A 72089-nucleotide genomic window follows, 5' to 3' on the forward strand; every position below is an offset into this window, starting at 1 on the left:
CAAAGTGGGACACCAAATGTGAGCCACACATTAGTGGCCCTCGACAGAAAAGAAACATGCAGGTTGGAAAGGAGTTAACGCTAAAATGCCGGATAGTTCATTTCGCTGTGTTGGTTGTGGCAGCAGATGCCTGCATCACCTGATTGCTTCGCAATGGAAGTTGCTCATCTTCAACGGCAACTGTCGGTTCAAACAGGTGCGACACTCTGTCCAATCTGTTTGTACTGCTGTTTGTCGCTCGTTACCAGACCACCACATGCGACGAAAGCAAATATTATGCCTGTAAGTAGGCGTCTGAATGTATCCTAAGAGACCCGTGTATGTGAATGCTCACTGTTGCCATATGGTTTGTAGCCAATGTATAATGTATTCTCTGAACACTATGTGGTGAATGATTGCCGTTTATTTTTGCTGTTATCTCACTTGGTTACGGTCGCCATATTATGCTTATTGGATGTGGGGCCTGGTCAGTTGCATTGGAAAACAGTCTCTCGAGGTAAGCATTTGCTCCTGCAGTCCGCACAGCGACATAGACTCCCAATTTACACACCGTGATTCGTGCTCCCCGTTCACGTTCAGCCTTTCCTGCTGCAGCCATGGGCAAATTGTGCCTGTTGCCTTTCTCGGCCGCGATTAAGCACGAACGGAGACCGGCATACATGCTTACATGGTCCGACGTGTGTGAAGTTGGGTGCAAAGGCCCGCAAAAGTGGCTGATGAAGGTGATGCCCACGAAAGCGACTTGTCCATATTGAGACAATGTGGGACACCAAGTGCGAGCCACACATTAGCGGCCCCCGAAAGAAAAGTAACGTGCAGGTTGGAAAGGAGTTAAGGCTAAAATGCCGGGTAGTCCATGTCGCTGTGTTGGCTGCGGCAGCAGATGCCTGGTTCACCCGATTGTTTCGCAGTGCAAGTTGCTCATCTTTAACGGCGACTGCCGCTGCAAACAGGCGGGACACTGACCAATCTGCATGAGCCGCTGGTTGTCGCTCGTTACTAGACCGCCATGTGTGACGACGACGGTGAGCCGTTTACGAGCTGGCGTCAAAGATTCCGGTGTATCTCGACATACAAATTTTATTTCTGCTATTGCACGAGAATGTACATACACTGCTTGTCTTCTGCCAATAAAGTCGCACGTTCTGTTCACTCACTTGTGGCTTGTTTGTATGGGCGTCAGTAGAGGCTCTTTGGTCTCCTGGCAATTAGAACGCACCGGCTACGCGGCAGCCGAGACTAGTACGGCGCGTACGAGCGGATACAAGCGTACACGAGCGGCAAAAAGCGGCCATATTGAATAATGCTCTAAAAAAAATGCGCATTTCCGCTTCCTGTTTTAGCAGCGTCATCTGGCGTCCACCTAGGTAAGTTCCATGCGCTGCCGCTGCTTATTTTCGAACCACTGCGGAAGGTACAGTTTCCCTTCTCTAAAGTTGTTCTTTATTCTATGGCTGAGTTAGAGCGCAGGCAGCGCAGCTTCCCAACGTATATTGTGTGTGTGTGTGTGTGTGTGTGTGTTGTGTGTGTTCCGATTGTCGCGCTCGCTTTTGACTGCAAGGAAATCATGCCTGGCTGCTGCGCCTTCGGATGCAGTAACCGAACTGAGTCTGGAAAGACTTTTTTCTCGATTCCGACCGGGAAAAATGACCGAGAGCGTCATTCTGCGTGGTTATACTGAATCGGCCGGGAGAACTTCAAGCCTACAGAAAACACCCGCGTGTGTGAGATATAAGTACACCTTGCTTGTGCTTTTCGACACTGTTTAGAAGATATTTAGGCGAAGTGCACGCGGTGTTAGCGATGCTACGAAAATAGGAGTTGATTGCAGGGATCGTTCGCGTCTTGCACGCTTGACGCGGGTACAAGTGTACGCGTTTGTTGCTCAACACACGTGGTTATTCCGTGCTCGTGGCACGCGAAGGCACACTGGTCGCGCGAGAATTCCGCGTCCTCACGTGCACCAGGTACTCGCATGGTTTCTCCGCGCACGTGAGCGCGCTCTCGCCTCGTGTCACTCGACCCATATGGTACTTGTTTTTCGCAGATCGTGACGATCCCAGTCAATAAAAACATGGTCAATACGAGGCCCATGATAGTTCCTTTTTTCCACATATCCTTTGCTCATTTATACATACGCATTTAGAGCTTGAAACCAATGGCCAGGTGATATTCACAACGCATGCTTCAAATTTTGAGCTTGTAAGCCGAGCACATGCAATGAACTGAAGTCAGCATACATATTATGTTTTATGTTGAAATGCTACGGTGCATACCCAAATAATGTTGTGCTTGATGCATAACAAGAAATACAACAGAACACCCAGTAGCTTTAGTTTCACTCTGTCACTATGCATGTTACATAAGCCGCTCTAAAAGCACAAGAATTTCGTACATCGCCTATATGTAACTTAGAAAAAAAAAGTGCTGCGTCACCAGCGGGCGTTCCTGCTTTTTTTTTTTTTTTTTACACAGGCAGCAAATCTTGGCATTCTAAGAAAACAGTCATAAATAAATTGAGAAGAGTAGCCGCTCATGAACGCACTAGACAGCCGCCTTCATAAATCGCAATGTAGCAAACTCTCGCTCATTATCAGTTTACAGAAGTACATATACGTTGCTGTAATCACGCAAATGGCTCATATTGGCCTTCCACAGGATTTAGTGCGCAAAATGGTCATCGAAGTTAGTTTTTACGCCTGCTGTGCACAGATCGTCTTACGATCACGGCCAAACTCCGGTGCGCACGCGGCAGTCGCAGTGTGTCGTTCGTATACGGCGGACAAAGTCGCCCTGCAGAATCGAGGACGCACGGTATCCGTTTACAAACTAAATTAGATGCATCCGATTTAGCTTGTGAAATTATACAATGAACGTACGTGCCTGTGACACTGTCAGGTGTTAGTTTCGTGCTGCTTGGTAACATTCAATAGAAGCCGATGGCGGTCCACGATGTTCATGCCCAAAAGCACAAGCTTCCCTCATTCCGGCTCGAAGTGACGAAATGATTCCTTCGTAGCTCGCTCCGCGGAAGGAAAAAAAAAAAACGCGTGCATAAGCGCCTGATAGCGGCGGTAAGCTGCTGCCCACAATCGTAGCACAGTTCCAACAGTAAACACGATCGGCGTGCAAAACAACCACCAGCTGCATTACTTCGCACAACATAGCATTTTATTTTCGTTCTTAGCAACCATTATCTCCGGGCACAAAGTATTTGTACTTCAGTAAACACTCAACCCGATGTGTCACCGAATATCAAGCTCTTCCAACACGGCGGCCTTCCCGCGACGCAGTCGACTTGGAAGGTATATGGCGGTGGCCGCTCAGTGTTGCCAGTCAAATCCCGACCTTTGCGGTACTCTGAAATTTTTTCCAGTGACTCTAGCTCCGCGTAGCTCCGCGCGCTGACGGCGACAGTGCCACCGGTGACGCCAGACTTCGCCCTCACTCTCGCGCGGTGCCTTGTCACGCTTGATAAATTTCTAGTGCTCCGTTCGGTTGCTCTACTGCTGGCAGTCGCGACGAAGGAAACCGTGCATCGTCGGTAGTCCAGCACATGGCGCTGTCGCACAGGGGCGGACGGCAGCCGGACAACAAACCGCGGCACTGAGACCCGTTCCGATGGTTGTTTTGTTTATATTCACCGTATCTTTTATATTAGTGCATGCCGCCGGCGTTCACCGCTACTCGATTTTAGGCAACGTCGCACAAGTAGCCGCAACGGCGGCTACCGTGACGCGCGCTCTTCACGTCATCGCGATAACTTAGATAGTTGGAAGCGCTGCGTGGACGTCCGAAGCTATAGCGGCGGCGCTCTCGATGCCAAGGCGAGTAAGCCAAGTCCACGCGGTCGACGGCAACTTTTCATAGCACTGAGGACCCCTTCAAGCCACGGAATGTTTCCATCAATAAACTTTCATGACTGACCATAGTTATTCCTATTCGTCTCCCCAATTATCTCTTCCTGGCCGTGCTTTGGTAAAGTTTCATTACTGCCTACGCATTGCAGTATCTAATTAAAGCAGTTTTCAGAGGTGTCGCTGATGTTAATATTAAACGTACTATATTACCTTTAATATTAACTCATTCTCTCCAGTATACTAGACACAATGACGGAAAAGTGATCTCGACATATAAGCCGTGCCCGCAGTAAACCTTGCCGCCTGCGACTATCGCGCCGGCGTGAAAGAGCGCGCGTCATCATAGCCGCCGTTGCGGCTACTTGTGCGACGTTGCCTAAAATCGAGTAGCGGTGAACGCCGGCGGCATGCACTAATATAAAAGATACGGTGAATATAAACAAAACAACAATCAGAACGGGTCTCCGTTCCTTCTCAGTGCCACGGTTTGTTGTCCGGCTGCCGTCCGCCCCTGTGCGACAGCGCCATGTGCTGGACTACCGGCGATGCACGGTTTCCTTCGTCGCGACTTCCACCAGTAGAGCAACCGAACGGCGCACTAGAAATTTATCAAGCGTCACAAGGCACCGCGCGAGAGTGAGGGCGAAGTCTGGCGTCACCGGGGGCACTCTCGCCGTCAGCGCGCGGAGCGAGATAGCAGCGTCCCGGTGTGGCCCCACAGCCCCTCCGGCCACCTAAGCCGTGGCCCGTTTACTTTTTTGGCCGATAGTACGTACGGTTGCCTGCATATCGCGGGTATCCAGTTTTTCCGCAGTTCAATCTGGTGAGGCGGCGATGAAAAACGATTGAAGGGAATGGCCTAAGCACCTACAGTCAGGTTTTTGTAACTTTTCGTGCACCCAGAAACGCACCATGCGAGATAAGGTTTGGTTTCACGTGGTGTTTTATTTCAGCAACTCAAAACGGAAGAACAACGAACTTATTTAGAGGAAGCTTTAGCTGTGGTGCTCCGATCTAAATACATGTAAAAGAAGAATTCGTTTTTCTCGGCAACAACTCGGTAACACAGGGCAAGGTTTGTTGCAGTTAAGAAGAACTTTAAATCTAGTGACTGTAGGTTCCGAATTTTTTATTTGTGTCGTCAATTTTTTAATAAAAAGTGGCAGAAACCAGAAAATTTCAGAAAACTAAACTATCATGCTTACAACTCTGTAACTCGGCAATGAAAAATGATATAACGATGCTGTGAATTGCAATAATATTATATCTAAAGCGAACAAAATTGCTATCTTACTCATGAATCTAAAAAAAATTAGTAATTTTGAAATACAGCTTTTGCACAACCCTTATACAAAACGTACCGAATTCACGTAAAATATATGGCATACAGAATTTGTCCGCTTTTCGGATGATCTAATGGATGCCGTTTACAGAACCGCGATATCTGCTCTTGATACAGCGTTATTAATTTGTAAACTCGATGTTCACTTTTTTTTAACTTCAGTATTTTTGAAAGTCCTTGTTGTGACGTCAGCCTGCAGATAAAACACGAGCACACTTCTTTGGCTGTCATCCCGCACTTATCACAAAAGTCATGTGACTAGTGCTTCTGTATATATTGCACATCATCGGAATAAACGGGGTATTCCCTTTATCACCGCCCTACGATGCGTGTCTGACATGGTGTCAGAAGTGGGGTCGGCCGCTCCCGAAATAGACCGTCAGGGGCGTATGCAGTCCGACTGAGCGGAGCAGTAGCTTGCAAGTGGTGCAAGTCTTCACGGAAGGCACGGCAGCAACGAGCGTCCAGCAACGAGCAACAATGGCTGGGATAAAGCCTCCGCAGCCATTTGATTTCCACAACGCAGCAGACTGGCCCTCTTGGATTGAGGAATTCGAAGACTACAGCTTCGCATCCGGTCTCAGCGAGAAAACGGAAGAAATTCAAGTAAGAACCCTTCTTTACACAATGGGCCGGAAGGCAAGAGAGATTCTTCGCTCGTTAGCGGTGAAAGACGAAGACCTGAAGACTTTCAAGGTCGTAAAGGCAAAGTTTGAAGCCTATTTCGTTCACACGAAGAACACAGTGTATGAGAGCGCCCGTTTTAACAGACGTCGTCAACAGCCAGGGGAAACTGTAGACGAATTTGCAACCGACCTCCACAAGTTAGCAGAGCGATGCGACTTCGATAACATGAAGGACCGTTTAATAAGGGATCGCTTTGTAGTTGGCCTTCTAGACGAAGCGCTGTCGGAAGAGCTTCAAATGGACCCTAAGCTAACATTGGCCACCGCACTAGCAAGGGCCCGAACAAGCGAAACGATAAAGCAGCAGCAAGCAGACTTGAAACAGCGGGAAGGTACGAGCGCCGAAACATATGTTGCAGCGGTAAAGAACAAGAGAACAGAAGAGAGAATGGAATGCTACACTTGCGCGTCGCCAGAAGACCGCTTCTGTAAAAAGCTGCACTTATTGCGCAGGTTCGATGCACCCGCGAACTAGTTGCCCAGCGAAGCAGCAAAAATGCTTTTACTGCCAGAAGCTAGGGCATTTCGAAAAGGCTTGTCGAATTAAAAACGGAGAAAGAAAACTTGACGGGGTAACGGCACCGGGCTGCCCAGATAACGGCTGCCCAGATAACGAGCGCCAATTCCTCGGCACAGTTACACCGCGACAAAGCAAGTTGTCTGCGCACTTCGTGACGGTACAGATAAACGGCCATGAAGTAAAAATGAAAGCCGATACTGGAGCAGAAGTCACGGTCGTGGGGGAAAATTTCCCAGGAATGCCAAGCTATCTTGAGAAAGCAGGAAATCTAAGGGGACCAAGTGACGCAAGCATTGACACGTGCGGAAAGTTTCAAGCCGAAATCACATGGAAGGACAATCGCTGCGAGCAGACAGTGTATGTCGTAAAAAACTTGCACATGCCTTTACTAGGGCTGCCTGCAATAAATGCCCTTGGGGTAGTTCGATTTTTAGACGAACTAGAAATGTCCGACGAGGTCGCGAGACAGTACCCAGGGCTATTTCAAGGAATCGGATCTATAGCAGGAGCGCACACGATACGGCTGACAGAAAATGCAATCCCCTACGCAGTGTCAACCCCGCGCAGGATTCCTATCCCGATAAAGCAAGCGGTTAAGGAGGAACTTGACAGGCTTGAGCGGGAAGGCATGATTAGGAAGGTCGAGGATCCGACGGAATGGTGTGCGCCAATTGTGCCGGTTTTGAAGCCATCCGGCTCAGTCAGGATTTGCGTCGACCTCACTCAACTAAATAACTTCGTAAGAAGAGAGCGCCTCCAATTGCCAACCGTAGAGCAGATCATGGGAAGCTTTCAGGAAGCCTCTGTGTTCTCGAAACTAGACGCAAGCTCAGGATTTTACCAAATCCAACTTGCGGAGTCGTGCCAAACACTCACCACTTTCATAACACCATACGGCAGGTACTGCTATCGCAGACTACCGTTTGGTATAACCTCGGCACCAGAAGTTTTTCAGAGGAAGTTCACGCAAGTCTTGGAAGGATTAGACGGTGTTTTGAACTACATGGACGATATTCTTGTGTTCGGCGCAAATAAGTCAGAGCACGACTCTGGCTTACGCAAGGTGCTCGGAAGACTACAGCGGGAAGGAGTGACGCTGAACAAAGAAAAATGCTGTTTTTCAGTGCAAGAAGTATCCTTCCTTGGCATGATCTTTGGCGCTGGTGGCGTGCGGCCACATCCTGAAAAAGTGCGGGCCATCACAGAATTTCCGAGGCCGCAGAACGTAACGGAAGTTCGCTCTCTTCTGGGAATGATGAACCATCTTGCTAGGTTTCTTCCAGATGCAGCGTCTATGAGCGCGCCTCTACGCAGCCTTCTGTGCAAGGACAATGAGTGGTCGTGGGGACCGCTACAGGAACAAGCGTTTTGCAAAATCAAGGAAACCATCAGCTCGGACAGGTGCCTCGCCATGTACCACCCTCTCTACGAGACAATAGTCTCGGCTGATGCTTCATCGTATGGTCTTGGTGCTGTATTGTTTCAGATCCAACCATCCGGGGAACGACGACCGGTTGCTTATGCCTCGAGATCGCTGACAAAGACGGAACAAAAATATTTTCAAATAGAGAAGGAGGCGTTAGCTCTTACGTGGGCAGCTGAACGTTTCGACGAATTTTTAAGAGGTATGAAATTTTTGTTCGAAACAGATCACAAGCCTCTACTTCCGTTGCTCGGTCGTGATCTTCTGGACGCTATGCCGCCTCGCATCCAAAGATTCAGAATGCGTTTGATGAGGTACTGCTTCACACTAACGCACGTTCCCGGCAAAAGCATTGCGACAGCCGACACCTTATCAAGAGTACGAGCGAACGCTACTAACCCAACTCTAGGCGCCTTGACAGACTCAGACGTATCTGCTTTCGTCGATGGAATCGTTCAGGGCCTACCGGCTACAGAAAGCATGCTTAATCTCATACGAGCTGAGCAACGAAAAGACCAGGAATGCTTGTCATTGATGAAAGCCTGCCACCACGGGTGGCCAAGAAAAGAAAGGCTCCCAGACGTTTTGAGGCAATTTTGGCCCGTCCGTGCTAACATTTCAGTTTGCAAGAACCTGTTGCTGAAAGATGCTCGCATTATTGTTCCGCGAAGTCTGCGGAAGGAAATGATCGAACGACTACACGAAGGGCACCAAGGTATCGTTCGCTGCAGAGCAAAAGCAATCTGTTTGGTGGCCGGGGCTCAGCAGAGATAGCAAAAGCTGTAGCTGATTGCCATGTGTGTGCGAGTGAACGTGTTCAGTTCGCGGAACCAATGATTCCCTCGGAAACGACAGAGCTACCATGGCAAAAAGTCGGCGTGGACTTATTTGAAATAAAACGCGCCGTGTATCTTGTCGTTGTGGATTATCATTCCAGATATCCAGAGCTGGCCTTGCTGAAAGGCGATACGTCATCAGAAGCGGTTATCAACCATCTGAAGAGCATCTTCGCCAGGCACTGCATCCCAAACACCGTGGTATCCGATAACGGACCACAATTTGTCTCGTTTGCTTTCAAGCATTTTTCAAGCGTGTACGGGTTCAAGCACGTCACAACTAGCCCGCTCTTCCCGCAAGCCAACGGCGAAGCTGAGCGCATGGTAAGAACGATAAAGCTACTTTTGAAGAAAGCAGAGCACCCCTACATTTCTTTGCTGAACTACCGGAACTCGCCGGGTCCCACAGGTTACAGTCCAGCACAACTTTTGATGAGCCGTCGATTGCGCTCAAGAATACCTTGCGTTCAATCTCTGCTAAAACCCTGTGTCGTTAGCTCTTCATGGCAGAAAATGGATGAGGAATACAGAAACAGGCAGAAAAGATACTTTGACAAGCGTCATGCTGCCAGGTCTTTGCCCAGACTTTCTGCAGGAAATCGAGTGTGGCTGAAAGACAAGGGTGCTCCCGGAACTATCCTGCGGCCGTCCCAAACGCCACGGTCCTACTGGGTGGGGACCGACAAAGGCGCCGTTCGCCGGAACAGACGCCATCTCCTCCTACTGCCAGAGACGGGAGACGATGACAGTGTTCCATCGGCGGTTCAACGGGATCACCATCAAGAAGAGATCGACGTAACACCGAAGCCACAAGTTCCCGAACTGCCCGCCAAATCGCCGGCTACAACGCCAGTGAAGTATGCCAGTGTGCAGCAGCCGTCGGATGGTCACGCCAGCGAAACCACCGGACATCGTAGAACCACCCGCTGCGGTCGCATAATCAAGACGCCGAAACGACTTGGAGTTCATGATTAACTATGAACTGTGTTGTTGAGTTATTATGAATGTACTTAGCTTGCAAAAAGGGAAAGATGTGACGTCAGCCTGCAGATAAAACACGAGCATATTTCTTTGGCTGTCATCCCGCACTTATCACAAAAGTCATGTGACTAGTGCTTCTGTATATATTGCACATCATCGGAATAAACGGGGTATTCCCTTTATCACCGCCCTACGATGCGTGCCTGACACTTGTAACAAATTGAAATCTCTAAATTGAAATTCCGCTACCAACAGAAACCAGAATTTAACTTTCTTTCTCAGATACAAGAAATTTCAATAATACCGCTCCAGTAGTTACCTCAGAAGAGCGTTTCTGCATTTTACATGTATTCTTATAGGCCGCATCGGAGTTCGGCGCGAGCTAATCCTTCCTCTTGAATCAACGTAGATGGCGGCTGCGCCTCCTGAGCCCAATCCAACCATCACGTGCCGTGACATTCGTGGCGCCACCGCATGAAGGAGCCACCGGTCCAAACTCATCCCGTCCCCGGTGGCGTATTTGGAACATCCAGAAGGGACAACGCATGGCAACCGCAGCGCCACGCTATTGGCTGCCGCCTGCGGGGACGCGCCGTGGCGTCATGCCTAACAACGTACTCTCATCACCAGCGGTTTCGCGTAGCTTGTTGTGGGTCGTGGCCAAACGCCGCGCGGTCAACGTTTTGTCGTGGCTGGCACGCAGGGACGCGGCTATGCGAAACTGGCGTAGCTACGCGCTGGCGCGGTCGCGAGCCGAGGAGTTGACGCCGAGGGGTTGACGCGACTTTCCGTCCCATCCATCGAAGCGCCTTGTCCGCCCTGCCGATTGATCGGAATCGAGACCTACGCCGGTGCGACAGTTTACGCTGCGAGGATCGCTGGGCGAAACCCCATGCCGACAAGATCGGAACCTGTGAGATGCAGTCGTATCCCACCACTACTACTAATGATATGCGGCGCGATGCCCTCAAGAGGAAACAAGACGCCCTTGCGATTACTGTGCTGCTCACGTCCTGTTATTGCAATTCGGCATTCATCGACACGGCGTGAAAGCACTGAATAGTGTTTTAACGTATGTGCGCTGCCACAAAACGTTATAAACAGTCCCGAAAGAGCCTATATTGTGTTGGATGCTAAAAGTTCGCTCTAGATATCAATAGATGTTGCAGGTATGTGCCAATTTCTCCACCTATTTGCAGGAAACTCTCTCGGGCCGTGTTGCAGATGCGAAATGCCACTTTTATGATGTATTTGGTTCGCCTGTTAAATATAGCTTAAAAAGTTCTGTTCAAAAAGAAATTCCCATCTTTCTACAACTGGGATAAAAAATGTTAGAGGTGGAAAGCTGTTATAATGGCATTGTGCAAGCTAAAACTGTAATTTAAGAGCACTGCCTTTAAGTGAATTTCTAAAGCACAGCAATTTTGCTTGCTTTTTTCTGTTTTATAAACTAATATGTACATCTTTGAAAGGCAGCCTGACCCTCTTTAAAATGGAAATATTGTACACAGACTGGGAACACTGCTTTCCAATACACTTGCTGAAACTGCCTTATCAGAACACCCTAGTACACAATAAGTGTCATTGCCAATAAAACAGCCCTTTCTAAAGCGTTTGGTCTCCATCTACATGACGTCACGCCAACATCAAACAGGAGAGGGGAACATTTTAGTTCGTTGGACTGCGTACTACACTCACATTACCACATCTGAAAAGCTGGATGGAAGTCACACCACAGTAGGGACACAACCATGGTATATATATTTTGAAATTTATAAAGCTTTTTGCTTTGAACAACATATTCACAAGGAGTTAGAAGTACATAATTCTCGGGACATGAATTAGAGATCAATCTTGGAAAATAATATCTTCATAGGGTGAGTGTGCTTGTGACGCTCTTGTAGTACTATCTCAAGGTGCTGTTCAGCTGGAATTCCCAGTTAACTGGAATCATGGAGACTGTAGGTACAGTTTTTAATGTTGTTAGTTACACACAAGTAGACCGTCTTATCAATGTTTACAACCATAGACCATTCCCTTTAAAAAATTTCTGGCATTCTTATATTTCCATTCAGAAGAATCTGATCACCGACACAATTTAAAATTAAAAGATAACGCTGCCATCGCCAAAATGTTTAACTGACATGAAAGGTTCTACCCTTCTACAAGGTCATTAAAATAATACTGAATTATGTGGGCCCTAACATTGATAATATGCAAACATTTGGATACATGTCTTGGGAAATAGAAAGACGACCGCCAAACCTAACAAATTGTTTTTTTTAGGTAGAATATTTCCTTGTTGAATATTTAGAGGAATTTTTATTACTATCGTCTTAGGTATTACCTTATCGTGAGGCCATCAACAGTTACTAATAGCTGAGTTGTAATAGCAAACACTTCCTGAGATCAATGTTGAGCATTAAAAGGTGTATATATTTTACTGAGAACAACATTGAGGTATTTGGCTACTGCTATTAATAACCTACAGGAAATGCAAGTTACGGATATGCAATGGCAAATAGTGACTTTCTACATACGGCCTAACTTATGTACCAGGATTACGGGCATCGTATGGCAGTCTTCAGGCATGCTGGCGAGTAAACTTGTGCATCTTCAGATAAATGTTGCCCAATTGTTGTCTGCGCTGCAAGATTTTTGGAGTCTAGTGCAAACAGCAGCTACCACGTGTAAGAATGTATGCAGTGTTCGTTCTGTTACCGCTGCCTGCTCTGCTTTAAACTTCTGGGCTCCCAGTCAACTTTGAGAATAACTATAAAATTACATGTTGAATACTGTTGGCTGTTCTATTATCACTGCCACTACCACTACTTGATCAACCATACGGGTTTCTCAGTTTGACAAGTGGAAAACTTGTTCTTATTTTTTCCAAAGTAAAGCGACCCAGTGCTACTGTAAAGTAGTCTTTCCCACATTCTTTTATCTTACAACATAGCACTTTACTAGGTTTGTGAATAACTATGATATGTCGGAGCTACCAAGTTTCAGTATCGCCCTATCTTATGTTTATCGTTTAGCTAAATTCTCGCAGATTAACTCCAGGTGGGCCCCTATCACTTACCCTCTGAGGCTTACGTACAAGCGCTCAAATCCGCTAAGGCTATCTTCATGTCAACAACTCTTCCATTTCTGCTGAAGGGCAGTGTAAAGAAATTTTGGCATCTCATAAACCCAGCATGTGAGTCATTCATTTCACTTGAAAGCCATAATGGTGATAGCATTTTTTACTACTTATGTGCTGCAACATTAACCGACCTGTTTGTTAAAAACTTTTGCCCTGTTTCAAATGTACAGCTACCATATCTGTACCACATTGATTTTTCCTTTATGTATACTGTCTTTGTTGATGTACCAGGTGTTCCTAAATAAACTAACTGATTCATTATGTAACAGTGCATCTCCTGGTTACGATTCTATATGCGCTAAATTTTTAAATAATATGTCAGTCTATAGTTACATTATATTAACAAAATTTTTCCAGCTATCTCTTGACACATCTAGTCTTCCTACAGACTGGAAAATTTTGAAGGTGGTTCTGCTCCATAAGTCCGGCAATAAAACTTCACCCTTTCATTATCGCCCTATTGCGCTCACTAGCACATGCTGCAAACTACTTGAACATGTCATATTTAAATCATTAGTTAGTTTTCTTGAAGATAATGCTTTTTGCACATCTGCACAACATGGCTTTTGTAAAACATACTCGTGTGAAACTCAGCTCTTGTCATTTACTCATAAATTACACCATATTCTTGACGAATCACCCAGTGCGTACTGCCTATTCCTGGACTTCCCTAAGGCATTCGACAAAGTTTGTCATCAGCTGCTACTCCCCAAACTAAGTTTTCTCAACCTTGACTCTAACCTTTTTAAGTGAATTGAATCCTTCCTTCTTAACCGACTACAATTTGTTAGTGCTAATGGCCATAACTCATCCTTCACTAGCATTCATTCTGGCGTTCCCCAAGGGTCCATCCTTGGACCCCTTCTATTCTTAATTTACATTAATGATCTGGCTTCCATTGTTTCCTCTGACATCCTTCTCTTCGCCGGCGACTGTCTAATTTTCCGTGAAATGAATACCGATAGGGATACTAACACTCTCCAATCTGACATAGTTGCTGCACTTAAATGGCGTAAAACATGGCAAGTGGAACGTACAAAAATGTAAGATTATGTGTGTCGCTCGAAACACTAGCAGTCCTCCTACTTATCTTTTGAACAATGTTCCACTAGAATCTGTCACATCTTATAAATACTTAGGTGTTCATATATCATGTAATTTAAATTGGTCAGTGCACACAGAAAACATTATTGGCAACGCTAACGGTGTGCTAGGATACTTACGCCGCAACTTTTCCACTGTTTTCTCTTCAGTTAAACTAACGCTTTACAAAACATTAATTCGACCAAAACTTGAATATGCTGCCTCTGTTTGGGATCCTGTGCATGTAAAATTAATCACCTCCCTAGAACTTGTTCAGAATAACTTGACTCGTTTCATTCTCTCTAACTACAATTGCACTGCTACCATAACAACCATAAAAGCCAGCCTTTGCCTTCCGTCTCTAGCCACGCGTCGAAAACTTATCCACTTGAATTTATTTCACAACATATAATACCATACCATTCTTCACAACAAATTTGTTCTATCACCGCAATATATGTCCTACCACATTGACCATCGCCATAAGATAGGTATCCATTTTGTAAAACAAACTTTTTCCAAATCTTTTCTTCCGCACACAGCAATTGCGTGGAACCACCTTCCTGCTGACATTGCATCAATCACTGATATTCAACGTTTTCGCGAGGCACTAACCACCAATTGTCTAAGTTCATGCCTGTTTCAAATTGTTAATGTAACTCTCTGTACCTTGTTTTCTTTGATTGTATTTTTTTCTTCCACTCTCGTCTGTAATGCCATTGGCCTTGAGGTCAAATAAATAAATGAATAAATAAATACATTTTTTGCAAATAGTCGCGTTTAGCATCAGGCCTGTAGGTTCTAGCTACAATGAACAGATTACAGGAAAAATCAAGCTTGCATAATAAACTGTCATGATTGGTGTTAAAAGGGCTCCTGACTAACCAGGTTTGGCCATTTGAAACTCTCACACGTGGCCCATAGATCGCATGATGCTGATTGTGTCTGCAAAATGTTACATACATATGCAACAAGGAAACAGTAGAAAATTCTGACGAAACACAGCACTTTCTCCTCAGCCTTGGTCAGCAAACGACTCGAGCGCTCGCAGTAAATTGGGGCACGTGTCACCATGCATGTCATGCATTACTCAGCCAATCACTGCGAGGCGAAGCGGCATTGGAATTTATGAGGTGGCTTATCAGTGGCAAGGTGACAGCATGCGATGCAGTGCAAACGGATGTCAAGTGACTCATAGGACTAGATATGGAGGATGCCAAGTGAGAGTTGCAGCTCACTAACACTCACTGAGGCACTGGAAGAGAGCCTGTGCTCGGGTAAGAGTAGTCTGCTCCTCACACGGTTGTTTTGCATGATTGGATCAGCTTGTATCTCCACTATTACTATACCGACATAAAAAATTATTTCAGTAGAACTCACTGCATGGTGCTTTGCAGCCACCAACAGATTACAGAAATTGTCAGAAATCGATCACAGTAGTCGTATGTTTCAGTGATTACTATATGTGGATCAAACAGTAAATGAACATGTACAAACTTTTATTTGTTGCATGTTCTTTGAATCTTATAGCAAGGCAGAAGTGTTTCGTTCATGAATCGCATATTTTGCTCCCAAGAGTTCATTTGTTGGCAGTTTTGGTTGTAGTGACAATATTGCACCAAGGAACTTTGCAGTTGTTTTGGTGATCTCATATATGGATGCTATTGTTCACATGCAGCCTGTCATGCACAAGCTTATATGTGTTGGATTGCTTTCTGTGCTCGACTCAGCTTTTTTTTTTTTATGTAGTGTTTCTTGAAATAGCCGTGCAATATTGAGACATCCAAGTTTTCCAGCCTGAAGCTATTCTTGGGAATTACCAGCTCCTTGTCGTCTATCTGGAAATTACAAGTGTAGCCCTATTTTCACGAAACTTTCTAATTCTGTGCATCCATTTGGCTTTGTGCATAGCCACTCCAAACTTGTATTCACAAATGCACTTAACTCCTTGTCCTGAAAAATTGCCATTGTTTCACCCGTATCTTCTACGCTCATATTTGTTTTTGTACACGGAACTTAAAAAGGTAGTTCACACATGACATATCCCCTGCTTTTGTACATATTTTACAGATTGCTAAAAACATTGAACTCTTATGATGCAGCTGGCTTCAAGCATGAAGAACCTTTTTGTCTACCCAGTATGTCGCACCTGATACTAGCTTCCCTTCTGAGAGAATTGAAGACATAGGTAGTGAATTGATGTATTTTTTACGTATCTGTTGTGAACACTCTGTACGACAGGGCTCTGTGCATGCTCTGTCACGTTTCACATGCACAGATGGTGTTCATAAGTTCTTGCTAGTTTGGTTCTTCATTGGATACACAATCATGCTGTTTCCATCAATAAATCTTAGTTGCAAGAGTCAGCATGTCTACATTATTGTTTTGTGTAATTGATCTTGCCTGTGGTACAAGAATTTGCAAGCTTCTTTATATTAATGAAATGTCAACGGATATTCAAGTGTAGGCAAAACATTTTGTCATCTGATGTGGCATTTGGCAGTACAAATTTTTCATCATTGAGAAACATATTTAGCTGGACAGTAGAGTCATTTTTCAGTGTTACATTTTCATTAATAGACCAAAGCAAACAGCAGGACTATGAGGCGGCAGTGGCTTTTTTGCACCATGATGTCATCATTATAGTGCTGCTGAGTGTTTCCGTTGTATCGAACCTTTCTGGTGGTTTATCTAGTGGATATTTATTTATTTATTCATCATGCCCTTACAGGTGCTGAAGTGAGGGTATTGCATAAGGGGAGAGGGCAACAACAAAAATATCAATCAAAGGCACGATACAATGCCAACAGGAGCAAAAGTTTGTAAGGAAGGCAATGGCATTCTTCAGGCAAACAGACAGACAGACAGACATACAAACAAACAACTTCAATAAGGTCCTGAGAAGTGCCGCACTCAGAGCAGCACCAGAGAGGGGTAAATATAGTAAAACCTATGTACAAGGCTAGGACGTCCAAACAGAAGAAGGCTGTGGAAAATCTCAAAATTAGTATTTATGGCATTACGATGTGGCAAGCTCCTCCAGTTGATAATGGTATAGGGGATGAAGGATCATGGAAAATTTGGTGTACCGCATGGGGTACATACTTTGAAAGGTGGACCATGTCGTGGAAAAAAAGCTAGTGCTGGCTGAAAAAAATCTTCGTGTAAGGATGTATTGTGGTACAGTTTGTGGATTAGGCAGAGAAAGTTAGGCAAACCTTTCCAGTCAATTCTAACTCAATATTCTGAACGCTATATAAAAACTACTACTTATAGGATCAGCACCCAACAAGCATGACAGATAATGCACCCTCGAGGTGTATGCCAAACATCATGAATTAAAAGCCAATTAAAAGCCTTCGGGTCGCATCTGGAGTACAGCTCGGCTGTCCTGTGGGGACAGCTGAGCTTTGTTTTCATGCTTGCAATCTGTAGCTTTACATTGATCATGCCTGCTTTAAGCTTGTGTCTGAAAGAGAAGTAAAGTATGTATCAGAAAAGCAGAGAACATACTCAAAGTCAAATAACAGTAGTTCTGGGCCATGCTGCTCACTTTGCACTTCAATGGGGTCACAGAAGCTGGCAAAAAATTCAATGCCTGGGCACGCATCTCCAAGCGCAAGCCTTCCCAGTTCGTGGCGGTCAGCTATTGTAAGTGCTGGGCAGTTAGGGAAAATGCCACCAAAATGCTTGTGCACAAGTGCCTGGTGCTTGCAGAAGGCACCTGTGCAACCAGCCGGACATGTACACAGGCCTATGTCTCCACACACATCATACACTTCGCGATTCTCTCCAAAACTTGGCACAGAAAAACAGTTGTCCCCAAGTGAAATAACTGATGCTTCAGCTCCTTCTGGTGCCTTCCTTAGGAGACTGTCATAGAGTAGATGGTGTGTGGGGACACGGTTATGTGCATGCTTCAATATCCTGCTCTTGAAGTAGAGCTCCCACACTTCTGCTGTGGACTCCACTAGAGCAACAACGTTGAAGGCTTTCGTGCGGGAAAGTACAATGTCCTTGAGGATACGAATGGAGGCCTCCGCAAAATTATTCGTGTTGTGGCCACGCGTTATCACCTTGGTACGAAACATAAGGACCCACTCTTCTTTCCGGTTTAAAAAGGCTTCCACACGTGAAAAATACGATGTTTGGGAGCTTTCTCGTAGTTTTATAGTTGCGCTCTCCAGCTTTTCAGGGCTGTCCGCATACATGATCTGAAATAAATCAATGCAACGAGTTATTCAAAGCAGCTATAGTGTTATACATTTCATGTTGTTTTAAAATGCTTAGGGAAAATAAAGATCCAAGTGCACTTTTAATTAGTGAAGAAACTCCATGGACACCTAAGCACTTCTTACGAGTTGTCAATGCAAAAGCATTAATATCTATTGAATGCCGCTGTGTGGTCCTTCGAGTAGTGAACTCGTCGCGGGTAAGCTAGCACCTTGAGACGTTTGGCCAACGCCTCCTAGATAGCGCCAGGCTAGTGCACTTTGATCTGTGATGTCATGCTACCTTTCCCAACTGCCATAGAATCTTATGGGGATGCTCCTGAGTAAGCCACGGTGATTTTAACATCACCGCTTTTGTCACACTGGGCTTGACAATGGAAATTTCGGTCCAAGTAGCGTGATGTCTTAAAACATAGTGCCCAGGCCCGCTATCATGGAGGTGCTCATTTAGCCCAGTGGGTAAGACATTCGTCTCCCGAGTATGGGATCGTAAGTTCGAAACTCACTACCACCAACATATTTCCTTCCAAATTAATTGTTTTTTTATACATTCATTTCTTTGTAATGATTACCGACATAAAGTTACAATGCAGATGAGAGCTTGCGCACACAAGGAACGCAGTAAATAACACAGGCTTCTGAGAGCGAATGGGTGTGGTGCCATGGCGATGCCCTCTCCCCTCACGCAACACCTGGTGCACCAGAAGGTGTTCCCTTTCGCCTGTGTTGTTCCGTTGAGGTGTGCAGTCATGTGGCATCACAGCCAATAGGAATTTAGGTGCCGTTTAGCTGCTACAGATGCCCTCTTTTTCGCTCAATGGGCAATTTGATGCTGTTGCGCAAAAAAAATACTATGTTAGCACTCCTGTGCCGATAGCTACTTAAGTGACAGTAGTAACAGACATATTTCAACGAAGCTCCCTATTAGTTGCAGTTCTAAAATGCTGAAACAATTATGCCAGCAGCCAACTTATCACCTGTGATTGTTTACAAACGGTAAAGCTCTGCGCACTCTCAACAGTGAGGCACATAGTACCAAAATCCTAGTACCTAGTAATGTATGAGCACGATAGCAATCACAGCAGGGTATCTTTTCCTGAAGCTTATGTGAAATTGCTTCTGCAGCACAAACCTGCTGGAACGCTGACATGAGACTTCTTCTCTGCTCTTTTGCGACATTGTTGTGAGCTGCCGTGAGCCACCTCCACTCGGCTTGTGCAACGTGAAAGAAACAAAGCAGCTGTGTCCCTTGGGGCCAAACAGCTTGAAGGGCTGCTTTCTCCGCCGCTGAATTATCCGTCATGAAGGCTTGAGGATACTGCAAATGGAGCAACAAAGCATTTGAAACCGCTAAATAAGAATTTGTTGTATTTGTTGAAGGCATACATATGAACTGTTAGGTGAAGAACATCTAGGAAATAATGTTTTGTATTGCCTATAGCTTTCATTTGTTTATAGTAACAGATTATGTCCCTGTGTTGTAGTGGTCTTTTGTAACCAGTACACACATAATTACGCACAAGTAGACTTTTACCAAAAATGAAACTGAGGCAAAATTATGCTGTAGCACACCAGTGCCCATGAAACACAGGGCAGTGCAAGATGCCTTTGAGCATCAACTTACTGCCAAAGCAGTATACAAATACTAAAGAACAACTACACGCTGCGTAACTTCACCAAATGTGACAAAAACAGGGCCCTCAGGCACATTAAGAAAAGAATAAATCATGCAAAGCATTAAAATATGACATTAACAAAAGTGCTACTCTCGTTGATCCACACATGCTGTTGATGAAGATAATGTATTTCTTACTACACTGCAGAGCAAATACTGGTGCCCATGCCTAGTATTCAAGCCATTGCAAGCCAAGGTGACACCTGTGGGAGCATTGCGCACAATGTTTGCATGCTCCTGCGTTTTGTTCAGTTGTAATCTTATTTTAGTATGGAACTCCACCACCATGATGGTGGAAGCATATAAATTGCATGAAGTATTGCAATGCCCAGAGCCCTGTCTCTACTTTGTCTGCATGCCTTTTTTGTTAGCACTGAGATGGGTGGTTATACACAACCTTATTACTCTAATTGATGCTGAGTGTATGGATGTTGATGTCTTTTCTATGCTGTGCTGGACATCTTGCATTTATGATATCACAGCACATTTTGTTTTTCTCCCCCTCCCCCCTAAGTGGTGTACCATGTTTCTCACAGGGTACATTTCAAGACTTAAGCAAATCTTGAAATGACTAGCGGGAGTGTAATGTAGGCATTTACCTTCTCAGTGCAATGCACATCTGCCAGAGAAAGCATAATCAAAAGGCTAATATTGTTTATGTGGTTCAACTGTTCCACCACAGAAAGTACATTGCTCAGGTGGCCATTTTATAACACAACTTGTGAGCATAATGTCTGCAGTGTTATTGTAGGTGAGCTCAGCTTGCATTATATGAACTGTGGATAAGGGCAGTTGTCATGATGTGGATGAGATGACTGCACGCATTAAAAACATCAGTGGAAGAAGGCGTGAGGGCAGTGGTGAGTGCAGGGTTCTCTTTTATTTGCCATTCTAGTGCCATCTGAGCAACTTTGTGCAAAAATCGTTAACAAGCTTATTCGACTCCACAGCTCGACCTATATAGTTGTGTGTTAGAGACATTAGCATGCTCTAAAGTGCATTTACACAGAATTAAAGGTAAGTGTCTAAACAAATAAGCACAGGTTGATTTTTTAGCTTTCTTTTTGGTAAAGTGTTTGCACTTCAAGAATCATTGGTTTTGATTGTGTCCATTTATCTACATAAACTACAGACCCAATAAACCGAATTGGTTCAGATGTTTGTATTATTCACATGGAATTCTTTAAGCAGTGGCAAGAACTAGTAGAAGGAATATTACAGTAAGCTGTTACAGCAGCACGATCATAGTGTTGTGACTACTATGGAGCTACACTACCAGTGTAATGCTATTTTCTGTGAGCACTGGTCATTACCCCAGGTTCATTGTTTAACTGAACTTAAATGCTCCTTCATAAAGGATTATAAAAGTAATAGTTATCACTAACCTAAAAACAATATTTACTGTTTCTTTATAGTGAAGCATACAACACCATTTTGAAATCTCAAGAGAGGCTACGCCTTTGACTCCATATTTTTCAGCCACTTACACTGAGCCCTCCGAAGCAGGTTGGGTAGCTTTCCTTTAACAGTGTGAATGCAGTGCAGTAGCATTGCGCTGACTGGGAGTTGTGAATAAGCACAGCAACAGGTACTGCACCAGCATTCGTAGCAGCCAGTAGTACCGTGAGTGTGCTGTGTGAGGTATCACAGGATGATGTTGAATCTATGAAGATAATTTCTCTTGCTGCATTCAGCTGCTGCGTACGTCTCATTATTGGGGTCACAACCAAGACCACCCAGAACTGGCCATCCTCTGAACGACCCAGCTTGACATCGAGGCCTGCATTGAGTGAAGAAATGCGAAAACATTTAGGAAGACTTTAGGTGACTTTTGATGAAAAAACAACTAACATGGTCTGTCCACCAAACAAAAATGTGACTAAGAGCATACATAGACCTGTTATGTGCAGAACGGTTTGCAATTAATTTCTGAACTGAGGTGACCACAGGAACTTGAACTAAAAAGCTGCATAAGTTTGTGTGTGTAAAATAGAACAAGACAGTAATGTCACACATATGCTAACTCCTAACAAAACAAGCAAATGAAACCCACTTTCATGACTAAATTCATAGATACAAAGTGCTCAATTTATGAGTTGTGAACAGGAATCATTAATGCAGCAGACTTTCATGACAGTTGACAGCTAGCTGCATTGGTGTTTCTTCTGTTTATTTAATGTGCCTATGAGAATTGGGCACCATGGTGAGAAGCTGAAGGCAGCATAAAACTTCATAGATATGATGACAAGTACAACGAAAATTTCAATGTTGTAATTAAGTTCTGAAATTGTGTGCCACTGTCTAATAAGCTCGCAACATTGTTGTTACTAGTGTTGTAAAAAAATGTTCAATAGGTGGCAAAGCAGTGTAGCTGAACAAACATCATTACTGTCCCTTTGTAAACATGGCCACCTCACTTGAGATGGCTCAAAATGGTACTTTGAGACACGTAACAAAACAACCTTCTGCTATAATTTTCGACAAGTGAAGTAAAGCATATTAAAAATCATTGGAGAATGTAAGTTACGTATGTGTAATGCATTCTTGTTACATCAGCAACGTGAAATGCAGCAGAGAAGTTACAAATGGTGGGACATCTGTGAAAAACTCCTCACCTAGGTCAATGACCTCAAGTGTGTAACGCCAGTAGCTATTGCAGCTGTCAAAACGATACCAAAGACAGATCGACAGGTAACTGTGGATTGAAGTCCTGGATCACCCAATCACACTTTATGACATGCTCCAGCTTTGGAAAGTGTAAGCAAGACAGGTACCATGGCAGCTTATAGAATAGCTTAAGCGGAGAGTTTAACAACTATTTTAACATGGCATCAAAACAAAGGGCCACAGCTGCTGACCGCAAGTGTCATTTTGCAATGTGACAGTCTTCGTCCACATATTACCTGTGCAACAGTTGCAAATATTAATGACCTCCAAATAGAGTGTGCCAGTTTCTCCAAGGGCACCAGACCTGACTGCGAGTCTCCCCAGTGCCTCTGAAGAAGGTACATCAAGCGGTTCATGACCATTTTTGTAGCCAATGCAGATTCTTCTTTCGCGGACATTCAGGCACTTTGGACGTGCTTTAAGAAGGGTGCTGATTGTGGGGAAAATTACGGAGCGAGTTTTCTTAAAGGCATTCTCAATCACATAATAAATTAGTCAGTAGAAACATTTGCTTACATTTCAGTGGCCTTCATACTTAGTTATTTGATAAGGGGTGCATTACCCTAAGGACACAGTGTCACACTAACCACATCTGTCTTATGGCAGATATCATGGCATTATTTTGCAAGATACATACAATGTTAGGTAGCACCAAATCCACAGAACAAACACAGTAAAAACACCTGTCTGCAGCACTGCTGGGTGCCACTCTATTGAACTCTGCCCATTCGGCTGTTTTTGGTTCAAATGTGTCACGCTGTGCTATGTACTAACCCACATACAGCACCAAATGCTAGATGTACAGTACTGATAAGTAACAAAACAACCAGTCAGAAGGAGTACTGTCTGTGACCAAGTAACTTGAGGTAGGGCTCCCACAAAGGCTATCATAAGCAAGCCATGCGGGCACTGAAAGTTAGTTTGCACTTTGAAAACAAGCTATAGGATGTGCTACTTGTGTGCCGTGACACAGTGCAGTTACCAAGTTTCATTGTGCTTTAAATACAGTGCATGCCATTGTTCTCAAGCATTTACAACAATTTGGTAATTTTCACTGCACATGTGTTTGAAGTAAATACAAAAGAGGAAGAGAGACAGCACATCAAGTTGAGTGCAAACTAGCCCAGTTTTTCCTTTTTCTAAAGCCATATGTCACTCCGAAACCCCACAAACAGGCAAACATGGACTACCACAGCTAGCATATATTTAACATACAAAAATGCTGGTTAAAGCAGTGAGACAATTTTCAGTCAGACATTGAACTGGTGTTTTTTTTAATATAACCGCTATTGACAAATTTTTTGAATCTGACACCCAGGTTAGTACATGGATTAGAATTGATGCAAGAATAAGCATGTTCACTTTTTCCGGTGCCGACTTTTCTTTCGTCAAGTATCACACAGTGATGTTGCAGTTGTATGCTGTTTTGACATATTACCTTTCCATGGCATATTGTTACAGTACTCTCAGGCTTCAGTGGGGACATGATGGCCCTTTGCAAAAGACAACAAAGCTGTTTTGCTGGTTCGCACTTCCCGCTTACCATCTTTGCTAGTGCTGCATGTTGCCTAGAGTTTATAGATAGTGTAAATATTTGGTTGCTTCCTCCCTGTAACAATATTAAAAATGTCCCATCTTCCCTTCATTAATCACTTCTCCATGTTGCAGGTTTCTACAGATTTGTCTCATCAAACATTTGGTATTCCTTTGAGTTGTTCAACAATTTGACATCACCCTGCCATCCACTACCCACCTGGTTAGCTTACATGGTAGAGCAGTTCAGTTGTCCCAGAAAGACAGTGGCCTATGGTTCGGGTCTCGGACCAGGTCATATTCTTTTTCATCTGCAAGGCTTTTCTTTCGAAGAACATGTACTGGTTTCTTTTGTAGAAATTTGCTACGGTTGGGTGTACATCTCATTTTCCCTTCGCTAATTATATAGAACTATTTAAAAACTTAGATGCCAAATCTCCATTGACTGAGAACACACACTGCCCAATGTCTTCATGGCATTCCCAATCTGTTCCCAATGTTCAAACCACATTGTCTGGCACTGACACGACCTTATGGAAATTAAAAAAAAAATCTGTTGTAATTGAAGTCCCACAAAAGCATTAAGTGCAAATGACTTGCTGGAGCCCTAGCTTGGTAGTGCAGTATTTTAATTGTATGCTCACCTTGTTTGGCATACAGTGGCATCTTCTCTGTGATTTTCAGGAGTGGGTCAATGTTTCTCCCGAAGTTCTCTTCGCGCCAGAGCTTGTGCCAGTAATATATCGCTGAAGGCACTGGGTTGACTGCTGAGTTGGCAACGAGGAGGTACCCATTCTCCTGCACCACCAGTTTGCTTTCATGAAGCCTGATGGCTTCAGCTGGGGACATGCCGTTGTCGAAATACTCCAGAAAGGTTTGCTTAGTTTGGCATGTTGGTGTTAGATGACGAAGGGCCTCCGCAGCTGTTGTGCTGTGACTGTGGCCGTTATGGTGCAACTGTTTTATAATCGCTGGCAGTGGCTTCTCGCCACGCAGGAAGGCATCCATTTCTTTGTGTGTTCCTGTTGACCTTTTTTATCTTAAAGTCTATCTTGGCAGGGCAGTGCACTGCAGGCTTCCCCAATGACCTGCTGCGCTTGCATTCCTTGCAGCGCCATATTTTATGGAACACCATCCTGCAAAAAGTAAAAGTAAGCACTATTTCAGTGACATGAACTATGAAAAAAGCAACTTTATCACCTCCCACATATGCTACCTCCCAATGGCTTGGTTCAAAGAAGGGCTATACGCCTGTCAAGAGGGCACTCGTGAGTACCTCTACACAATAACTTTCAAGTGCGACTGACACTACGAAATTCGCTAATATCGCGCTCGTAATGTTAGCTCCGGGTCGATGCCAAGCGCAGTCGACCTGCTTATGTGACAAGAGCGCTGTCGTATATCACGGGAGATGCCACTCCTAATGTAAATCCACTGGCGGTTATTCTTACGTCGCTAGTTTGCTTTCCTGTTCTTGCGCTCCCAATCGCTCACGTGGCGCAGCATCATGTACTTGAAGGAGCGTGTTATGATCTTCATTCATACTAGAAGTTTTAGTATATTCCATATCCGAAAACGCGCCACTTTTACCTAAACATTCGTGTTCTACAAAAAAAAATACTTTGTTCGAATTTTAATGGAGAATTTGCATTACCTTTGACACCTTGCTGTTGGCTGGATGAAATGTACAACCCACGACGTGTTCGTCTTGAAGCCGTAGTCTTCCACCCAGCGACAAGCGTCATCTTCATTCGCGATGTTGGAATGGACTTCAACATCAGTGGACGAACTGATATCGTCCTTCACGCATTCCATCGCGAAGTGTGTCGACGTCCGACAATCACTGTCCGCTGCGGTCATAGCGCGGCTGGCAAAACCAGCGTGGCGTAAAAAAGGAAAAACACTCCGGACACTAGTCGCAGAACAACGTTGGCACAGCCGTCAAAAACAAAACTTCGGGTATAAATGAGCAGTCCGAACACTCCAGCCTGGCAGAACAATGCTGAGACAGGCGTCAAAAACGCAACTCTCTGGAGAAAAGCAGACCGAACACTAGTCAGCACGTGTTAAAGGGCGAAGAACCAAGCCTGCGACGTCTGGAACACGGTGTAGTCTAGTCAGGTCTAGTCAACAGGAGAGCACCGGGAACGAGAGTTATCGCTTGGCGCCGTTGCTAGGAGTGACATCACGGCGTCCCGCAGGCGCGTAAGCCAATAGCGTGGTGCTGCGGTTGCCATGCGTTGTACCTTCTGGATATTCATAATACGCTCCCCGGTGGCTATAGACCAGAACACGATAGCCTCGCACCCAGACTAACCGAACGCATACTCTCGCACCCGGGTTGCCCGGTCGACCAGCGCCATAGTGTACTGGGCTGCCAAAGTGTGTTCGCCGGCGACTAGTAGACATGGCAAGCGCGAGCTCTAAGACTCCAAAGTGCGGAAATGTGCCCGTTCACGTGGATCCAAAGTACAAGAAGTCATCTGGGCATCATTTCGTCGTGTTTGGATGCCAAAATCACCAGCCGAAAAGGAGCAGGTTGCTTAGCGCTGTTTGCGAAGAGCACAATACACCTAGGGAATCGTGCCGGTGCGGTGTTTTCAGCCTGCACCGATTTCCATCCGCGATGAAGAATGACAAGCCGCGCCACCGGTGGATAGCTGCAGTGAATAGGAAGAGCTACCAACCCAGTGAAAATGCACGAGTGAGTATTCGATCTGTGTATGTTTTGGTGCCACGTTCAACTTTGCGCCCTACGAACGTACTATGTGTAACACGCAGGTTTGCTCGGAGCACTTTCTGGACAACAAGCCTACAGAGCAGAATCCCGCGCCGGTGCTTCGTCTTGGCTATAACAAGAAGGCAAGCCTTTTCGTGTTTTCATTCAGGCAGAGCTCCCGATGGTTAAGCGCAACAGTTGAGTTTGCGGTTAGCGATACTTGCAGCTGGTGCACGGCATGACCATTAAGCGTGAACGACAAGTTGTAGGCAAGAGTGTGTTGCACTGCTGGTGAGCGTTATTCCTAATGAAAGTAAACCGAAGTCTGCTCGTCACGTAGCATGCGTCCACAAAAGCGTAAACGACGACTGCTCGTCGCCGAAGGCGTTCTTCCAGCGCGCCTGTCTTTACGAGCTGGTGTTGCAGGTGTCATTCGTAACGAATTCATTTGAGCCTCCTGAGCTCTAAACTGCGTGCGGGCTGTTATGCGAGGCAAAGCGCAATATTTTTCCGTTCATATGGCGAGCAAAATAAGGTGCTTAATTATTGTATTTTGTAACAAACTTTTGCTCGTTCTCACTAGTTTTTTTTTACTGTTTTCTTTTCTGAGGTCTGATCCAGGTAGCTGCAGTTGGTGGGGCTAATTTTTTCGGAATGCAGGTGCGGTTGTTGTCTTGTACCAAAGGGGTCCCTGATGATGCAGCTTTAAGTAGGGATGGTAATTTTATGTGCCCTGTCATGGTTTGTGCAATTGTACAACACCTGCGTCAGTCATACTCGTCGTGTTATACGGGCTTTGACTGCACATGTAGTTGAACATTATAACTACTCTAGGTCCTCATTTTCCAATCAGTGCAGGTTTAGCATCATATGCTGCTTGTTCGAGTGCTGTATGCTTGTGTTCTGAATGTTGTACTCCTAAGTGGTTGCACGGTACAATTGGCCTGATGCATTTTCTATTGCATTTTGAGAGGACTTTATATTGTTGCGTGTAGCTGATGTACAACTCTATTTACAATATATTTACACGTAGACAAACGGTGGCAATGATGGCGACGCTATATCAAGCGGTGGCCACGTCGTCTTCCTTCTCCTCAGTGCAGCCACACTGTGGCGGCTGTTCCGTAGCATCACCCCTGGCAGTAGAAGCACCGTCCCGGTGCTTAATCTACACATCCGCGGCGAAAGGTGTGTGATATGGCTTTAGTCTCGCCGCGTGAACGATGTCACTTGCAGCCGACGATGACGCTGAGAGGTTGGCGGGGATGACTTCATACGTGACATCGGTCACTTGTCGCACCACATGGTATGCGCCAGTGTAGCGCGACAGCAGCTTTTCAGAAGGGCCCACACGTCGAATGGGGGACCCGAGAAGCACCAGAGAACCCGGAGTAAATTGTACGTCGCGATGGTGGCAATCATAGAGGCGTCTTTGATGCTCCTGCGAGGCCTCGAGACGGGTGCGGGCGAGCTGGCGCGCGTGGTCGGCGTGTGCGATCGCGTCGCGGGCGTATTCAGTGGTTGAACGTGTAGCCGAGGGCAACAAAGTGTCCAACCGCAACGCGGGTTCTCGGCCATATAGAAGATAGAATGGTGAATAGCCGGCGGTGTCGTGACGCGATGAATTATACGCGAACGTCACATATGGTAAGTGAAGATCCCAGCCGTGGTGGTCGGTCGCGACGTACTTGGATAGCATGTCGGTGATGGTCCGGTTGAGGCGCTCCGTGAGGCCGCTGGTCTGTGGGTGGTAGGACGTTCTGAACTTGTGCTTAGTTGAACAGGAGCGGAGGATGTCCTCGACGACTGCCGACAGAAAGGTGCGGCCACGGTCAATTAGTAATTGGCGCGGGGCACCGTGCACTAAAATGATGTCATAGAGCAGAAAGTCAGCAACGTCAGTAGCAGAACTTGTCGGGAGGGCTCTGGTGATTGCGTACCGCGTAGCATAATCAGTAGCGACGGCGACCCATTTATTTCCGGAGCCCGAGAGAGGAAGCGGTCCAAGAAGGTCTAGACCAACACGGAAAAAGGGTTCCGGTGGGATGTCGATCGGCTGAAGACATCCAGCTGGAGGTGTGGAGGGCTTCTTCCGTCAGGCGGAAGCTGTGGCCGGAAACATGTCCAGTCGGTCGTCCTCTACTGCTGCTCGTGGAGTTTTTGCTAATTTTCCTGCAGCAGCGTTGGCGTTGGTCCACTTGCCCGTGGCGGAAAGCTTTGTGGAGCTTTACATTTTTCTTGGAGCATCCACCGCCGCAGCCATCGCCGCCGCCGTCGCTGCTAATGCTGCTGGTGGCGTAGATAGGTCGGTGGCGGCAATTGACGCGATGCCGTCGCCTAGTCCGCCACAATGGGGAACTGCTGCTGCAGCTGACGCTAGGTGCCGGTAGCCATGATGACAATCCACTTTCCTTATTTTTTGTTTGCTGCGGCCGCTCCTGCTGCTGCTCCTGTTGGTGCTGGTGCGCATGCATCAGCGATGCTGGTGACTGTGGTGGTCGCGGCAGCAGGTGCGATGGCAGCAGCACTTGCGGCGCCGGTGGTACTGGCGTCGGTTACAACTTTTGCCTTCGGTCTTGTCCGATTTGCAGGAGCAGCAGAGGCTTCCGTTGGGGCTGCTGCTGTGGCTTCAGCTCCTGCTGCAGCAGCGGTGGTGGTACCGCTCAGGGCTGCAGCGGTGGTTGCAGAAGCGCTCGAGGCGGCAGTGGTGGCGGCGACGACACCGCCTCGTGTGTTCTGTTTGCGCTTGCAGCCACAGCTACTGCTGCGCCTGCGGCTTCGGCGGCGACTTTTCGTCTTCTCGTCGCGTGTATGCAGGATGTGACTCCTTGCACATATGTCTCGCTGCCGATGACCGCAGCAGTGGTGTGGGCGGCGCTTTAAGTCGCGTCCGCAGCAGTTGGGGCCGCGGCTCCTCCCCGTCATGCTTCGTTCTGACGAGAACCGACGCTTCTGGGGGCACTTGCCTCCGCACGCAGCACGGCAAGTCCCAGGGCTGCTGTCGTCGGTTGAGGCGGATTCTTGGCTCGGCATCATGGTTCAAATGAGCCGGGATCTGAGCTAGCGGAATGCCAGCGAAGCCTTTCGTGCTTAGTTGCTACTTTCTCGTGGCGCCTACCCACTACGGGGGATTGATCAAGAAGCCGGCAGTTAAATGTTAACCTTCGCTAAATGGCCTACTTTCTTGCACCAGTGACATCGTGCCTTACAAGATTTGTAATTACTTGCGTCGTGCTTGTCTCCGCATCAGTGCAATATCCGGTAAGACAGAAACCTTGTGAAGTGCTTACCCAAGGTTTTTGTTGGGGACGGGCATTCTTGGTGACAGCATGGATGGCTTCGTCCGTTTGCGGATTTTCATTGGATGGCCGGAAGCTCTTCAACTCTCTTTCGTCGAGTTCCACTGCTTTCGCCAAGTCGCACGCTGTTTCGAAGTGGAGCTGTTTCTCTGGAGCAACGTTGCTCGAATGGCCGGGTTTCTGAAACTCACAACAAAGCGGTCACGTAGCGCGTCTTGCAGAAAAATCCCGATTGCGTACTTGGCAGCCATGTGTGTTAGTTCAATGGCAAACGCTGAGCTGGTGCCGGCGAATGAACTTGAACCGCTCAGCTATTACTTGGCTACCCGGCGCGTAGTACTCCTTCAAGACGCTGACCACGTCCTCGAACGACTTGTTCTCCGGTGTAGCAGGCAACAGCAGGCCCTTGGGGGTCTTGTACGGGCGTCTTCCGAGGGCAACGATGAAAATGGATTTCTTCGAGTTGCCGTCTTCCATTTGCGTGACTTTCCAGTAATGGTCGAAACGCTCTACATACGAGTTGAATTCTTTCTCACCACCTTCGACGTAGGAATCGAATTCCCAAAACTTGGACATGTTCAATCACTCTTCCCGACCCACCTCGCTCGGTGCCAATGGTAGACAGACAGGCGCTGCTCAGAGACGCGATCCCATCCTCGTCGCCAGATTATATAGCAAGGCAGACGCACACTAGAGCCAACAAAAGAAGGCTCTTTATTCCAGAGTGCGCGCGCTTATAAAGCTTTTGTTAAAACACTGGCGGCGTTTCCGAGACGCTAGCGGGGCTTCTGAAAAGCTGTTGGCGCGATGACACTACACTGACCACCGGGACCCTTGGTCTGCCTGCGTCGCTTCCTTGACGGTTCTTCCGCTGAGGACGTCATCAGGACAAGCGGTACAAAAGCTGGCTGCCTTCGCTGGATCGACACTTGACAGCAGTGACAGCTGATCGGCGCAACGCTAAACATGATCCCTGTACTGCAGATATCACGAATCTTGCTGACCACCAGGAGCCTTGGTCTGCCTGCGTCGCTTTCTCGACGGTTCTTCCGCTGAGGTCGTAATCAGGACAAGCGGTACAAAAGCCGGCTGCCTTCGCTGGATCGACAGTTGGCTAAAAACTTGATCCCTGTACTGCAGGTTGGTGTGCAAATTATACATGCTTTGTAACTAGATAGTTTGTGCTGTCGCTGCTGCCTTTCTGTATTGCTGCGTATCTCTTGTATATTTATGACACCTTCCTTCCACTGGTACTGTTCCTCCTTTGCAAGGACATGATCAAATCTACAACTGGAAGAGAAAGCTGATGTGAAATCCGAAAACTGCATGCTGAAATGAAGTCTCTCACGGACAGTGTTAAATTTATGAGCGATGAATTTAAGGACATGAAAAAGAGGCTTAGAGAAGCCAACAAAGATAGGGAAGCCTTGGGAGAGGCGAATAAAGAGTTTTGTGCTGAGTGCAAGTAAAACGAAAACCTTACCGCCTATTAAACAACTAATTAATATTATGTTATTGAACAACTTCAGAAGAGGGTTGTTCAATCGGAGCAATACTCGCCTAGGTCCAATATAGAAATTAAGGGAATTGTGCAACAGCACGATGAACGCGTTACTGAACTTGCTGGGAAAACTGTTGAAGTGTATGCTGAGCCTATAACTTCTTCTGATATTTGTCCAGTTTAAGAGCAAACAGAAGAGGCACAGTGTTCTTGAAAATGCGCGGAAGGCTAGGTTGCGAAGCAATCTGGTAGGAATTCCTGATGATACCAGAGTATTTATTAATGCGCACCTATCTCCCAACCTGAAACGTCTTTCGCTGGCATTACCAAGAAAGCGCGAATGCCAGTGGCGTTTGTCTGGACACGAAATAGGAAAGTACTTGCACGCAAGTCTGAGTCCAGTAGTGTCGTCCACATTGCCTCAGAGACTGACCTTCAAGAGATCGCCTAAATTGCATTGTCTCAAAAAGTTCAACTTTCCTCTCTTTTGACGACACAATGTATCGTGAGTATAGTTTACCAAGTGAAATTACTCTGCCTGCACACGGAAGAAACATTTCCGCGCTTAACGCGAATTCACGTTCGCTTGCGTATATGCACGGGATACTATGTTTGTAGCCGAGTCTACTTTTTCATTTGACATTATCATGTTCTCTGAAACTCTGAAACGTGGTCCAGGAACACAGTGCAATGCTGATAATAGATGGTTACACACATGTTTTCATCGCGTGACTCGAATGTTGTAGAACTTTGTGGAAGGCATGCGGGTCCCAGCGATTAGTCTGGAACATTCGATGGCTGCTGTATAAAAACCGACGCACTTGACCCGCTGAGCAGATTTTCGACGATCGCCGACTGTGTTCGCCGCTATCGTTGTGCTTTAAGTGTAGCCTGTTTTGTGGGCACAGGTTCGCCCAATAAAAGCTAGTTTTGTCTTTCACAGTACTGCTGCTGTGTTCTTTGGCGTCACTACCACGTGACAATATCTAATTTTTAGAACTTACTGAGAAACTCTTCGAGCATGCTACTTTTCATAATTACAATGTGCTTCTTGGTGGTGACTTCAACATTAACGGGCTTGATGAAAGCGCTCCAACTAGTGCAATATCTAATGTAATCGATTCTTCCGGTTTCTGCGGTGTTATTACGATGCCTACCCGCGTGACGCCATCTTCTCAATCAGGTCTCGAGAATTTAATTGTTAACGCTGGTGCAAGGATTTACGCAACCGGAACTATCAGCTATGATATCGGCGATCATTGTCCAATATTCATAATATGCTCATTTTATATTCATGAAAGAACTTTACCTGATACCACGTTCAGCCACAGATGTTTGTCAGGCGAGAATATGGACCGCTTTCGTGCACTTGTTTTGCGCAGACTGGTCTTCTCATTCTATCAGTAAAGATACTAGTGAAGCTTACGACGAATTTCTGTCCATATTCAGTCGCCTACACAATTTGTCTCTTCCGCTTAAAACAGGGAAGGCAAAAAAAAAAAAACACACACACATTTGAAAGCCACAGCATGTTAAAATGATTAAAAAATAGGATGTTTAATGAATCTCTGCGCACGCGTTAGCAAAGCGATGTTGTTGCATTTAGGAAGTTAAGGAATACACTAAATAAATAACTGCAAAGAGCTAAACCACTCCTTTACGAGTGCCTTCTTGCAGCCTTGTGGTGAAAAAATCCAGAAGAGACTTGGACAATTATCTATGATGCAATCAGACAGGGAAATGTGAATCGCAGCTTGCGTGAAATAACCGTGAACAATGACAAGGTGTCGGGCGTTCTTTTAACCCAGTGTTTCAATAAACACATTGTGAACATGATGGCATCATCACAAAACGCGGTCAGTGGTACTACTGTTAAGAGACGTACGCATAGCATTTTTCTCGAGCCGACTGACGATGCTGAAATTAGTCGTACATTTTTTACATTAAAGAAAGCAATGCTGTTGATGCAGACGGCATTATAATTAGACATATAAGATGTGCAATCGATGTCATCGCAGTCCATCTCGCATTTGTGTTTAACCTTGTTATGGAATCTGGCCATTTTCCAACAAGCATGACGAAAGCAAGGGTGTCGGTTATTTTGAAGGTGGGAAACGAAATGACTTGGGGAATTGCAGGCCTATTTCTATATTATCCGCATTTTCTAAGGGTTTAGAACAACTGATTTCTCCTCGTATGAACGATTTATTTGCGAAGTATGACATTCTTTCTGATTGTCAACATGGATTCCACCCGGGTAGGTCAACCGAAATAGCTTTGTTACGTCAAAAAGAGCTAATAATTAATAACCTTGATGCGGGAAAACTAACGTTGCGTATTTTTATTGATTATAGCAAGGCATTTGATCCTTTAAGTCATCAAATTTTAATGAGTGAACTAGAACGATATGGTAACCGTGGCGTGGCAGAGCAGGTGTTTCAATCTTATCTGTCTGGGTGGACGCAGTGCGTTGCTGTCGAAAAATACTGCTCATCCTATAGGGAAATTAAATCAGGTGTGCCCGAATATTCAAGGCAAGAGGCATGCAGTTTTATTTAAATCAAGAATTATTGTTGCATGGCGCGCCCATTGAGATTCTAAGCAAATACAAACTATTGGGCGTTACGCTTTCAGAAGATATTAACTGGACATATCACATCGAACTAGTTATGAAATCATTGTCATCTGCCGCAGGTGCATTGTCCTGTTGCCATCATTTTGTACCAAAGTAAAGTTGCAGATATATTATGCCTTGTTTGAATGGCACCTGAATTATTGTGCGCTTGTATGGGCTACAACCACGAAACGTAATCTTCATGCACTTCTTCAACTTCAAAAACGAGCACTTCGGCATGTAGCGAATGTACCTTATTTCCATTCTACTGCACAACTTCTTGAAACTTATAACATAATGCGAGTAACTAACCTTTTCAATACTGGCTACTGTGTCCCTTTTCCTTCGGCTACGAAAATTTTAGAACATTTTTAATACATACGTCACGACTTGAATATGAAAGTAGTGATGCGCGTACCCGCAAAGACAGGTGGTTAGTATCATACAGGTGTACAAATTCAAATTACCTCATGCAGTCGCTAAGACATACGATACCTTCACTGCTAAATAAATTTGGGAAAGAAAATGTTATCATAAGTACCTTGACTCGAAAACAGATTAGAGCGCATTTTTGTAAACGCATTTTTAAAACGTGATAGTTGTAATTAATGTAAATGTGACCCATTGTATTTGTATATCCAAATAGATCAGTGTTTCCATATGTTGACTTACTGCTTCCATGTGAGGGCCTTCAGGCACATTCAAGCTGTATGTGGCAGCTTTGCGCCTGGAGGGCCCCCAACAAGTTTTGTTGGAAATAAAACAATTCATTGATTGATTGAGGTCGCGGGATCGAATCCCGGCCACGGCGGCAGCATTTCGTATGGGGCGAAATGCGAAAACACCCGTGTACTTACATTTTGGTGCACGTTAAAGAACCCCAGGTAGTACAAATTTACGGAGTCCCCCACTACGGCGTGCCTCATAATCATATCGTGCTTTTTGCACGTAAAACCCCATAATTTCAAACTATAATATCGACTCAAACTTTTATGTTTGGCATAGCAGCATCCCGCACAACATTAACATTCAGGAGAGATACGAAGAAATATTTACTAACGACACTACCGGCTACTGACTAGTTACTGTAAGTACATATTGTGTACAAATTTATTTTCCAGTTTTCACTGATTCTGTGTTTACCTAATATATCGATATCTTTTATTTATTTTTTATTCTATATCTCCGTTTGTCTTCTTTATTCTCCTTTTTTTAGGCGTTTTAAATTTTTTGTCAAATAGTCTATATAACACTTGTACTTTGTGTATTGTAAGCATGTATTTGTTTCTAATTATCTGTTACATTAACCTCGTGTTCTTTGATATGTGTCATTCTTGTGTTTCCATAACTTGTCAATTACTCTATATTTATTTATTCATCGGCTGTATCGATTTCATTTGCTGGTGTTTTGAACTCCAATTATTGTAGGCACCTTTTTGTATTTGTTTATTTGCTTCATTAACTTCGTGTATTCTGATGTCTGTCGCTGCTATGTTGCCCTAATGTATTAATTCCTGTATTGTTAAATTACTAATAAGAGGTCCCCCTGACAGTTCTTGTGACTCTGGGACTTCCTTCTATACTAATGATGACTGATGAAATAAACTAATAAATAAATGCTGAATGCCGCCATACTAGCTTGCATACTATTGAGATGAATTCCACTGCTCCTCATACTGTCACGTGTTATTCTGCAGTCATACATGGTGACTGCATTTGGTGTCATGGGTTCCAAGCTCACTTTTACTTGTGCCTTTTCATCAAGTGAAATCTCCCTCTTCAACACTCAATTTAGTGCAAAGCCTCCACTAAACCGATAGTTCCAAGACCAATTCCTGTGCGCTCTTGGCCAATAAAATTATTGCGGAATATGTGCGCGGTACATGGATTCAGCTTCACCAATAATCACAAAGCTCAACCCGCTACATGTACGTAAGCCACTGACAGAGGCAGAGGAAGATGTTGCACTTATGCCACCGTCACTCATCACTTGAAATGTCAATGACCCAAACCTTCGGCAGTATATCGGTCACAACCATGCAACAGTATAAGGAGGAGCTAAGCTTTAAAATAGTGCCACCATAACAACTGGTTTGACATGATGCTCTTGCCGGCGTGTTTTTTGTTTTATTCGATAGGCTTCCTACAATATGAATTCGCATATTTCGTTAGATTTGCTAAGCTAATGCAGGCGCAGCAGAAATACAACTACTGAAGCAGGTATCTGTACATGTACAGCAGAACGACCTTATGGGTAAGTTAAAAACATATGCGGGTAGAAATACGTGTTTCATTGTATTTTCACACTAAGGTATAGCACTGGCAATGAATGCACATTAAAAATATGCGACAAGTACCACTTGTGGCAAATGAAGACGTGTGATGCTGAAAACATGGTTTCCTTTTGAATATTCGAGTAAAAAAATATTCTAGTCCGGACTTTTGCCTTCTGTAGGAGAGTAGAAAAGGAAACGAGTGGTGCAAAACACGTCTATTATTTATTTATTTATTACAAATACTTTCAGAGCCCGCGGGCATTACAGAAAGGAGTGGGCAATACATATACAAGTGTGCATTATTACAATTTATGAAAATACAAGTTAACAAAATAATTAATCTTCAATGGCACTTCTGAACTTAGTGTCAATAATGGCAGCGATGGATGCAGGAAGGTAGTTCCATTCGGCGCTGGTTTTTGGAATGAAAGAATAATTATATAAGTTGGTTCGGCAAAATGGCATACTAACCTTGAATTTATGGCCCACACGCGATGAAATGTGCGTCGGTTGAAGAAAAAGACAGCTTTTTAACACTTCATTTTGATGATAGATATTGTGAAAGAGGCCATGTAGTAGTCCATTATGAATGTGCTACTGAAGTTGCACCAAGTATAGCAATCAGTGTGCAATGGATTGTACCAGTAACCAATAAACCAGTAACTATATTCCTGACACATTAGAAATCTTTTGCACTGATCATTTTGAGCTCTGAGAACTGCACCCTATTTTCAGCTACAAGTAGTGCATATGTATGTATATATCAGCCACAGCACAAAGAGCCGATGTCACAAAAAAGATGTCTATACCTAAGTGGTATGTTGCTCATGGTATCTCAGTTTACTTAAAACAGTTTCAAATTTACAGCTTCTTTCACATTTTTATAGTTAAAAACCAAATATAAGAGCTACAAAAACTACTCTGAGTTGGAGGTCACAACAAAGTATTTGCGTTGTGCCCTTTCTATCTATTGATGTGGTCTTGCACTATAAATGTAAAATGTCGCACCAGCAAAGTTGAGCATTTACCTTTACATATGAAACGCTTCTCTGAATTCTAGGCAGTTCTGCTCATAAGGGTATTCTGAAAGCAGATGTGTCCGACTTTCATTTCAGAATGTTGTAGAGGTATGTTTGTGCATAGCCGAGTTGTTCTAGCGTGCCTGCAGGAGTACAGCAGTCTCTGGTAGCAACATATAGTTCAGGCGTAAAAGTGAACGACTAATAAATAAAGCGGTTGATACAAAGGTGACCTATACGTAGGAGGATAACATTATCGAAGCCACATGCAAAGTACAGAATTGCAACAGCTTTGATTTGTCCAGGTATGTAACTGTGTGTGTGGTTTATAAATCCACACACACAGCGCGGCAATAAAGTGTGTGCAGTGCGGGAAAGCATGAAATTCTCAATTTCTCAAACAGGTCATCAGCGCCCACAGCGTCCCGGTACTAGGCAACGAGGCACTCTCTATGACACTTCGACGCCTGGCCTACCCCAACCCTTTGTGGGAGCTAGAGTTCCTGTTTAACAGGCAGAGTTCCATGCTCTCGAGCGTGGTATCTTCAGTGCTAGCACACATCGCGGACCACTTCGACCACCTGCTTGCTTGCCTGAATACGCACCAGTGGCTGAACTGAATTCAGCCATAGCTGAACTGAATTCTCTGAGGTGAGTCGGGCTAGTATAGCTCCTTTCGGCGCGGATCATGATGGGCTATCGTTATATGCGTCACATTTACGCATCTTTGATCAAAGCTACTGGACACTTCATAAACAGAAAGAGGTGCACTAAGATGTTGGTTTGTGCATTGCCTAATGATTCACCATAATTACAGTCCATCTATCGTGGAGCAAGTAAGTAGGTTTTATGCATAAGATTCAACGCGTCGAAGTAGATCCACATGTTAAGCGATACGAGCAATGAAAAATTCTATTGAGCTCGACACGCCGAACGCTCCATCCGATTCCTCTGTCTCATGGGAACTCGATGGAAATAAAGCCCAGTTTGGACTGAAATTCTCAACTGAGATTCCCTTAGTTGCGTCACTTGCTGGATGGAGCCCGTCACGATCAAGGAACTGGTAGTGCCTTCGGCAGAATGGTTGCCTGTAGCAATATGCAGCACATGGAAGTGAAATGATGTAGGTGGCTCGTTACAGCCAAAGTTCGGTGCACGTTGCTTTTTATTAGCTACCAGTGGACATGACTCGCAAAACAAATGGCGTATGCAAATATGCACACCAAGCCTGAAGCAGAAAGTTTAACCTTCATTTCCTTGAGGACCTCGCTCAAGTAAGCCCGTTACGCTGCACCTTGTCAGCTTGCATTTTTAACACATCAGAGATGTACGTCATAATGTGCTACTTGCACATTACAAAATTGGGGGAGGGAGATCATGTTAGCATTGCAAGTGAGGAACTGACTGTGACAAGGTGTACTAACTACTACCCTTCAGTTCTATGCAATTAAATAACTTCTACGCAACAACACACCATTTCACGGTTCCTATCGTGCTCAATTATCAGCTGTTATTCTTTTTCTCGGGCTGTCCACGCAAAGAGTGCACCACTTGACAGCTGCTGGGTTTTCATAGATGGGACGGCACGTCAAATTTGTCTGTCAATGGTGGACCAGCAAGTACACTATTCAGGCCACGAGAGGCACCACATACAAAAATACCAGGCTGTCATGAGTCGAAATGGCATAGCTTGCCAACTGGGTGGGCCTTTCAAGCGGCAACGTCATGATGCGTGTAAGTGCGGTGATCCAAAAGCTGAAGAAACTGTGCGCATGTAGTTGTAGAGGCAATTGAACATCTGTGTTAATTTACTTGCAGTATGCTTTCAGACATTGATACCAAGTTTTCCAATCTTTTTTTTTACTTTGTGGCAAAGTAGTAGCTGCTTTCATTTACGAATACTGAAAGCTGTGATCTAAGTTTTTCGGCAAATGCAGTGCTCATTGGTTTTTTGTTGTGGCTTGTACACTGCTTGCCGTACAACGCTGCAAAAGTGCGTGTGTTTGTAGTATGAAACTTGACCCTTAGGTTGTTGCCCTTACAGTTGAAACACATTGACAGATCATAGAACACAGGCACTTTTCTGCTCATGAGTTGCAAAAATAGTTTATCATTGTTGCATGAGAATTAGTGTGGTAACCACTGGCTTGTGACAACCTAAAATTTCAAGTGAAAATAGAAAGAGGAAAACGGGCATCGGGGCGTGGGAAACTTGAAGGAAAACTTCATAGCTGCACATGTCCGTCGTGCTTTGGCTGTAGCAATAAAGCAAACGTATAGCAGGATGAAAAAATGGGCTAATTCATTTCGGCAGGAATAAAATAGCTGTTGAAGTAACTGTGCGGCTGGCAGACCTGCAGATTGAGCATATCTAAATGCGTGCATCTTATGCGCATTGACGCCATGACAAGCATAACAGTTGGTTTCTAAACAACACACCTGGCAAAATGCCACATGGGAACTGCAGTGTATCTTGAAATCAAATCATGGAATGTTTATCATTTGCAAAGGCAATTGCGCATTGGTTTGAATAAACAGTAGAATATCCCATAGCTCAAAGCTGCAAGGGGACCTCCCGTTTTGAGGTGCATGAAGCGAGTAAGCAACAGTGAACACATATTAACAACGACTAGTAAGCACAACTAATTAACATATTTCACATAGAACAAAATAGTAGTGGTGAACATGAGGACCATCAACTCGACCTTGTATTAGAAAACGGATAGGTCTTTTTCTTAAATGCAACGTAGCATCCGCATAGTTTCAAATCATTATGCAGGTTATTCCAAAGTGTTACAGCTGCAAATTTGGCTGTGTTTTCCATAGTGACTGCATTCTTCCGGTAGCAAATAGTTGTTATTCAAAGCAAACCTTGCGTCATTGGAATCGTAAAGGCATACCTTTTCATATATATTAATTGGAATGAGGTTCTTTATATTTTTGACTAGTGTGATCATTAGGTATACTTAACCATAAGTGTTAACCATAAGATTTCACTATAGGCATTCAAGGAATGATTTTATGTTCCCGAAGGAATGCAAGGACTTTGGCACGGAAAGAGCTGAAAGTGAATAATCGGATTACCCGGATTGATATGTATTACACCAGGATCATACACAGTAAGTAAAATGACTGAATGAAGGTTTAGGACGATTATATAAAAGTAGGGCACTTATAGTATTGTCACGCTTTTATTAGGGTTATTATGCCATAGGTCATTTTTTTGTTTTAGGTCGAAAACCAGTTTAGAATGTTTTAAAGAGAACACATAGGAAGGAACATTGCTTAACAGCACGTAATTCAATATGTTAGATCGTTATTGCTGGAGAGTAGGCTGAAGTTTTGAAGGTAGAGTTAAAGATCGTAAATGTAGCTTTGGTTTATTAAACTGGAGAGAGTTGAGATTACGCCATTCTGTCAACTTGTTGAGCTTGTAGCACCAGCAGCATCGGCGTCGCAAGCGAGTTATGTAGACGCTCGCGTCCACACGAGGCACAAACGGCTGGCACGCTTCCGGCACGGGCTAGCGTTCCGGAAAAAGGCATTAAAAAGAAGGCTACGCTATGAGATCGAGTGTCGGTTTTCCTCTCCTGCGAGAGCCCGAGACTTTACCGGTCTACGTGGTCGCTCGTCACCACAGTTTGGTGACCGCTCACACGATACTGCAATACGCTCCTGTGGTAGAGACGATCATAGACCAAGCCAACGCTACGAGACCTCAAGGCCAGAAGCTTTCCGACGCACGCGGTGAGCCCTCCTGTTCGGCCATCGTTGTCCGCCTCCCACAGTCCTGGGACTAGCATCCTTCGGCGTGGTTTCTTCAGGCCAAATCGCAATTTCAAGTAGCTGGTATTCGCTCTCAAGCCTCAAAGTTTCATTACGACGTCGCAGCATGCTCGCCCACCGCCATTGACGAGGTAGCAGATTTGTTGAATTCCCTATTATCTGTCGCCGCCTATGACGATCTCAAGGCAGCCCTGCTACAGCGCACATCAGCTTCACAGCGTTCTCGTATCCAGCAGCTTCTGTCCGGCGAAGAGCTCAGCGACCGACGCCCTAGTCAACTTCTTCGCCGAATGAGCCAGCTGCTCGGCAATAACGCGAGATCCATCGACGACGCGCTGCTGCGCGATTTTTTTTTGCAACGACTCCAGGCTAATGTGCAGATGATCCTGGCGACAGCGTCTACCATGGACCTTACCGTACTTGCCGCTTTGGGCGACAAAGTCATAGGAGTAGCCACTCCAACAATCGCAGCCATGGCATCGTCTCCGGGGGATAATAAAACCACCCTGCACACCCTTCTCTGCTCTTCAGCAGCGCAATCTACGGTCGACTCCTTGTGTGAGCGCCTGTAGAGCGGAACATCATCGTACCTCATCTCGTCGGCCACGCAGCCATAGTTGCAGCAAATCAAGACGCACGGGCACCCGCAACGAAACATCAACTACAACGTCTGGCGTTTGCTGCTACCACCGCCGTTTTGGAAACGACGCTCGTCACTGTCGGCGTCCCTGCACTTGGCAGGGAAACTGGCCGGCCGACCTCTAACGGCGACAAGTGGTCCGGCCCAACAACCAAGTCGCCTTTTCTACGTGACGGACATAATTAAGGGACAACGGTTCTTAGTCGACACAGGAGGTGACGTCAGCATTCTCCCCGCCCACCACTCCGACGGAAAAGCGACACCCGTGTCGTTCTTGCAAGCGGTCAACAGCACCAGGATTCCAGTTTTCTCGTCACGCTCCCTCATGCTAAAGCTTGGCCTTCGATGAGCGTTCCGCTGGATTTTCCTGGTTGCCGACGTCCGTCGTGCAGTCATTCGAGCAGACTTCTCGCACAACTACGGACTCCTTGTCGACGTCCAACGACGCTGCCTCATCGACTCCGTGACCCAGCTAACCGTTCCCAGCGTCCCATCATCAGGCACATCGCCGATCGTGCCTATTTCTGCCATGTTGGACGAACCTTTTGCCGCGCTCCTACGCGAATTTCCCACTTTGACGCGCCTGCCACACGCAACCGGTGCAACATGACGTGTGCCTTCGCATCGTCACCTCGGCCCACCAGTCTATTTCCGGCCCCTGCGTGTGTGCCCGGAGAAACTCAAGATCGCTCGCTCGGAGTTCGAACACATGCTGCAACTTGGCATCATCCGCCCTTCCTCCAGTAACTGGGCATCACAACTTCACATGGTGCCTAAGAACACGGGAGACTGGCGCCCGTGCGGCGATTATCGGGCACTAAACAACATTACAGTTCCTGATCGCTACTCTATACCGAACATTCAGGACTTCACGGTAGCGTTGCACGGTGCGACGATCTTTTCTAAGATCGATCTCGTTCGCGCCTATCATCAACTACCTGTCCCTCTCCGGAATTAGTCAACGTCCCTGCCATTTGAAGGCGTCATTGTGACTCCAGACGGTACGTCCGTCGTCTGCGACATTTCTACCGACACACCTAGACCATACATTCCGGCATCCCTTCGCAGACGTGTTTTCCAAACCGTGCACAACCTGTCGCATCCTCGCATATGTGCGACACAGAAGCTTTTTTCCAGTCGTTTCCTTTGGCCTCGGCTAAATGCGAAAGTTGGCGATTGGGTCCGCTGCTGTTTGTCGTGTCAACGCTCTAAGATCCAGCGTCACCCCATTCCGCCAGCCAAGTCTTTTCTTCCCCCGGATGCTCGTTTTAATACCGTACACCTGGACCTCGTCGACCCTCTCCCACCTTCGAAAGATTACTGCTACATACTGACATGCAGCGACCGTTATACATGGTGGCCAGTAGCTACACCTATATCTGACATCTCAGCGTCCACTGTTGCGGCAGCTTTCGTGTCTTACATGAATTGCAAGGTTCGGCTGCCCATCCACAATGATCCCCGTTCGCGGTCAGCAGTTTGACTCAGCACTCTTCAACGAGCTACTAAAGGTACTCTGAATGCAATGTTTTCGCACGACTCCTTACCACCCGCAGTCCAGTGGACTAGTTGAACGTTTTCACCGACATCTCAAGGCCTCCCTTATGGCGCATGAATCGCCGAAGTGGGTCCTGCATTTGCCCCTCGTCTTACTTGGCATCAGAGCGGTACTCAAGAGCGACCTAGGTTGCCTCTGTGCTGAGCTAGTCTACGGCACTCACGCCTTCCGTGCGATTTCTTTGTCGTCACCACCAAAACACCTATGCCATCACCTGCCGACTACGTTGCCGAATTGCAAGCTTTCTTCAGACAGATACGTCCCGTGACTACACGTTCGCAGGAGGCAAGGTCTCCGTACGTTTCTCCCGCAGTCACCTCTGCTACCCACGTTTTCGTGCGTAACTGTGCCGTGCGTAAGCCTTTGCAGCAACACTACTCCGGGTCATACTGTGTTCTCGAACATCGTCCGACGGCTTTTGTCGTGAATGTCAACGGCCGCTGAGACACAATTGCCCTGGAACGTCTCAAACTCGCCTACATTGAAGCCCCCGCGCCATCATCGGCTGCCCCAATATGCGACGCAACCCTGCTGCAGTCTTCGACGCCGCCTCCGTATGTGACACCCAAGACCAACACAGACATTCCACGTCACGTGGACTTTCCATCGTTCGCCGAATTTTCCTCCTCTGTAGGGGGCAGCCCTCTGTAGCGGCAGCAGCATCGGCGTCGCATGAGAGTTATGTAGACGCTCGCGTCCACACGACACACGAGCGGCTGGCACGCTCTGTCACGGGCTAGCATTCTGAAAAATAATAAAAAGAATGCTACGCTAAGAGATCGAGCGTCGGTTTTTCCTCTCCTGCGAGAGCCCGAGACTATACCGGTCTACGTGGTCGCTCGTCGCAATAAGCTTGTTACTAAGCTATGTAGTTTGGGAAAGAATTGAAGGATCGGTTGCTACTATTGTGAAAGCATCTGCTTAGGGAAAATGTATGTAGTCATAAAGACAGTTAGCGATATCGTTAATGTATATGAGAAAAAATTCATTCATTACTTCCTCAGGTGATTGCCTAAGTATGCGTAAGCATTGTACCACTTGCTCATTTTCACGCAGCCTGGCTTCATTATCAACGTTATGGAACTTGATCCTAGAAATATAAACTTTTATCAACCTTGATTCATCGTTCGCTGCTCATTGTTGGATAAAGAACATGATAAGGCAGGCTTACTTAAGATGGAGTTCATTACGGCACCTAAACCCTGGACCACTGGTGTTAATCACGCCTCTCGAGTCCTCAAACTTTGGTGGGAGTCAAACCCATGACCTTTGGCGTCAATTAAATTAAGGTTAATTTAGCGGTGGTGTGGTAAAACCACCACTACATTTGCTGATGGGGCATTTATGCTTTATTGCTGCTTCGGATGCTTGTTTTTAGCTTGTTATTTATTGCAACAAGTGAAAACGAAAAGTTTTTTATTATAAAAGTGTTGCAAGTCAATGCCGGCGAAGACGAATACCTAGCCAATCAAGAACAACATGATGGCGTGCAACGAGACTTCATTTGATCCTGCTGAAACAGAATATGAGCGAGTTGTGTTCTGATTTTGTTAAAAGCTGTTCAAGAAGTAAAATGAACTTATGTGTCCGTTTTTGCATTGCATATTGTAATATTCAAACGGCTGGCGGCGAGGCTGCACACTCGGCCAGCAAAGTGCGTTCCGTGAACGCACTCCGACCGAACTTCACTCTTCGCCAAGTACACTCCACTTGCGACGTTTAGATTTGGCAAAGTGCACTTAGACCGAGTGACATGCTCCGTAAGTGCACCTAACTTGCCCGATTGACAGGATTATTAGTTATTTGTTTTACAAGAAGCATTGACACGAGGGATAGTGCAGGTCAAAGTATTCCTGAAGCAGTTAGTTTACTTGCAAGAATTTTATGACCGGTGAAGTCAAAAGCTTCAGTAAGGTCAATCAACAGTGCACAGGCATATAAGCCTGAGTCGAAAACGAACTTACAATTTCTGCTTTAACTTGATAGCACGCGCAGATTTCCTAGTTTATAAGTGCTACTGCAGTAAAAACCGAGTGTTCCTTCGAACTAGCACAGCTTCCACAGCTTTTCACTATAGCATTAATAGTGGTTGATCAAGCTGTTTTGGATGGATGCCTTTGAAAGTCATTTATGCAATGTTAGCGATTTGAACTTGACACACATAATTTACCTGCTACAGTTCTTCTTCATCAGAAAAGAGATTAAGTTTCTTAGTATGCACTTCAAGTAAAGTGATAATTGCCAAAGTCATGGATATCTCAAGTGTACGAGCAAGATAGGCACTATGCTTGTTGATAATTGTGATAATTGTGTAGGACAACAGAGTGTGCGCTCTGTTTCACTAACTCACGTTTCCCTGTGCACAACTGGCAATGGTAAATGTCTACATGAGTGATATTCGCGCATGATACCTGCAAAGAAACGTGGTCATTTCACAGCAGCATGAGCCAAAGTGCATTGCAGCCTGATTATTGAACGTGGTCATGTTTAGTCGTTCATTGCTTGAAATAGGGCTCACATTATCTATTTTCAGTTAATGCGCTGCTTTATAAAGTGATTCATTTTCGAATGCTTTATTTAATGAGGTTGAGAGCATATCAGGCCAGCCCTAATTTTCATATTTTAATTTATTTGCAATATTTGGTGACACAGTATGACTTAATATCGGTCTAAAATGCTTGGCCAGGCTCTATATTTCCCGCCGTGAATTTTCCCGACCAGGCGGGTTTCCGACGAACCCTGGGTTTCAATATGGGCATATTTAATAATGAAGTATTCGTTTCAGTATGTGAATGTAAAGTCGATCGCTACTGCTCCTGTACGACCTTAAAAAGCATTATTGCATTTCATGTTCTGGCCACCAAGTTGTACTAGAACTTTGAGAAGATCACAATGGGCAGGAAGTTGGACATTTATGGCGACCCTGCCTACCACTCTTATGCAAGCCGTTCGGAGGCACGACCCAGCAACATTATGAAGCATTCTTTAAGAAGGCCATGAGCAGGGTGCGGCGAGCTGTGGAGTGGGGCTTTGGTAAGGCTGCCACTGAGTTTGCCTTTGTGGATTTCCACGCCACTAAAAAAATTAATGACAGCGAGTGGGGTGCGTGTACTGCGTGGAAACCCTTGCCATACATGTCTGTACGGCAGTCAAATGTCCCGCTTTTTTATGTTTGCTCCCCGTCACATGAGTACCTGGTAACACGTTTCACATGACACTTCACCGCTACAATCTTCAGAATACTTCATCAAATGGCCTTAATATTTGGTGCAGCAGAAAATGGCTCATAATGTTAGAGATGACGCGTTAAGTGCACGCTGGCAGCGGATGTTTAGCTATGTTGCGTCATATAACCTTGAAAGACACGTTGTGTCGTTGGCTGACTTCATGCTCGGAAGGTGCCGCAGTGCCGCCAAAGGGTGCTGAATAACCCTTGCTCTATCGCTGAAGCTTTCCTTCAGTAGCGCAATGGCATCTGCGTAGCATGACTACGACTTCGGCAAACCAGAGATTACTGCTGCTGCATCACCAACCAGGAAACTATTGACATTATAAAATTTTGTAGAAGGCATGAAATCGTTGTTGAGGCGGATGGTCTGTTTAAATTCCTCCCAGAAGCCTCTCCACCCACTGTAGTCCCCCTTGAACGTTGAGATATGCAGCTTTCGCAATCGCGGTCCTACAAATCTGTCTGAAGTCTCATGTCTTGCGGGCATTACGGCTATGTCTTCTGAACTTGAAGCTTGCGAGTGCATGCGTTGTGCTCGTTCTATCTGCACTCTAAAAACTAAGGGAGTGCCGGGCACTCTCTTTGAGGGAGTAGCTGCTTGTCCCATATTTCACTCTCTTTTCGAGAGTAGATCGACCCTCTTTGAGAGAGAGTAGGTCAACTCCTCCTGACAGAGTTTTGTTACTCCACCGCAAGGGATTGCTAGTACTCTTCCGCAGAGTGATAATACTCTTCCCACAGGGAGTGCTAGTACTCTTCCGCAGAGTGCTGATACTCTCCCCGCAGGGTTAATAGTACACCGCCAGACCGAGTACTTCTACTCCCCCAAACAGAGTGCTTGTACTCCTTCAGAACAGAGTGCTAGTACTCTTCCCAATACCCTCTTAGCCAAGTCCTGGTCACGCATGCAGGCAGGAAATCAGATCAAATTAGGGCCGCTGATATACTGTTCCCTAGGCGGCTCCTCAGAGACACTGGCCCGATTCCAAGCGGCCTTCAGAATAGGCGTGAGCAAACTTATGCAGGATTTTAAAGTCATTTTTTCCTGGCTATTGGCTGCCTACCGTGAGGCGTGACTGCTCTGAAGTGGCCTATGCGTATGCGTCACGAACGCCACTGAGGAGAAAAAAAAGCGAATTAACACTTAATCTGCAAATATCTCCGCAAATTTCACAATCAGGAGTCACACAATCTAATTGGAATACAATTGTCAAGGAAATCACATACTTATCAAGAATCACAATGCTCTATACATCACGTGAATTCGAACCCGCGTACACTCGCATTTGTACAATTCAAAACACACATCATAACCATTACACCACAGCGCCACCACGCCCCGTCGTGTTCTTTTAGAGGTTATATATATACCAAACGTATTTGATGAATCGGCTGTGGTGGGTGGGGTTTCTCTGCAGTGTGCTGTGCTGTTGTGTACTGGAATACGTGTGCGTTTGCATCATTTCCATTCCTTGCTACGACTAACGAAGGAAGACAACGTAGACGACAACGTGAGAACTATTCACGGCTTGTCGTCACCGCAGGAAAATAACAAATGTGCCGTTCAGCTCATGATCGAGTGCTTCTCCAGTCCATGTTCTCCAAAATACGCGGATACAAAGTATTGCGCCAACCATCCACGTATGTGAATTTAATTCGCGCGTATACTGGTGAGCAACTGCGACGCCAGTACCAGGCATTTCGACGTGCCTCACGCTGCCGTGTAGGCGTTCTTTTCAAGTGCATTAGTTTAGAGTTTGGTTCAGTCCGCTGTGAGCTGTTGTCCAGCATTAGCAGCGGATCGTTAGCGTTTTGAAGCGCGTGCATTCCAGCATTTGGAGACTGCTTATGCCGATAGCCGCGTCAAATGCATTGGCACGCATGTTTAAATGACTAATGTGTCCACTTGTTACGCGTGCACTGCTCGTATCCTGTGGCAGTGCTCGTTCTAAAAGCTTCGAAGACCATCTACACTCATGCGTGTGTTCAGTTTATATATGCACAGGATGGACTTGCCGGCTAGTTGGTTGAACATTTTAGAAGAAACAGCGCAACACAAGGACGACGCAAAAACATGCCACACCACGAAGCGCTGGTGTGGTTGATGCTTTTTTTCGTCCTTGTGTTTGCGTTGTTTCTTCTTCCACGATACACGCACACCACAGGTACGCGAAAGTTTAGGAGCATAAGTGGTTAACTCTGTTTTCCCCGTTGTCTCTCAGTGTCAATGGCACAGAGCGTTGCCCGGAATTGTGCACGCTTACCCCCATATGCAGAAATGCATCATAACTTGAAACCCATGCTTGACTTGATCTAAACGACGCAAGTCGTGAACGCACCAAAAGAAAGGCAGTGAGCGTCTTGGGGGACGTTCGCACCAGGCGTCGTTTATATCAAGTCAAGCATGAACTTTGTATTAAGATACATTTCTGAATACGGGGGCTAGACATCTGCTTCTTCCAGAAAATGTCGAAGAAACGCCCGCCAAAACCAGGCGCATTCGTAAACTTAACTAGGCAATACGAAGCTCCATAGAAAAAAAGAAGAGTGATATTAAAAACTTTCAGTATTTTTCTTTACTCCAAAATAGTTGCGCTCTCGTGGCTTCACTGTACAGAGATAGTGCAGCGTTAGCTAGAAAGCATCAATTTCCTAACTCCATGCCTAAATAAGCTTGTAAAATTATTTAGGTGCTAGAATCCAGGGTTTGTAGCGATCCTTGAAAATCCTTTATTTCTAAAATGCCATTTTCAAGGCATTGAAAACCCTTGAATTTTTAGAAGTACTGGAAAGTCCTTAAACTTTTACACTTGGCTAGACTTAGCAGACATTGCCACGCGCTTTTTTTCCCTTCTGTGACACTCTTTCGCATGTCACAGAAAATTGTCTCTAGAGGTAATAGAAGGAAAGCGACATCCTTAAAGTTGAAATTACAAAGGAGCTGCAGATATCAGTTTTATGCACATGGAACCGGCGACAAATGTGCTTGGAGGAGCAGAAGCAGGAAGCTCAACAGTTGAGGCATTCGAAGAGAAGCCATGAAGAGTAAATTGAGAGCGACAGACACAATAAAAAGAAATTAGAAATGACTATTGCTTATCTGATGGTGAAAAAAGCTGAGGCAACAGATGACATCACATACACTGTCAAACCAAACAGTATTCAAAAACTGCAAATGTTGCAGGTCCAAGTAGTTAATTGTGCTATTGCAGAAAAACTTTGAGCGCTTTCTTGAAATGCTTCCTTGTGTGCGTTTAGTGGTGGGCGGTGAAAGGCAAATTAGCAGTCTTTCAAATGTTTGAAATCACTGAAATGCGATTTGTTTTGTTTTCTTTTGTTTGCATTAAAGTTAACGGTGTTCTTGAACAAGTTATTGCCTGTCCAAACTACTACACACATTGCACGAGGTCCTTGAAGTTACTGTGTCGGGGCCTCGAAAGTCCTTGAAAACCATCGAATTTTTTTCTTCAATATTGCTACGAACCCAGTAGAACAACTCTCATGGAGTAAAAACCTTGGCTGAACAGGGGCTTATATGCAGAGCACAGGAAGACTAGAAATGCAGTAGTAGGCATGGAGGGCCCTGAAAAAAATGTGCCACATCCGCTCGTCTGCCTTATGTTTCTGCACCGACTGTCGCATTTTTAATAGAAGTGCACTTTCTGTTCTACTCCAATAAACGCAACATTACGAACTCCAGTGTGGGGCAGTCCTTCAGCCAGTGCAGAACTTTTTCTGTACATCCGAGTCACCTCTGTCATTTTTCAGCATTGTAGTACAAGATTTGTTAAACTGGTTTAGCAGAATATGAGCAGTATACTCTTAAATTAGCTGTTTATTTGTATGCACAAGTTCAGGTCCTCAGTTTGGTTGCATGACAAATTGCCATACCTCAATAGATACAAGAAACAATTTTATTACAGTTTAATAAAATCCAAACAGTAATAATCACAACAATATAATGACATACATTTGTGTCATACATACATGACATACATACAGTGTGTAAATTCAACTATACACCGCAAGTACTGTGTCCTGACCCCTATTATTCACATGTGTAAAACCATCACAGCAATTCAACAAATATCACAGTAATTAGTGACATACACTTTGTAACTGCTTTACATGAGCATAATGTATACAAATGGTCCCTGTGTACCTACACATGACTAGTGCCACCCGAATACTATTACTCACAGGCGTAAAACCAACAAAGCAGTTCTTTAAAAAATATCACAGCGCTTAGTGACGTACGTGCTGTAACTCCCTTGTAGAAACATAATACAAACACGTGAGGACACAGAAAGCTAGCAGTGGGCATACATGGGAATACCACCGCCTCAATACTAATTCACAAGTGTAAAACCAACCAAGCAGTTCTTTAAAGAATATCACAATGCTTAGTGACATACATTTTCTAACTAGCTTATATAAGCTTTATACAAACATGAGAACATACACAAAGCTAGCGGTGCACCCGCATAGAAGTGCGGCCATCTGAACACGATTATTTGCAAGTGTAAGCTCAACAGAACAGTTCATTATAGTGACCCACATTTTGTAACTGCCTTATACAAGCTTGGTGCAAGCACAAGAATGCAGAAAAATATAAATTAAAAACTTGCTCTATGCATACACAAACAGATCAACACAAATGGTAAACACCGCTTTGAAGACAAATGTGACTGTGGCAAAGCGCAGTGCTGTGCCGGTTGAAATCGCCACCCACAAAAGTATTGAGCAATGCTTAAACCACAGGCAATAAAGTGCTGAAAGACTGCGTCTCTAACGTAACTATTTTAATTCAAATTTCTTGAATATAGGGCTCGCTTGCAGATAAGGCATCTGATCCAACTGACCTGATTTTGCACCTGCTACATGCAAAAAATGCACTCAGATATAACTGGTAATAATAACTATAAAAGGCATTTAAAAACTTGATAGTATGATGAAGATGCATGACTAGAAAAGTTCTGTCCCCCTCGTACTTGTTAAAAAGGTGTAAGTACGACACATGTTCTTTTTTTCCTCAATTTTTGCATTAATGGACAGCCGGGAACCTCGAACCGACACACACAAAAAAAAAAGATACTGCTATGTTAATAGTGTTATGAATAATTTTTTGTGAAAGCTTTTTTACAGACAAGTTGCAGTCTCGTTTCTGGAGGTTGAGCTGTATCTTGCAAAATAACTTGAAAAGTGGTCACATGGGAGCATGACACTATATCATAATGTTAGTTTCAGTTGACTCTCTTGCCCTACAAGTCGCTGCTCGCTGTGGCCAGTGATGCAACAGCAGTGTCTGTGTGATTTTCATCACACTTCTGTCCTATGCCATTCTTACCAGAGTTGGCGGCACATAGATACCCAAATTTCGATAGTGTTACTTTCTCAGGTGGTTGCTTATGATTTGCTCAATATCAGTTGGCACTTCAGCTGCATCAAACTTCTTTTTTACCTCTTCAACAACATCAACAACGATCTTATGACACCTGTGTTGTCCTTCTAGTTGCCTACAAAGACCAGTCAATCTAGCAACAACACTGACAGTCTCTACTATCTTGTAATGGGGGAGAGGTGTGTCCCACCATGTGTTCAACATTGTTGTCACTATGTGGGCTGGCTGGGGAGGCAACAACTGTAATATGTTTGCATTTGCATATATTAAAGTGATGCTTGTACTGTGTTATAACACCTAACTTAGTCTTGCACTTGCTGCACAATAACACTGGCTCACTGTCGTGGTGAAAAGCTTTTGTATGTTGAGCAAATGAGTTGTATCCACTACAAAAAAAGTCAGTGATAGCACACATGTTGCTCTACCAGGCCTGGTGTGGTTCCTTCTGACACTGCTGCTGATGCTGACGCGCTGCTGCTTGCCTCGTACACTGTTGCAGCTGCAGTAGACATGGCAGTCTCTGTATCTATTGCTGCCGTGTCATCTGTCATGGTAACTTCCAAGTGGTATCGGGCTCACGTCTACAACAGAGATGTTGTTTGCCCCTTGAGGGCTCTCATGATCAGGGCCAATAATTTCGTAGGCATTGTCTCCTGCATCGAAGAACCAATAAGAACAGCATGAATTAATAAATATAGCTCTAAAAAGTACGGACATCAAGACTTAACCACAAGCTTTGCACATAAGTGACCGGGCTTAATGAATAATACTTGCAGGAGGAGTTACACAATTGTTTGTGTATATTACAGTAAAGCCTCATCAGAAGATATTCAAGAGGCACGGGAAACATGTCTCTCGAAACCAAAAATTTTGAGACACTGAGGAGCCCGACTAGATCACTTTATTATGCATCATCACTAAAGTATGTTTTGATATATCTGAAGGAATAAATGCTCAGGGTGGCTTAAAGGGCCCCTAAACCACTTCTCGACATTTTTTTAACATTTCAAGTAAACACGCGTATCAAAATCAGAATGCCGTCACGATCGACGAAGCCAAATGCCAGAGTGCGTAGCACTGCCGGAGCACCACAATATGAAGAAAATGACCCCGTGCGCCTCTCTGGACCTATCCTGCACCCCCCAGTTTGTCCTGCCGTCACCAGGCTGTCTCTGATGATGTCACCAGTTTCCAGTGCTGTCGATTGGTTGAACGAAAGTGTACGACCGCCGGCAAGGCCTACAAGCAAATACACACACTCCTTCTTCCTCGTCGCGTTGCGCGCGATGCCATTGTGGGCAGCCAATGGGGGCAAAGAACAGAAACGCCAACAGAAGGGTCTCCCTATGAGGCTCTTCAACACGAGTCACCATACAGTTCCGTTGTATTAGCGCCACCCCTCGCAGGACGACGGGCCAGCGCGGCAGCAACAGAGCTCGTTGGTGTTGGCCTGTCCCGTAACATTTGGAGGTGTACTAGGCAAGGAAAAGACGATACTGTCCATATGGCGTGTACCAGATGAAAGAGTAAAATGAGTGGGGACTACTTTTCGATAATCAAACACACGTAGCTCCACTATTACTGCACCGTTTCGAAAAATTCTCGTGGCTACCTGTTCATTGCCTTATTGTGTAGAACTGCAACACCGCAACTAAATTTCAACCTCGGTGGTTTAGGGGCCTTTTATAGAAGACATTCAAAGCTTTTTAGTGACTGTAGATTGTGTTAGCTCCCTTCCCAACTTCTGGAATTTAAACACTTCACTTTGCAAGCCTTGTTGCTCGCTGTACCTTTGAGGTGCTCTTAGACGCTCGTCAGCTTCAACTGCCGACACTTTCTGCCCTGCACTGTCCTCGTTACCCTCCTTTTCTGGTTCATGCTAAAAGAGACATGCGTGATTGACTTGTGTAAGGATTGCGTGATCTTTACGCCCTTCGGAGCACACAAGGTGCACAAAGTGAATGTGTCTGGGTTGTGTCCCTTCGAAGAAGTGAATACTTAAAAAGTCACCCTTAGTAACAAAGGTGTCTCTTGTATACAGTATTGTTAACGTGGCAAACATCGGAAAACCAACCAAACCATTTTCAGATGTCTCTTACAACCAAGTGCGTCTTGTAATGAGATTCTACTGTACTGAATATTTTTCAACTATGGATCATCTGCATGTACATATAGTCACAAATACATGTTGTGTGGAATGGCGAATCGGGAAACAGTTCGTACTCTTACTTTTTGTCCCTAACATAAGCAGCTGATAACAATATGATAAAAAAGCAGGCAATGAGGCTAGAATGGAACATAATCCTTCAGCTCTAAACAGTTTTTTGGGCCCACATCATTCCCTCATATGACATAAGGAAACAACTTGATTGCAGTAATGGCTGCATGTGATCTGAGTTGATTGAAACAAACTATACGTAAGGTTGTCCTGTATGTAATTTTATCAGAGTGCTTTTTAGATGTCCTGCTGGTGATCCTGGCTGCGCGATGCTTCTCATGCTTTTTGGCACGATTCCTTTTTTTCCACTCCACTTTTTTTTTCAGATTTTCTCCCCTTTCCCTTCCCCCTTGTGTAAAATAGCACACTTGAAGTATCAAATCTGTTGAACTAACGTGTGTATCAAACCTGTTAACATGTGTGCTTCTCTGTGGTCTGTGTTGTATTTTTGCGCTGCACAATTCAATTCAAGATGAAAGATGGAACGTCCCTGCCTTTAGTGTGTGTGTGTGTGTGTGTATGTGTGTGTGTGTGTGTGTGTGTGTGTGTGTGTGTGCATGTCTCTCTCATGTTTTGAAATATATGTACATTCAGGAGTGCCTGCATGCCCTTCTCTCCTGCTCCAGTGACGAAAAGGAGAGCCTGTTTATGTACCATAGTAAAAAATTCAAAGGTTTTCGCTGTGCCCATTACATCCCTTATCATATGGATCTGTCACAATACAGAGTAGCAGTGGTCCATAATACTAGCCCATCCCAACATAATTATAAATTAACACATACCGACATGCTGCGAAACAGCTGTTGCAAAGCCGCTGGTGAAGGCAATTTCCGCAGCACTGCAGTGGTACAGCCGAGTTCCACCTGTATAGTGACAAATCCATATGCGCGTTAGCAACTCAGTAGTTGCTGATGGTTTCATAAGCTTTACACTACACAATAAAGTAATCTAGACAACTTTGTTGGAACAAATGCACATAATTAGGACACCACCTTAACACTAACACGATTAATTGCCCCCAATCTCTCACTCACTAAGGGATAATACTACTGAAACATCGGTGGAGAGCTCAGATTAACACAGCCCATAAAGGACAAGCGTTCTTTGAGGAAAACAGCTATAACAGCGGTTAGTTTTCTTGATCATTTTATGTGGTAGCTTTGATTTAAATGTCATGCAGTACTATAAAATACGAAGTGCCGCATTTCTAGCACCAGAAGGCGTCGTCAGGCTCATGGTACAACAAATTTTTCACTGTTTGTCAGTGAGCCGACACATACAAAGAAAACCGAATTCACACATTCACATACAGTGTCAAGTGCACTTCTCCTTCTGAAAACGCAGCCACCAGTTCCAATGTTGCTGAAAGGAAAGGTTATATAAAGTGCCAGACTGCATGGAACTGCCACTTATGACTGTAAATGTATGGTCTGCTGATTGCAGAGGTAGTCACATGCTATTTCTAGTCTCTTTTAGAAGCATTACTAAAGAATAAATTAAAATCTATTCATAAGTCACGAATTTCATGCATCCACAGTTTGGCTAAATAACCTGTGAGAAAAAGACATGTCTACCTGGAATAGCAACCTTTTTTCCTGCTGCGAAACTTTCCTTCGAATTAATGAAATAACTTTACAGCGTCATAATGCGTTTCTCGCAACTACTTGCCGGCAGTGGCGAGTTAGTGTTTATATCCAACTCATTGGGCGACAATACTGCCAAACACAAATGCTTCACGAACACGAGAACACGTCCCTCGCAGAGAATAGCAACCATATATGCCTCTGTGAGACATGATCGCACCTTTGTGGTCAAAATGTACATTAGAACGACATCACCATCTCATTAAAAAAAAAAAAAAAGCCTCCGTACAAGGCAGCCACCAACTGCATAATGTGAAATTGCAACTGTTGTCCACTTACTGGTGGCCTGTGTTTGAGTCACTTTTGGCAGTTGACTGGGTGCTGAGAAATGCACGTCCTGGGTTGTCCCTACAAAACATACAGGGTTATGTCAAATGTGGAAAATATATATATGCCGGCATTTCATCAGTCGCAAAACAAACGAGTAAACTAATAAACAACTGTAATGTAAACAGAGTACACATCATAAGATAGGCTGTCAACTGCTAATGCATTACGCAAAAAACCTAATGCATAGGAAAGACTATATGTATACACACGAAGCTGACACACAATTTAATTCGCTCTAGGTTTTTCCGTGCAGTATATTCAAATTATTCTGTCTCGTGGTTAGAGCAAAATTAGTGTAAATTACGAACTAAATTATCTACCCTGGAAACTTTTCTTCAATATGCACCTGTGCGCGCTTCGAACGAGTAGCGTTGTAAAATTTACGTACATGGCATTTAACATAGTTACTGAACACGGATTTCTTTTGCCCTGTGTCGTGTACAGTGAGCTACATATATCTGCCCCCCCCCCCCCTTTTTGTACTAGCCATACTGCGTGCCACTGCACCTATACGCACGTCAATAAACCTCACGACACAGAAATAAAAAAAGCGCCAATCACCCATGCCTGCATGTTGTAGTTGGCCTAACCTAACCAAGCATGAGCTGTTGCTTTTTATAGTAAACGCAGGCACCGTGCTCATTGCAAGTATGTATCATGTCGCTAAGCAAATATGCAATTTCATTGTACCACTATTTTTTTATCACATGGATATATCTGTTGAGAGGCAAGACAAAAAGCAGTCACTTCTCAGAACTAATCAGCTTTCTTAAAACACATTTTTAACTTTTCAATGACACTTGCTGCAATGTGTTTGTCTCCAGAGAGCATACTTGATTTGACTTTCCAATCAGAGACATTACATAAATATACCATGTTAAGATGACTGCCTGGAGCACGTCAGAATTTTCATCTTCGTGTAACATACTGTATCTTGATTTTGTTCACATTTGGTCAAATGGTACACCCAACATACCCACATACTAGTTTTCTTGTCCAAATAACATGCCAATGTATTTTGATTTTTTGGCATTGGCTCCTCTGCACTACGTGAAGTCGCGCTGCACTGGCTCTTTCACATCCTCGTGTCCTTGCAGCTGCCTTCTTGCGTTATATAAAGCGGGTGCCTGAAAAATATCGTATGCAAAAGTCAACACAAGGGCATGGTGCAAAACAACATCAAGACAGTCAAGGCCATGGCAATAAAAAAGTCTTAGCTCTCAGTCTTCCTAGTGAAATGCATGCAAAACATCCAAATGACTGCAACAGTCAACTGCTAAACTAACTTCAATTTTTAGATTTAAGCAAAAAAACAAATAAACCACAGTTCATCCTTGTTTTTCATGAATGTTAGAATACTCCTGCTAATGAATAGAATATTGGTCATTTTCAGACGTCATAGGTGTGTCATGAGTCTGGTGTATCGCAAACACCACTTGTGACACATCCTAAGCACGTGCCCAGTGTGCCCCCCCCCCCCCCCCCCCCCACCGCACCATCCCTGGTTGTGCCACTGCTGAAGCCATAATTTGAGGATTATAGCTGCAAACATGATGCTCAGTAGGGATGAAAATATTGTCCTTCAGCTCAATGGATATATGGATGTGCCTATAAAAAAGGGCAACAAGGCTTGTTATGGCAAGCTTACCCACATTTCAATACTAACAAGTTCACTGCGGCCTGCATCTAAGCTTACTAAAAGGCATGAACTTATTTTCATGCATGAAGTGCGCAGTGGAGTTCATTTTTGACAGACCCGACTACTGCTGCAGTTTGAAATCTAGCATTTTAGATTCTTGTAGGCATGTAAAAGTTGCAGTTAAACCGCAGTTATTAGTTTATTACACCAACCTATTGTTCTGTGTACGACAGACTGGTAACACGGAATTAAAGCAACATTTTATTTTGATATTTTATTTCTCTACTAAATATATTCAAGCGATAAACACATCTTGATCTGCCATGCTATAGCAAAATGAACACATTACGCTTGTAACCCCCAGAGGAAGGCTGATTTAGCTGTTCATATGACATAACTCTGACACGCCAACTCATATTAGCAAATGCACAGGCATGTCCAAAACAATAAGCGTATGCAAAGCGCCCCTGCAATTGTAATTCCAAACAGCAGCCGTTATATTCGATGCCGATGCGTAACTAGCTTGCTCGACAATTCACCGAGTTCGTAGACCATAAGCATCCTTTCAGTTTCGCACCGTGCACGAAAACCGCAACAGGAGACAAAACCAGACCAATAATCACACCATTTCAACATGAGCAAAAACAGTTCTGTCTTAGGGATAAACACTGTGAGAGCGATTTAGTGCGCGACGGCGACGAGCGACGGCTTCGAGCGACAAAACGGGCCGTCGCTTGAGCAGATGACTCGGTTCTGGAAATCTAGAAATCGTCGCTCGTCGCCCAGAAGTGCTATGAGCGACTAGCCAATAGCGCGAAGCCGGAACTGGATGTACTATATATACATCGCTCAAATACTACCGATTGTCGCGCGGAACGAGCAAATGATTCAATTTTTATACGTGCAAGGATAAGAACGTACTGCAAGACCTCCGGAAATATTTTATGCTACTTTTTATAGTAAAATACATCAACGTAAATTACTAAAGCACGCGTCACGCGTGACTGCAACCCTCATGCCGGCAACACCGGGGAGGCGTCGCTCAAAATCGTCGCTCGCACGGAGTACGACTTGTAGGCGACGAGCGAACGCGACAGCCATCTCCGTCGCGTCACTTGTAGCTGCCGCGCGCAAGATCGCTTATATGGGGTTTATACTTTTTTCAGCATAAAACATAGATTCCTCATGCGTTTTCAGTAAGTTCAAGATAACGCGCCCAACTGACCTCTTGCAGCATGCAGCTGAATGCCTGTGGCAAAGTTTCTAACTAGCACTGGTGCTGCACGTAACTTCAGTGGTCGCAGATTCCCTCTGCGCGAGACACCGTCAAGCGCGCGGTTTATTTATAAAAAAAAAGCATGCTGCCAGCAAAATGACGCCTTCTGTTATGTGATTCCTTAGTTCAACAGCGTTCCGTACACAGTAGACTGCCTAACTGAATAAATTCAAACACACAAAACGCACGCCAATCACGCTCCGCATAGGCTCGGAATCACGGGCTGGTGAACTAACCATTCTAAGCGTCCTCTCGCCTGGCGTCTTATTGAACATACCATAGTTCTTGTAGCGTTTGCGATTTTTAAAGCTCTTAGAGACAACGGCAAAGTGATAAAATCACATGCAGTTATCGCGACGACTGGGTTTTTAGATTGACATCGAGAGACAGCGCGTACGCCTAGTCCTTTGTCAATCGCGTCGGCTAAGCGCAGCGACGACTTCCTGGCGATAGCATGACATACGGAGAATGTGCACCTCAGTTAGAATTCACTTACCGTGGAGGATTTGTTGTTATATCCAAGGCATGACGAACAACTGTCGTGTTTTCGTGGCGACGCGAGATGGCCGACACACGATCTCCCTCGGCTGGCCTTTGCTCGCTGGACGGATCAGCTTTCTCCAGGGCTGTGTTGTTCCGCGATCTTGAGCGCGCGCGCGCGCGGTGGAGCCACTCCGAGTGAAAAAGTAGAGCGCTCGCTACGCGTTCCTTTGAACTGCGGCGGCCTGTTCTCTTAGAAGCAAAACGATGTGTTCTTTGCTCAGCGTGCATGAATGATACATTGCCATGTTCGGGGCCAGCCACCTAAGGTTGAAGCAGAAGATTACGCTACGTTTTGTTTTCTATTGCCGCAAGAGTCTCTCTTTTCTATTGTCGCAAGAGTCTTTTCACTCCCTCTCTCTGAAGGGGAGAGTGAAAAGCACATTTCACTCTCTCCTTGGTGACAGAGTGAACAATGCATTTCACTCTCCTCGACATTTTGCGAGAGTAAAACGACGCTTTGAAGAGTGAACCGGCAGTTTCACTCCTGCGATACCCTTCCTAGTTTTTAGAGTGTGGGTGATTCGGCAACGAAGCCCCTGCGGCAGTATACTCCTGTTCGAGTTGTTCGGTGGGAACATATTCCTCAAGATGATCGTTAATCTTAAAAAAAAAATCGTCGTTGCTCACGTACAGACGACCTCGAACAGCTGAGACTTTAGCGATGCCGGCGTTGGAAGAAGCAAGCAAGGATCGAGTTTCCTCGATCCTTGCTTCGACGATCTCACCGCTGGCATCCAGTTGTAAGAGTTGGAGGTCGTAGGGAGGAACTTGTAAGGAACTAGGCGTACAGGTATTTATTTACATATTTACATTAAAAGAAGAGATAAGTTTTGAGTCTAGCGTGACTCCCAAATGGAGCACGCAAGACGAAGCATACAGCACACGAGCACGAAGCTCCAAACACACCCAGCACACTGCTACTCGAGCACGAGCACGCTGTAGCAGCCGACAAACTGCTGCTTAAGAAGCCTCTGTCCTCCCTAGGTCCCTAGGGGAGGGAAAACTGGTGTCCAACCTTAGTCCAATCGGATTGCCCACAGTCGTTGGGGCGTAATCAACCCGCCTTTTGAGGGGGAAGGCTCACGCACTCACATACGGACTTTGGATTCCCAGAACCCGAGTTGAGCGGGTCCTCGTAACCAGGTGGTCACGCTCGCCCCAGCCGGCGCCACTTAATTCCAGAGCTGGGTTTCTACGGTAGTCGCCGCGAGTGTCAGCAGGCTGTGACAAATCCTGGGGCCCGAGGAAAAACGTACCCCAAAGCACCCTTTTGTTCGAGAAGCTCTTCTTGCTGCAAAAAGACCGTGAATGCCACGGCAAATCAACCGACAATACACGGTCCGCCAAACGTGGCCAGCCCTGCTGCCGTCGCCGATTCTGCGAAGAATGCGCATGGTGGATTAACGCTGCCGGGGACTCCAATTCTCCGAAGGAAGTTCATGGTGGGTTAGCGCTGTCGTCTTCGCCGGTTCTCTGAAGGCCACCACCACCTCGGGTCGATCGATGCACCTCCAGCTGGCTGCAGCTGGCTGTACCCATGCAGGCCGATCGTAATTGTGCTCAGAGCCTGTCGTGCAGATCGCTTGCATTTAAGTCGATGCATTTGGATAGAGTCGAAGCTGGCTGATTGATGCCCTTGCATGTGCATAGATCTTCACATCCATGATCGTTCGTTGCCTACACTAGCTGGCAGCGATTATTTAACTTCATCTTTTTCTTCAGCACTCATCCAGCTACTGGAAAATTATGCGTGACGCATGAGATTGTGAAAAGCAGTGAAAGAAATAAACCTGCTACATGTAACATATTGACACCGAGCAAGAACACCCAAGCGTCTACCTTTCCACACATGTTGCTGAAACATATTGCACATGTTATTCGAACTTGCAGCACAATTCCAATCATAAATGTTTCATAATGTATGCGACAAAATTTAAATATCATTATTTTTATCAGGGCGCGCCACATGACCACACGAGAGACTCTGCCGGTAACAGTTTGCTGTCTGCACGTTAAATATATACTTGTTGCAGTGTACCGCCCCCTTGCCCTCAGCACCATCACGTAGCTGCAAACTCAAGCACAAGGCGGCGACCAATAAACCTTCCTTTCCGAGATAGTTAAACTTTGAAGTTTAACTATCGACCGTATCATGTTCCTTTCGTTCATCATGTTGCAATTCATCCAACAGGGCAGGGAATCCTTGAAGAGAAGGCGAAAGTACCGTTACTTCTACTGCTGAGTCTATATTGAACTGTGCAAGGTTGCTATTCACGGATACGTTGGTGTATCTTGCCAGGTGCGCACTGAGCGCATGAAGTTCGACAGAACTATAGTGAACTAGAATACTCTCTAGTGGCGCGAGCGGCGAGGCGCAGGCGAGCCGTTTTCTAACAGACGCCATGAGATGGCGCCACCGCAACTTTTCATAGGCACAGGAATTCGCGTAGTTTTGAAAAGGTCGTCTGTCATCTTGCGTTTTTCATCTCATTTACTAATAAGAATCGCTCATTTATTACTTCTTGCTGTTCTCCGCCTGTCAGTTACAGTGACTAGGCTTGTTAATTATTGAAACGCGTCCGAAAACCACGTACCTAAGCAAGGATACAACATTCCTACTGTCGCGTCGTCTGCTAAACTCCGACTTGCAGAGTGATTTTTTGGCGCAAAACACCATCGCAGAATGACAAGCGGTCAGCATGACATACAGAGCAAATTATTTGCGCGACCATTGCTGTGGTTTGAAGATCAAGGCCCGAAAGCAATGCCATTTAGTGTGTGTACTCACAGCCATTTATTGTCCACACACTTTCAGAAGTAAACCGTTTAAGCTAAATTTTATGCGGCATTTTGAGCTCATATATGGCTCAGAGAAGTCAATGGTCTTGTAAATATGATCGATTTACCGCTATGATGTGAGTTTTGGTGTTGTTTTTGATGTAGTAATAATTATAAAATTGATGTCACAGCTATGTACACATGAACACCATATGAAGCTTTTATTTACAACTGACTTCAGTGCAGAAATGATCAGAAAAAAATCTTGTTTGCAAAAATCCACAACTTCCCTGCCATCTTCGTTAAGGTACTGCCGCAAATGTTCCCTCTTGTTGCAAATGCTGCAAGAATTTGGGTCCATTTTCCAACAAACGGTACGAAAACCAGAACCATTCCGTGATCGCATGGTGTGTGTTTGTCCTGCAGTCGATGTAAACTTGCCGAGATCCACGAAACCATCTATGTGGCCAGCCGTTGTCACAGAAAGATGCTGAGAGAGCTTCATCTCATCGACAATAATTCCACCGTGGCGTGCATATTCATCCATTGTGGCCGTCTTTTCACTGATGACTTTGAAGATCTTTGGGCAGAAACCAAACCCTGTTCTGTAGGATTTCAAATTTTTGCGTAGAGTTGTTTTACTCGGGAGTGACAGTATCTTTTCCTTCCTCAGGTGCTCATAAAGCCTGGCACTCTTCATTTTCATTATGAGGCACTCCAGGACCCATTCGTTAGAATACTGCATGCCTTTTGTGCTTTTTCTTCAAACAGATTTAAACATGTGAAGTGTTGCATGCTTCACGCTGTTTTGGAGGGAGACTTTCTATTCTAGAGGCAAATTCTTTCTCATTGATGTCTTTGTTTTTAGCTGCCATTGCTTTCAGTTGGCCCTTTAATGCAGTGGCGCTGGTCTTCAAACGTTTTGTCTTCTGCCTTTGAAGTTTTAGACGCTGAGCAAGAGCTCCTTTCTTGGACACACGGGCTTTTAAGCTCGACTTTCGGGTCAGCAATAACTTTCGATGCGACTTGCACTCTGGGCAGATAAGTCCTGTCGATGAAAAAAAAACGCAACTGTTTAAATGCTGGAATAAAGAATACATACATACGGTAATACGGTAATACATACCTTGGTAATAAATGTCAGCACAAACTTTGCCTCCGACAGGCTTGAAAACCACAGCTCGCTCATGCGTAATCACAAGCCTTGCTTGCATTTTCAAAGAAGACGTCGCAAAAATTAACCCGAAACGTTCGTCCTCGAAGCGGCACCAGCTCGTCGAAGGAGCGAGTCCACGGAGCGCCTGAAACGAGAAAGGCGAGGATTCTGTAGCAGCCAGCTCTCCCGGCTCTTGATGTTCGTTGTCAGCGCTGTTCACGTCCTGACACGGCTTCTTGCTTCGTGGTGGAATTGTTTGACAAGCAGATCTTTTCCTTTCAGTCCTCTGTTTAGGGGTTTTAACAGAGAGGTAGGCTGGACACCCAGGCAGCAGCGTCGGAATGGCACCGGGAGCTAACGACGGCTTGCCTCTGGGTATACGCACTTCAACGCCGTCGATTACGTGAACGTAGTCGCGCAATATGAGGTGGGCTTCAAAATGGTGCTCACACACTGCTGATAGTTCCGTGAGGCTCTTGTCGTCCCTTCGCATGTTCCGCTCCCACTTCCCTCGCAACTCGTCGTCTCTTGGTGCGGCAAACAACGATGCTTTAGGCGCGCCCGGGTAGCCGGTGCGGCAGCCTGGCGCAAAACAGTGGGAATCAGTTCTTTTCGCCATAACTTCGTTAAATTCCCTGACACTGATGCTACATAGTTCCTGCTCACTGCTATCCCTACTTAACAGCAAGATACGAACGCTAAAGTAAAATTAACTGCGTGACAGCGCGCGCGCGAAGCGAGCTAAATCACACACCGCATTGCCATGTGCTGCCAACGCGCGCGCCGGAGGCTAGGAAAAGGCGCAGCAGCGCCCCTGGCGGCCGTCAGTGTCAACTCGCTTCAGCCGAGCTGGCCCCAGCAGCCACCGGTCGCGCCACTAGAAAGTATTCTAGTTCACTATAGACAGAACCCAACAGGCTCTTTCCGTTTTTTGGCCTTGTTAATATCAGCGAACTGGCCACGGCTTTGTAGAATTTGCATCTAGCCTTATAAGTAGAGTAGAGTTGCGTAAGTGAGACATTGCGGGAGTAGAGACAACGGCCGCAGTAACTGCAAGTTGACTGGGTTGGCTGTGCGAACTTGCTACTGTGTGACAATGCGCTTGGTGCTATCTTCTTGCGCAGCGTCGACGTTTAAGCTGTTGAAAGCTGCACTCTCGCATAAGCGCGCGCCGGAGAGACGCTCTTTCTTGGCTTCCTCGCGGACACGTTTTTCTTACAGCGCTTCTTCGGCTGCAAGTTTCCTACACCGGCACTACTGGTCAGATGGCTTTTTGTCCCGCAATCCCTCAATGAACTTGTCGCGAACAAGGTGTTCTTCCACTTCGGAGTTTTTGTGCACACAACGCTTGAAAAGATTACGAAGCGCGGTAAAAAATGGGACTGCATCACCTTGCTGTTGTATTAGGCGATGGAATTGGCACCTTTAATAAATTTAGTTGACTGGGTAGGTGAAACGCGACACTACATTAGCCTTGACATCAGCAAAGGAGAGGGTTTTCGTAGTTGGCATTCCCAATGATAAGACGCTGCATGCTTGATGCCCCGTACAATAGTAAAGCGTATGCACCGTCACCTCGTCGGTGGCTGTGTTGAGACAGGCGGCGACGGCGTAGTCTTCGTAAATTGCTATACATGTTGGCCACCCCCCGGGCTTATGAAGGTAAACAGTGGCGGTTGTGGAAGTTCGGGCGTTACGACACGCACAGTGTTGACGCTTGTATCCCCGGCGTCCGCACCAGCGGCTGTAACCCTAACCGACGCATTGAGTGACTCGCACTTCTGACACCATGTTCAGGCGCGCGCCAAATGACGACAGGGCCGGCTCTGCCCGTAACAACATCAACAGCCTTTTTTGCTGTCTGTGCAATGAATACATAGTTGTTCCAAGGTGCAGCCCCCTAGCTCTCAGTGCCATCTCGTAGCCGTAAACTCAAGCACAAGGCTGTGACCACTACAAGTTTCATCTGTGCTTTTGCTGTTGATGCATTATGTAGGTGTACGAAATTGTGTGCACGGCACCTGAAAGGGTTAATACTCATTTTCTACCCTATGTGAAGGTCGGGCACTTTTAACTCTATAAAATAACCCTTGAAAGCCACAGAGCGGCTAAACATTGGTACATTCATTCGACAGCAACTTCCGTTTTAATTTTAGTACGTCATGATGTGGAAACAGAAGTTGGACATATGGGAGCAGGAGACTGGGACGTTTCGACACTTGCTGAGTCATCTGCTATGCTGCTACATCAGCCGTCGCAACCACTAGCAGCCAAGGAGGCGACAGAGCGAGCGGTGGCAAGGATCCAAACATTGCAATGTCCTGCCCCTGCGTAACCACTATCTGCATCATGATGTGACGACACATGTACACTGCAAACTGTAAGTCACCATGCTGGAAGTATTGTACCTCAATAATGTTTCTATAATGTTCGCTATTAGAGGATACCAGGGAACCTGAAATACTGCATTGTCCTGCTGCCGGGGCTTAAATCAAGCTACCGCTTTAGCTGCAACTAGCATCTGCAGATTACGATCCTTCCATGCCTTTTCTCCTACCATAGCCAAAGCAATGCGTTACTTCAAAGTTGTAAGCCCTGTGTCTTTTTTGGCTGTTTGTATGCTTATCCCTACAGTTTTGCTATCAAAGTTGCACTTTGAGCACAACGGTTAACTGTCAGAGAGGCATTGATGTGGTTGGTATGTTGTGCGCTTATAAACACAGATGAATGAACTACCGTGTTCAAAGACTGCCAATGCTTATTTGCTGGATTAGGTCATTCAAGATGTTCAGCTCCATCATGTGGCTTTTCAGCTGTATTACTTAGTTTAGCTTGTATACCGCAGTGTTTATAGTGTGCATTATGCAGGCTGCAAAGGCTGCTTGTATGCTTATGCCTACAATTATACAATCAAAATTGCACAATGACCGCCACAACTGTTAACTGCAAGAGCGGCATTGATGTAGTTATATTGGGCGTTCATAAACACAGATGAATGAACTAGTGTTCGAAGACTGCCGGTGCTTATTTGCTGGAATAGGTCATTCAAGGACTGCAGCTCAATCATCTGACTTTTTAGCTGCAATACTTTGTTTCATTTGTATAGCGAAGTGTTAATAGTGGGCGTTATGCAGGTTGCAATGGCTGATTGTACTATGCAAAGTTGCTCTTTGAGCGCAAGAACTGTTAACTGTCAGTGCGGCATTAATGTGGTTATGTTGTGCTTTCATAAATACAAACGATAGCACTCTCGTGTTCGAAGACTGCCAATGCTCATTTGTTGGAATAGGTCATTCAAGATGTGCAGCTCCATCATCTGACTTTTCGCTGTATTAGTTAGTTTAGACTGTATGGCACAGCAGAGTGTTAAAGAGACCTTGAAACGATTTTGCACAAACATACTGAGTCGTTAGGGCAGGCTCTCCTGATCATTAATTGATGCATCTAAGTGCTCCGCATAAAACCTGTCACTTATTAAAAGGTTTTCAGAATGTACATCTCTACCGATCGCAGCACGCCACTTGGCTGAACTTCCAGCCGCCCCTAACCATTTGACGCAAGTTTCCCTAATAAAGAGTTTTACTTTAGGGGACGCAAGGCGTTGGGGCCCCTAGCGCTTGGGTGCGTTTGCATTTGCGTACGCAAGCAGAAACACGTTAGAGGTCAGCGGCCCCAAACGCAAGTCGCAGTGAGGTCGCATGCACTCGCAGCGCCATCAGCGTCTGATCTTTGCTGCATTATCATTTTTTTAAACATGAAATCAAGCATATGAAGTAAAGCACATAAAACTATTCTTATTAAAAGCAGTTAATAGACAGGTTTAGAGTGTCCGGTATTCGGGTAAATGCAGGCTGGGGAGTTGGGGCGGAGCCATGAACGAGAGCGTCCTAAAACCCCTCAATCTCCCAAAGTAGCGCCATTCGCTTCCCTCCTCCTCCGCTCGGTGCGGCCTCGACGGTGGCGCCGCCGGTGCTGGGCCTGCCGTAGCAGACGACGGCTAACACGCTACGGGAGGAAATCCGCAGAAAAGTTCGTTCGAGCCCTGCGGAGCAGTTTTTTCAATCGAGATCTTTCTTCGTCAGTCGGTAACTGGCCTTTAGAATTTCGTGTTAGAATTGCGGAGGAAATAGAGAAAATGACCATTATTCAAGGCGTATTTAAGGCGTAAAGCGCGCAACGTTGAGAGTTCGTGTTGCTGAAACACGACGCAAGCACGCGGTGTACTCAAACACGCGCGTAATTACCAATGTTTCAGGTGTTGACACCGTGAAAGTATGCGTACGTGGTTTCGTAGGTTCATTCACGTACCTGCAGGACACTTTTGTTCGGTCGGCGCGTGAGAGATTCCGGCTGTGTGCGGTCAGCAATGCCTGGCAACAGGGCCGTTTTTTCATTGCGGGGTGCTTTGGTAATCGTGACGATATATTGTTTTTTTTTACAAGTACTGCTCCAGGAGGGCACATGTAATGGCTAACGGAAGCCTCTGAAGAGCACCTAACATTACACTAATGCAGACGTCGCAGGGAGTGTTCGCATACAAAATTGGCTGTCCGCGATCTTATACCCCCGTGGCATGCACAGGCTTCGGCGAGCCCCATCTAGCGCTGGTTCTAGCTTTGGTGTTGCCGTTGCCGCTTTGGTGCCCTGACGGCGCCGTCAATAACACGAAATAATTACAAGTTGTTACACTAGTAAATAAAGTTTATTGAAGAAATACAATCGCGCCGAGGTGCCAACTTCTAAAGCAGCACTAGCGCACGAGTATTTTGAAACGCCAACGAGGAATTTACCGGCCCACGTACGACCCTACGATCAAAGTGCACATTAAACATCCCCAGGCGAGCTAGATAAAGTTATCCGGAGCCATCCACTACGACCTCCATCCTTGCTTTAGCCGCTTCGGAACGTTAAAAACATTAATCACCACAAACCAAATCAATACATGCGGGCGTGCATTCGAAGCTAAAAGACTGCATCGTAAGTAATAGTGAGCCTTGCAATAGCGTTGAGAATGTGCTAACTTCTGGTGGAGCTCAAAACACACCCTGAATAAAGTCGCTTTTATGTCACAGACCAGCTGCAGATGCGTGCATTTCACCGCAAGACGATACTACATGAAACAAAGAGAGCACATTCGAAAAAAGAAAGTCAAACAACGCGCTAAAAACCACGCAGAGCATGAACACCCACTTTTTCGAAGCGGAAGGCGTGAACTAGGCTCAAAATAAGAGGTTGTGAGTAGCCGTGGCCCTTACTTCACTAAGCCGTGCGCTCTTTGCCACTTCCTCGAAGTCAGCCCGCCCGATCCTGCGAATCCACACTTCTTTTTGCGTTGCGCCCGCCGGACGGCAAAGCAAAAAGATTTTTGCCCTCGATGTGTCTCTTGCAGCAACCGAAGGTTCAGCAGCATGGCATCGCAATTAAGTTCTCGGCCCTGCACATTCTATTACGCTAACGCACTCCGTCAGTCCGCCTGCCGTACTTTCGTCGCGCAGGCCCAACAATGGAGGTCGGCGCGCGCTGGAAAGAAAAAATATACAAAAGCGCGGCGCCAGCTCCACGCTTCAAAGAAAAAAATATACAAAAGCGTGGCGCCCGCTTCCACGTGACACAGATTGGCCAATGGGGGAGCGGAGGAGGCTGGGGCGACAGGAGGCGTGGAGGAGGACGCGCCAGGGTGAGCGGGGTGGCGGAAAGATCTAAGAATGGCGCTACTTTTGAAAGATTGAGGGGCTTTAGAGCGACCTGCATGGTGAAGCCACCTGGTGGCGCAAAGCTCAGACAGACAAAAAGAGCTAATATTGGAGTAACCAAGCGTATTTAAACTTTGCTGCGGGTATAAATTTTTGGCAGAAACACAATTACACCAGTGCCGAAAATTTACACCAGCAGCGAAGTAGAACAGACTTAGTTACAGCAATATTAGATGCTCTTGTCCGTTTGAGCTTTGCGCCGCCAGGTGGATGCACCATGCACGCCGCTCCCGTTTATGGCTTCGCCCCAATGCCCCAACTGCGTTTATCTGAATACCGCACACGCTAAACCTCTCTAATATATATAAAAACGACGTCTATCGACACTTGGCGAAATATTTATTGGATTATCTACCCGCTAGCTACTCGTAAGTTCTCCTACACTGCGAGAGTCACTTGGGTAACGGGACCCGTTAGGGCCAGCGGTATTTTCGGCCGGCCAAACAACCCAAGGACGCAAGTAGACGTAGCGGTCTGCGCATGCGTAGTACCGTCGCCTTTAGTTCTTGCGTACGCAAGCCGCTTGCGTCCCCTAAACTAAAGCTCTCTAATGATGCTGGTAGGGCGAGCTATCCAATTGGCTGCCCAAGGTGCGTCATCGATATTTTTTTCTACTTTATGGTGACCAAATGCTGTTCGTTGTAGCTATAATGCTACTTAATTTGTTTCTATAGAAAGCAAAGAAAGAGGATGCACAAGGACAATTTCTCACTACACTAAGCACTTCCGGCACAAACGAAGTGTCGTCTGCTTGTGTTATAACGTGCTCGGTGTTGACGAGAGCGCCGCCGTCAATGTTGATCTGGGTCTTTATTTTCGCAAGTACCATGGTTCGCCCTTGTTACATTGTGGGCACTAAACATAGCGACTGGCAATCTGTTAAGCTGCGAGATCGCGTCCCTCTGCAAGGAAGCAGAGAAGCGGAGTGGTTACAGCGTATCGGACTGTCGCTATACGATCGGCGCCAGGATTTGCGTGTTTGCGGCCTTCACTTTACTCCGGGGAATTACTACCACAGTAATAGACATTTAGCGTGTCCGGTATTCCAGCAAGCGCTGGCGGTTTGCCGGTTCAGCGGCGGCGTAAACGTGAGCAGCCAGATTGGTGGCGCCAGCTGGTGGCGCAAAGCTTAACCGCACAAACACAAAGCTAATTACTATATTCTGCTTAGCAGCTGGTGTAAATTTTCGACAGTGGCGTAATCGTGTTCACAATTACGACCCTGCCAAAAATTTGCACGAGTAGCGAAGCAAGATATAGTGGGTTACTGCAGTTTTAGCTCTGTGTTTGTCTGGTTGAACTCTACGCTGCCAGCCGGCTGCACCGCTCTGGCCGCTCACGTTTCATCATCATCATCAGCCTAGTTACGCCCACTGCAGGGCAAAGGCCTCTCCCATACTTCTCCAACTACCCCGGTCACGTACTAATTGTGGCCATGTTGTCCCTGCAAACTTCTTAATGTCATCTGCCTACCTAACTTCCTGCCGCCCCCTGCTACGCTCCCCTTCCCTTGGAATCCAGTCCGTAACCCTTAATAACCATCAGTCATCTTCCCTCCTCATTGCATGTCCTGCCCATGCCCATTTCTTTTTCTTGATTTCAACTAAGATGTCATAAACCCGCGTTTGTTCCCTCACCCAATCTGCTCTTTTCTTATCCCTTAACATTACAACCATCATTCTTCTTTCCATAGCTCGTTGCGTCGTCCTCAATTTAAGCAGACCCCTTTTCGTAAGCCTCCAGGTTTCTGCCCCATACGTCAGTACTGGTAAGACACAGCTGCTATACATTTTTCTCTTGAGGGATAGTGGCAACCTGCTGTTGTTCATGATTTGAGAATGCCTGCCAAACGCACCCCAGCCCATTCTTATTCTTCCGATTATTTCAGTCTCATGATCCGGATCCGTGGTCACTACCTGCCCTAAGTAGATGTATACTCCTGTTACACGGGCACTTTCAACGGCCGTTAACGCAAGCGGCAGTTGAACGCCGTAACGGCCATGGGACCGCACTTCCCATGTTCAGTCCGTTCACTTCCGTTCCGACGATTTATCACGTGACTCTTGAACTTTTTACCTCGCCAACTCGAAAAAATTTTGTTTCGAGACCCAATCCAATCCATGGCGTTGCAAAATAGCTGCGTTTGTAGTGGTTTCAACGTGGTGAAGCGCCCATTTTACGTTCCGTCGCTTGTACTAACCGCAGCACCACTGTGCATTTCCTTTTTTTCTTTCGTACCGCGAGAGGCCGTCTGCGCAATTAAGCAGGTGCAGGTGAACGTGGTGGGACTTTGCGACGCGCACCCGGGAACAGCCGTGGGATGGCGCACAGCCGGCCGCTTTATGAATACGACCCTGATCGTCCACCCGATTTGCTTCTCCTGGTTGCGCACTACGAGGCCTTGTCGTCTGCAAAAAGCGCCGAACTGCAAGCTATGCGCATTCAGAAAGCGTTAATGAAGAAGCTGAAAGCGGCCAAGAGGCGATGTCGCAGCCTCGCTGCGCTCGCTGTGGTGATGTCTGACAGGCAAAGGGGTGTGTGGACGCTTTCCAGACCGCCGTCTTGGTGCGACACTACCGGGCGGACTTTGTCGCATCAAGATTTCATGGCCAACTTTCGCACGACCCGTTCCACATTTGCCTACATCGTGAGCCCGTGTCCCTCACTAGCACGGGAGGATAGGAACATGCGAGTTTGCATACCCCTACACCACCACGTCGCCCTCTTG

At 45.6% G+C, this 72089-nt stretch overlaps 1 protein-coding gene and 1 pseudogene across 1 annotated transcript; both read right to left on the minus strand.

Annotated features, from left to right (window-relative positions):
- Positions 1-17322: 17322 nt before the first annotated feature.
- Positions 17323-18205, minus strand: LOC126526279 (uncharacterized). Its single transcript, XM_050174186.3, has 2 exons — positions 17430-18205; positions 17323-17345 (listed from the first exon to the last, which is right to left on the minus strand). Exons 1-2 carry the CDS (start codon positions 18085-18087, stop codon positions 17323-17325), a joined length of 681 nt encoding a protein of 226 aa, XP_050030143.2. The 5' UTR covers positions 18088-18205.
- A 3053-nt stretch (positions 18206-21258) lies between these two features.
- On the minus strand, positions 21259-25798 carry LOC140218521 (uncharacterized; annotated as a pseudogene).
- Positions 25799-72089: the final 46291 nt, after the last annotated feature.

The sequence above is a fragment of the Dermacentor andersoni genome, chromosome 5, assembly GCF_023375885.2.
Source record: "Dermacentor andersoni chromosome 5, qqDerAnde1_hic_scaffold, whole genome shotgun sequence".
Lineage (NCBI taxonomy): Eukaryota > Metazoa > Arthropoda > Arachnida > Ixodida > Ixodidae > Dermacentor > Dermacentor andersoni.

What these genes read in the sequence shown, in the direction of transcription:
- LOC126526279 (XM_050174186.3), bottom strand. Translation starts at nt 18,087, where the DNA reads ATGTATGCGGACAGCCCTGAAAAGCTGGAGAGCGCAACTATAAAACTA. An exon ending in TGACCCCATTGAAGTGCAAA is followed by an intron (nt 17,346 to 17,429) that starts GTGAGCAGCATG and finishes CTTCTCTTTCAG; the next exon opens with ACACAAGCTTAAAGCAGGCA.